Below are 70,654 nucleotides of genomic sequence, written 5' to 3'. Positions count from 1 at the left end.
TGACTATCAGCGTCCCCAGTGGGCTAACAGCACGCCCGATGGGTTATCAACAAACCTGGAGACTATCAGCAGTCTCAGTCACATATAAACAAGATAACACAATAATAACAGCTAGACCTAGCTGGTCATCAAAGATATAGCTATTCTACCACACAGGCTTATACAAACATGCAAGAGTCATAAAGACAACTAGCATCCTACATACATAATTTAGTGAGCTAACATTGGTGCCTTTGACTAACAAGCACATGGAGAATACTCACATGAGTCGAAGAACCATGAAACACTACAACACTATCTCTTTTCTACACTGCTTGCACCCACAAATCCACTAATACTAAAACCAAATAAATTCTTAATTAATAGCCCAAAACCCTCAAGTTTGACCTAAGGTCAAACTTAGTTAAAAAGTCAACGGCCAACGTAAGTCAAAGTCAACAAGTCAAACTTCAGGCTGAGTACACCCAATGTACTTAGCTTGTACGCATGGTGTACTCACTATCAAGGGAGGAGATTCCTCATGAGTACGTGCAACATACCTAAAGGTACGCCCAACGTACTCCCCCAAAAGGCACTTTTCCATTAAATTTTTAATCTCTTAAGCCCTTTCATCTAACACTTAGATAGTCCCGCAACATCATTGTAAGTCATAAAGTTTCCATCTTTATGACTTTCCATGTCTAGAAAAGGTCCAAAAGCCAAAACCTTAACTTATTAATCCATTAAGACACCATGACACTTTCATGGAAGGAATAAAAGGATAAAGATCACATTTTTATGGATCTTAAAAGCCCCATAATGGATAAAGTTTTATCTTGACTACATAAGCCTCTTGCATACTTCACACTACACCTAAAAATGGCCTTTATAACTAGCAGGTAAATGATCAACATTTGAGCATATTAAAGCATAGCACTCCCTATACTCAAGTCTCACTATGCATCTTAGGTATTAAGGAAACAAAGATAGTAACATTTATCAAGTATCATCAATGACAACGATCCATTATGTGATCTTGATGAGGATCGCGTCCAATACTTCTTCCCTGACAATGACCTATGAATCTTGGTACAACCACTTGCCTACTTTCATTTGGTGAGAGTTAACCCATCCACTTCATGTTAGTCTTACTTCATAATTGCTCCTACAATTATAACCGACTATGAACCTTTAGGATAATAATATTATTCATGGATTAAACATGTTAATATCAAACGGAACAAGGCTTAATGTGATGATCATATCCCAATATATCAAAACAATATAATATTTATTGTATTTATTTTCCAATATCCAAATACTAAATACAAATCAAAATCACATTTCTAGAATAATGAAGTCCTAATAGCTTAAGTATGGCCATTCATTCTTAGCTTAAAGGAAAGACTTTATTAATGGGCCTGACTAAATTCAATTTGTGTGAATTTTGCGAATATTATCACCTCCATATTAGATTTTACTCTAAGTATAGTTAATTATCTTGGAGAATGTGATTAGTATTCTGATGTGATACAAAGTTTTCTTAGGTTGATTAAGTATACTCTTAAACTTACAAAATATTTCTAGGTTATCCTTAAATGGAAGGAATTAACTTCGTTTTTCAATGAACTCATACATCCAATCATATTTGATTTTAGCATTTAAAGTAGTAGCGTATTCTTATTTTGTAGTAGACTGAGCTATTATGTTTTGCTTGGACCTTATTCCAACAAAACTTACTCTTCATTCCATAATGAGTCATAATCCAAATATAATTCATATTTATATATGTACCTGTTTTGAAGTTAGCATCTTGTGTAGCTCTTTACATGAAGATCTTCTTCTAAACTGATTATCTCATATATATTCTCTTAGTTCTTCTTAAGTACTCTTAGAATGTCCTAATAGTAATCTAGTGACTTACCCATGTATCTAATTGGTATATAATGATATATTCATAGCAGGATCATATACCTAGTCTTATACATAATATGGCCTAAATGTGTAACCCCCAGTTTCGAATTATTACCTATTCGGGTGTGGGTGATGAAATGTAGATGCTTCGGGCATTCATAATGGTTTTGGTGCCAAGAGGCATTTTGGTAAATTGGCAGCGGGCCATTATGGAAATTGGATTTTGTGTTCGGGGAACTTTAATTCAAGTATGATTTGATAATAGTGTTGGGCTTCTCGATACCATTTCATGGATATAAGGATGGTCGGGATCAGAGTTGTATTGAGAAATTTATGGTCTTCAGAGTGAATCAGGGTTGAGGGAAGACTTATGTACATGGGGCGTACCAAGGGATTACACGGGCATACTCAGGAGAAGGGGATTACGCCATGTGTAAGGAGGAGTACGCGTAGCATACTGCAAGGTTGGGGTCGGGGTGCGAGACCTCGTACGCTGGGCGTACGAGGAAGACACTCGGTATACGAGGGTTGGTTTGAAACCATAATTTTTAGGCTTCTACCCTATATAAGCTTAATGTTAGTCCCTTTGGTTCATTTCTAAGCTAACTTACACACCCCTTAAACCCTAAATCGACCTTGTAGCCTCTTGGTGGTGATCATCATCCTATGGGGAATATTTTTGAGGTATCAAGTTTGCATCTTGGCTTATGTATGATCAGATCTCTTCATGGCTAGTTTATTATGATTTTGTTCTGTAACGTCCGGGATTTATCAGGTATTTTATTGCTTTATTCAAGTTATAATTGTTAAATATTAGAATTTTTGGGCGGAGCGTACGCTGGGTGTACAGGATGTATGCACGACGTACATGCTCGAGGCGCGGATCAAGGAGCCCCCATGCGTATGCTGGACGTAGGGTGACCAGATGCAAACCCTAAATTTTAGGGTTTGCCCACTATTTAAACAACTTATTGTTGGATTAGTGTCTAAGTCCATAACTATTTTTGTATGTACTTGACCCGATGGTGCATGGTCCTTTTGGGTTGCCTTCACCAAAGCAACTTGATTAGAGAAATATATATAGAGAGAGGATAATATGATTTATTAATATGTTATAAGAATAATATATTAAAGGAGAAATCATATTTGTCTAATTAATATTGGTCAATAATAAATTAAGAATTAATTTTGTGATCAAGTGTAATTAATTAAACTAGAGGGGCTGAATTGTAATTATGTGATAGTTACAAAATAAGGTAAGGTTTATCTTATTATTAGGTTGGACGAATTTAAGGTGATAAGGCCTTAGAATTCGACTATGATAAGGCTTCAAGGATTATCTTATGGGTTGCTTTGTGGATAAGCAACTAGATAAGGATAATGACTGAAACCCTATCTCTACACCTATATAAAGGCCCTAAGGCTCATGAATTCGTGTATCCCTTCTCAAGAGGTCCTAGAGATGAATTCTTATACCTCTCCTCTCTCCTTATACCTTCTCCATTTGCTCTTGGTGTTTGTAAGCCATTAGAGGAGTGACACTTGTGACTCTAAGCATTCCAAAGCTAATTCAAGGTGGAATTAGGATTGTTATTGCTATATAACAATCAAGGTAACATCTTAAACCTTATTATATGTTAATATCGATTTCCATATGCTAGAATTAGGGTTTGTAGTCTTGGATTCAAAGCATGTACAATAGAGAAACCTAGATCCAAGCATTAGGGTTTGTATGAGCACATAGGATGTTCTTATGACCAAAACCCATCAGTGGTATCAGAGCCTAGGATGGTTTCAAGTATATTGATGCATTGTATATCTAAAAAATTCGATTTTTGGTGTTCTAGAGGCTGGACTCGCCGAGTCCAGGGTGACTCGACGAGTCCAGGCTTGACTCGACGAGTCAACTCGCCAGATAATGCTTATCTCGGGATTTCTTGCTGTTTTTGCATATGGATAGTTACCTTATCATGTTAGATCAATATTAATCCGGTTATATGATATATTTGACTATATTTTTGATCTAATTGAGGATATTTATCAATTAATAAGATAATTGTTTCCTTATAAGATAATTGATTAATTATTTTGAGTAAATTGATATATTGTTTTGCAAGAAATCATTAAATAAATCAAATATGGATAATTATGTGATTAAATGTTAATTTAAAATTATTTGTTATTTGATCCTTGTTCTTATGAAAAGTTTCATATTTTCCCCTTTAGGTTTTATAGTTTAAATTTGAACCCAAAAGTTTTGAAGTTTTGAAATTCAAATAGTTAAAACCCTAATGTTTTGAAAAAAGGTTTCAAAATTTGCCCTCAAGTTTTGGAATTTAAAGTTGATTAAAAGTTTAATTAAGAATGTTAAATTCTAAAACCCTAGTAATGTTTTGAAAAGTTCAATTTACACCCTTATGGTTTTATTAATTAATTAAGGTGTATAATTAAAAGAGATTTAATAAATCCATAAAAGTTTAGGTTAACCATTTAATTGAATTAAAAGTGTAATTGTTAAAGTTAACCTCATAGTATTTTAAAAGTATAAAATGCACCCTATACTATATATAACATTAAAAGTCTAACATTATATATATGTATGAGTAAAAGTCAGTCTTACCGTTAGTAGGCTTCATTCACGAAGCTGGTCTATAAGGGGTGTTTAAGGAAATTGCCTATAAAATGGCGATTGAATGGGTATCCACTCTTACCCACCACACTCTTGATTAGTGGAGGGTCGTTAGCCGAACGGGTAGGATAGGACGAAACCTTCCATTATAAGTATAATGAAGTACAAAAGTAACTAAATGTTTTTCAAATTCCCAATCTTAGTTACTTAGGCAAAGTGAATTGATGCAATTCCATGAAATTACACTTTGTGCCCTTGCGAAGAAGTTAGTGGAGCGTGTGTGGTTTACTGGCACGCTAAATGGTTCTAAGAAAAGGTAGCAAAGGGTGACTCAATGTTTGTCATAGTTCGGTGGAGCGTGTTTGGTTTACCGGCACATCGAATAGGTGATTGTAACATGTGAGGGAACCATGTAAGTTTGCATGGTTATTCACACCCGCTTTGTGATCCTCGGCATCCCAGTCACAAACAAGAGGGGCATATCGAGATTTAAACATGCCATTGAAATGTTCAATGAATCTCAAAGGATCTAGGAGTTTTCATAGATTTAAAACTTAATTTTTTTTTTTTCGTTTTTCATGGTGGAAATTAGTGAATCATCATTCACTTACCTTCAAATATTCTGCAACTAGATTACGACATCCCTTTTCTAGGTTGGAGCGTATTGTGTTGGGTCCTAGCCTTAGTATCTCATTTGGGTGATTTACTAAGGACTCAATCGATCAACTAACTTGAATTTGTTTTCTCCCGTTTTGTAGATGTCAAAGTTCGAAAACTATGGTCTTCCCGAATCCCGTGGAACAAGCATTCCACATGAAGATGATATTCCACGATTCGATCGAGGAACAAGAAATCATGCTTCACTTCCTCCTCCTCCTCTAATTATTCCCCTAACCCACAAGATTGTAAAATTGAAAAGTTCAATATCACTCAAGCCCTTTTGGCAAGTAAACATAAAGAAGGAAAGTCGGTGTGTGCACACGTCTTAGGGATGAAGTCACACATTGATAGGTTAAGAATGATGGGATCCGTTGTCGGTGAAGAGATGGTTGTTGATTGGGTTCTTCAGTCACTTCCTAACTCATATAGTGAGTTCATTAGAGAGTACTATATGATGAACCATGACGTGACCCTTATTGATTTCACCTATATGCTTATTGCTGCTGAATCAGCAATGGTTTGGCGCAATAGAAAAGCAAAGTTGATTGGTGAATCTGCCTTCAAAACCTCTATGGATATAGACAATGGCAATGAAAGACATGCAATGATCGAAAAGTTTGATCATAAGAGAAAGGCGATGTCTGAAGTAGTTCCATGTGTTGTTCCAAAAGAGTCAATTTATTTTTATTGCCAAGAGATGGGGCATTGGAGACGAAGTTGCCCTATTTACCTAAGAGATCTAAGAGATGGGAGAGTCAAAAGTATAACTACGCTTCAGGTAAAATCCACTATCTAACTCCTTTAAGTTCCTATTCATTGATTCTTAATACATGATGTGATAAGATTGCATTTGAATGTTTTGAAGGACCGGTGAAAAGAAAGGAAGCTTGATAAGAGAGCAAGATGAATCTAATCACAAGAGATGGATCTTGATCGCATGGACTTGAAGATTGGATTTTGAGCTTAGATAGTTATGATAGAGTTGTTAGAAATTTTCCTTTTACATAGTTTTCAATAGATTTTGCATTGTAAGGACAAATGTTTTTCCACTGCTTTTATAAATAAAATAAATTTTGTTTGACTTATTTGTTTACTTCCTTGCAATGAAATCGTTATGAAAATTGATGTTTGCATATTTCTACAACGAATGGATATGATTCTTAGTTATGTTATGGAAATGTCGAGAATTTACCAAATAGGGAGAGTTTCTCATCGCCCAAAGTTTCAATTGGACTGAAATTTGGGATCACGCAACTTGGTTGCATGATGAATGAGAAATTTCATATTTGGAAATTAGACAAATTCATTGACAAAGTGTCAAGTGAAGGACTAGGAGATCGAGTACACAAAGTTGTGTGTTGATCAAGTTCACCATAAGAGTAACAAAGATATTCGTCATGATTTACTAAAGGCTTAGTAAATATGATTACACTTATAAGATTAAGTCTAATTCGGAATTGATTAAATAGGTTTGAATCAATAGCAAAACGAATAAGAAGAATCAAGTAGGCAGAAAGATAAAAGTTTCTCTATTCTAAGAAGAAGGGAGAGTAGCTTTTATGCTTTATGATAGATCTTAATGATTAAGAACCATATCTCAATTGATCCTCTAAGTAAGTCTTAGTACAATTGTATGTTTAAGAAGAAGAATCAAGGATTGAAGAAATGGTTAAATCAAGAAGTCTATCATAGTTCGTCCCAATAACAAGTCTTAAAGTTAAGATTGTGACAATGAGTGAAAAGTATTAAAGGTTTATAACATTCATCAAATGTGGAAAGTTGTGATGTCTTGGATAAGACAAAGGCCAACTAGGACCAATTTATGAAGTGTTTTGATAAAAGCTACACTAACTCTTGAATAATTGTTTGTCAAAAAATGGTTATTGACAAGAGAATCTTATATTTCAAGGAGTCAGTGGGAGTCTTAATGGTCTTGAAAGGTTTCAAGAACAAATCAAATAAACCTTAACGATCATTACTAGCACACGAGTTGAGTTTTACAACCTATCGTGTTGACCATATTTTGTTTCTGTGTTGTTTCCAATTAAGTTAATTATGCATGTGAGGTCTTTGAGTTCTCATTTTGAATGCATAAAAGGCAAGGCACCTTGATCAATGAAAGGTACAATGATAGGAAAAAGGTGAGATTCTTAACTACTTAGAAGACTTGGTGGGCAGCTGTGCTACCATAAGGCAAGAAATCAAGATTAAGAAAGTTCGGTCCATATAAATTTGAATTTGTCGTAAACTTTGGTTTTAACAAATTCACATGGATAGAAACACATACACCGTTTAAAATCTAAGTGTCATTAGATTTCCTCCTTCATGAAAATGATTGTGAGGAAATGCTTTCACTAAGAAAGATTTTAAGAAGACAGTGATTGTAAAATTGCATTCTCGAATTCAATTATGGTTACAGTATCCCTTTCCATAATTTGAATTGTGAGGTTTGGCAATTAGTCTTAGGTGTTTAGACACACATATGAAATATCGAAGGCAAAGGTGTATAAGTTCAAAAAGCCTTGATAAAAGATTATCAAAGCATTAAGTATTAGAAACATGAACTTAAAAAATTCAATAAGTATTGATTTTTGAAAGTCAAGATGTTTATGAATACATGTTGAAGCTAGTGGGAGCATAAGTGTTATGTTTTAAAATAATCATCATGATAGTGGGAGCATAAATGTTATGATTGTATGATTATTAAGGAAATTATTGCAAGTTGGCAATATTAATTATAGAAAAACAAGAGTTATACCTTGCAAAGTCGTAAGGGTTGTAAAGTTGTTTTGCTATAATTAAGGGAGAGAATATTATGCTTTATTTCAAAATCTAAAGGCTTAGGTTGAGAAATGTTAATAAATTTAGTCAAACGTACATAGTGTGTTCTTAAAATTTCAATTATGATTACGGCATTCCTCTTCACAATTCAAATTTTGAGAACATAGCGAATAAAACATTATGCGTCGTGTCCCATACGCTTCAGGTATAGGATTGATTGCAAATGCTTTAATATTTGACCATTCTAAAATTTTCCAAATGTCTAGCGCATTTGGAGGGAAAAGGGACTAGAATCGGTTTTGACAAAAATAATTAAACAACTATCAAAAGGACAATCCAAAGTTCGACGAGGATTGGTTGCTTGTGAGTAGTTGGAAGCATGGTATTGAATGGACCAGATCGACATTATTATGAATAGAAAAGATTCTATTAAGAATGAGTTGTCAAATGGAAAATATGAAAGAGTGTCCATATTGGGAATTGAAAATCTATGTCTAGATTAGAAACCGTTATGCAAAAGGATGTTCAAAGGAATGTACTTTGAGTGAGAGACATCGTATCTAAGGAATTGTCTTGTAACAATCTCCGTTAGAGGACTTTGTAATATCATTGGCAATAGTCTTTGTGACTTTGGTGCAGTGACATTACGAAAGAATCATTGCATAAAATGTTAGAATCTAGCATATTCTATAAGTGGCAAGAATTTGATATTCTTAAACTTATGAAAAACGGATTTGGAGTTGTGAAATGAGAATGATTGGAAATGTATCCAATGTGATCTATTTCACAAAGTAAGAACCATAGGTAAACATTGTGTGCATGCAAGGAGCATGGGACAAGTGTAATAATTCAAGTAAGAAGTTGAGTACCCGAAATGACAAATAATGAGTAATCGATATGGTGATAAATAAAAGGTGTTTTATTTATGCTCAAAGGGTTGAGACCATATGAGATTAGTATTATTCTTGTGTTTCACTTGCATGTTTTGACTTCCAAAATAATTGAGTTTATTAAGAATAATCAAATTATTCGAACGGGCCACAGTTGTTCATATGTTGGAAGTAGATATGAATGAAGATTGTTGTGAATTGGTGTGTGGATTGTCTAAAGAGCATTAGACATAAGTAAATGTTTGCTGCAACGTTCATGAGTGCTTACGAATATGATTTGAGCATTGGATTAAACCCATGCTCACTTGGATCACTCCATGAATTGTATCACGAGTGATTGGTGAGACGATAACATCTTATATTCTTGAAACTGAGATGTGTGAGTTGTATCTTACTAATCGGTTGCACATTGATAATATGAAAACGCACTAGTAACTTAGTGTTATAAAAAATATTGTTGTGTGTGATTTGGTTAGTGAGTGCAAGCAAGCATTGTATCAAAGTTTATCCGTTCCTTTTATCCAAAGTAGGATAAAAGCGATATCTTTGGGCCCCTCGATGGTTTAGTGATGACAAACGTAAATGCTCGGCCGGGATAGGGCTAATTTGATTTGTTCAATTAGTCAGTCGTCATAAATCGGAAATCGAGATATAGTACAAAGAGAATGATTAGAAATCATATCTCAGACGATATCTAGAATGGAGGAATATATGATCCCTTATCTAAGGGCACGCGTATCTAATAGGATCAGAGTTGACAGCGGCTTTGGAAAGCTACGATTGCAGATCAGGATCTGAAGTCATATGCATAATAGTTATTAGACTTATCCAAGTGGGAGACTGTTGGATTAGTGTCTAAGTCCATAACTATTTTGGTATGTACTTGACCCGATGGTGCATGGTCCTTTTGGGTTGCCTTCACCAAAGCAACTTGATTGGAGAAATATATAGAGAGAGAGGATAATATGATTTATTAATATGTTATAAGAATAATATATTAAAGGAGAAATCATATTTGTCTAATTAATATTGGTCAATAATTAATTAAGAATTAATTTTGTGATCAAGTGTAATTAATTAAACTAGAAGGGCTGAATTGTAATTATGTGATAGTTACAAAATAAGGTAAGGATTATCTTATTATTAGGTTGGATGAATTTAAGGTGATAAGGCCTTAGAATTCGACTATGATAAGGATTCAAGGATTATCTTATGGGTTGCTTTGTGGATAAGCAACTAGATTAAGATAATGACTGAAACCCTATCTCTACACCTATATAAAGGCCCTAAGGCTCATGAATTCGTGTATCCCTTCTCAAGAGGTCCTAGAGACGAATTCTTATACCTCTCCTCTTTCCTTATACCTTCTCCATTTGCTCTTGGTGTTTGTAAGCCATTAGAGGAGTGACACTTGTGACTCTAAGCATTCCAAAGCTAATTCAAGGTGGAATTAGGATTGTTATTGCTATATAACAATCAAGGTAATATCTTAAACCTTATTATATGTTAATATCGATTTCCATATGCTAGAATTAGGGTTTGTAGTCTTGGATTCAAAGCATGTACAATAGAGAAACCTAGATCCAAGCATTAGGGTTTGTATGAGCACATAGGATGTTCTTATGACCAAAACCCATCACTAATAACCTTCAAAACCCTTATCTTCTCAGCCTCTCTTGTCCTCTCAGTGCCCAAATCGAACCCTAACTCCATTGTATGTATCTTGAGCTCACTTTGAACATTTTGGTAGTTTTGAAGAAGAAGGTGCTTGTAGGAGGAGTAAGAGCTTGGAGAAGGCTTCTAGCTCCAGAAGTTTGGAATCATTTCTGACCCATTAGATGTATAAAGCTCTAGACTTGATCATTACATGCTTAGATCTAGTTTTGGGGTGTTTTATGTTACATTTTAGTTCCATATTTAAGGTCCTTTGAGTTTTAGAAGATTCTATCCAAATTAGTTGTCCTTTTTGGCTTTTGAAGGTGTTTGGAACCATAAAAAATTGAATCTTGATGGTTAAGCCACAACCATGCAAGTGTTAGATGGCCACAAAGTATGTTTAAGGACTTAAATCATGTATTAACCCCCATCCATGCATGCAAAGACATAAAGTTGATAGCTTTATGGTTTAGTACGTCTTAAAAGACCCGGATCTATGTTTTGGACATTAAGACTTAGTGGATTAAGTCACAAAAGAAGTTCAAGGGAAACTGACCAGTACGCTCGGCGTACCCCCTGGTATGCTGCGCGTACCGGGTCAACCTCTCTGAAGCATTTAAGACCAGCATACACTAGGCGTACATGTCAGGTACACCGTGCGTACGCATACAAAATGGATACATGACTTTTTGGGCCTTGGATGATTGGTTATGGATTTGTGGGCCTCATGGTCCATTGTGGAGTAAGGCTCTGGGCCTAGGACTGAGATTTATGGTGTTAGGCCTTATTGGGCTTTATTAGGCCTTAAAGTTTAAAGTAATGGACTTCGGCCTTAGATTTATTATGGATTGGGCCTTGGGGAAAAAGGCCCATTAGGGCAAGGACTAGGGAGCCTTGCCTTAGGGCATGAATTAGAAGTTGGGCCATAAGGGAGAAGTACTTGGGCCCAATAACTAACAAAGGTATTTGTTATGTTTTAGGGAAAGGAGTCCCAAGCCATCCGAGGAGTACGCTTTTGGCACACACGGTTGAGGTGAGTTACCTTCCCGTATGAGTGGGTCGAAGGCACCAATGCTGGTCCACTAGTAGTTGTTGTAGTAGAGATGATTGTTTTTGTGTTAATTGTCTGACTTGCCACTATCTATTATGTTTTATGTGCTTAATTGTTAGGATATTATGTGTTAGTGGTAGGGGTGAAATAGACTGATATTTTGTTGAAATAGACCGAAGAGGAGGCCAACACCCAGATATGCTCGACAATATCTGATTGAAATAGATCGAAAGGGAGGCCAACACCCAGATATGCTCGGTAGTATGACAGAGAGAGAGAAAGAGAGAGTAGAGATAAAGAGAGAGAGAGAGAAGGGTGTAGGGTATGATGAAGGTGGGTTGAGTAGGCCCGTTCATTATTTTTTAATTATTTAAAGATTCCAACTTTTCATATATACAAATTTTCACATGCAATTGAAGCTTCGTCGTAGGAACCACTGAAATGAGGATAGGGAGTCGAGGTATAGAACGGAGAAGATGGGGGGTCGATTGCGTCGTGAGATATGGAGAACAAATGTGCCGGCCTTGAGATAGAAACGATCATAGAGTTGTGTTGTGAAATGAAAGAAAGGTAATACTTGTAAAATGACACTTTCTTACATAGTAAGAAATTAATTCTATCATCTTTATTAAGAAATGTGTTTTACCCCATTTGATGAAAAGAAATTCATTTATGATTCAAATTCTATGATACAAATTTGAACCAAAAACCGAAATGTGTTGAAATTTGATTTATTTTCCCTCGAATTTCATTCTATTTCAGCAAACCAAACACACCCTAAAAATGTAAAACAATCTGTTTAGGGACGAAACCACAAAAATAATTTGAAACACCGATGCAAGTTGATATATTTTTAAACTTCATCGATACTGACCCAACTTGACCCATGTTTTAAACCTCTTAATTGATAAAAGTTTATCTAAAGTTTGGTGATTATAAATATTGAATCGGCCACCTAAACCTTAACACAGGTTCAAGTGATGAGGTAATCACATGGGAATTGTTCTGGTTCAACATACCCATATTACTACTAAACCCACTTCTACCAACTCTGTTAACTTCATACATAAAAACATGTATACAAACTGAACCAGATCATCGATCAAACAGTACTGAAACACTATGGCAGATCAAGAAACCACAGAAAACCCTACTGCCACACGAATCAAACAATCAATTTCAGTTCCTTTTCTCTGGGAAGAAAAGCCAGGAACACCGAAACCAGGATGGAAGCGCGTTAATCCTATCATGCAACTGCCTGTTAAACTGATTGCTTCAATTCCGTTTACATGGGAAGAAAAACCAGGAACACCACTACTTACTCCTTTTTCCCACACCAAGATTACCATGCCTTCTTCTTCACCACGTCTGCACCACCACAGCAGAAACAACCCGTTTTGCGATTCGGATTCTGATCTTGAACATCAGGAACTTCATGTTTCAGAACCTGAGATGGGAGTCATTTACTCATCACCAAAACACCATAAAAACAATCCGTTTTGCGATTCTTCTGATGACGAGCTTGAGCATGGTGAAATGGCAGAATCGAAATCCGATAACATCAGTGGCTACCTTCAAGCCCCTTCATCGCCAGCTTGGGAAACCGAGAGTATGGCAAGCAGCTGTGAGACTGGTACAACAACGCTAGCTGGATCATCGTTCTTGGAATGCATGTTTCCGCTTTTGACCCCGAAAGCTGGTTTCTTTGAAACCGTTGGTGGTTCAGTAAATAGGGCTCCACCAACGAATTCTTGTACTCAGATCGTTAGCTATGCCGCAGAGAGTAAGCCATTGACACTTGGTGAGCTGATTATGATGAGCCGAAGAAGAACTTATCTCCAGAAAGTTGTCGAATCACATCAAAGCAATCATTCAACGGTAATTATATATCCTCGTTTTAAACATGTTTGAATCATTGTTATCAATCATTTATTTTGATGGTATTAATATTACTTGCAGGAATTGATGATGAGAAATGGATTTGGATGTTGCATTGACGTTGGAGGACTGCAGAAATTGAAGAGGCAGCTGCAGCTAAAACTGATATAGGACTTCTATTGAATCACTTCGTTGGTGTATGTTCGTATTTTTTTTTTTTTTAAATGTTTCGTAATTTCAGAGTATATGTGATGTTGTGAAGAAGTTCTACATCTATGGTTCCGTAATGCAAGTTTACTCAATTTGGCCCTTAATCATACAATTATACTATTAAAGTATTAAGTCATGCATGCTATAACACTACGTACAATATTAAGATATTGCTCCATAATCATTATGGTTCACACGTTTAGAGTAGGAAACAACATGAAAGTTGGATCAAAGAAAAAAAGAACCTTCTCGTAATCAATGATTAAATTGGCGAAAACATCCGTAACAAGTTGACATGTGTTGAAATAAAATGAACTAGCAAAATCACTTTTTGAGACCTTTTCCCTAACAAATTAATTTTGTTATATATGTATAACTACAATAACTACCAGCTACATCCAACGTAATTAGTGGAGGGAGTGGTGAAAGATGGGTTGCGGGATGCCATTGCCATAGCTAGGTAACGCGCGCCGGTACGTAATTAAGGTAAAACCATTCTACCCCTTCTGGTACTATACGCAAGAATTTGAAGCTGATGTGACTTTCTTAAAATACTCAACCTTCAAAGTTTCTTCATTGGTTTGTTGTAATTTATGCTTGTATACTTGTACCAGAGTGTTTGGGTTAAGAGGATTACGTTTTCACATGCTTAGGAATGGAAGGGTTGGAAGTGAAAGAAAATAGAAATATTGATATGACAATGTAGGTTGGGAGGGATGAACTCTCTCGACCAAAAGAAATAAGAGCGTCTCTAATATGAGATCAGTGAAAATGTCGAATTATTATACGAACTAAATGTTTTTTACTTTGTCTTTAATACAAGTAACCACCCTCTTTAATTATAATCAATGATATTTCATTTTACTCATTAATTATTTTTTTAAGTTTGTCATCTATTAAATTCTTAAGTATAATATAATATTTTTGGTACTTTTATATATATATATATATATATATATATATATATATATATATATATATATATATATATATATATATATCATTTTCCGTATTTTCATAAAAAAGAACTTGAAAATGTTTAATTTAATTATCAAAAATTTCATTTTATACTCTATTATTTTTATTAAATGTTTTTGTCGTGTAATCATTTCGTATAAATGATGATATATTAGTTAACTATAGAAAAAAAGACTTTTATTAAATGTATTTTTTTCATGTGCAAATGTCCACTCTTTTGTTTTTGTATTTTTTAATTAAGATTTTACTATTTCCAGTAAAATTACACGTATTAAAATAAAATTAATCTGCAAGTGATTTAGTTGAAAAAAAAAATCACAGATCCAAAATAAAGATATCGTCAATAAATGCTGATTAATTTATTTACCTTTATAGCGTAGTAAATGTTTTGACATATTTGTCAAAGTCAAAAGAAACTAGCGTTTCAAATGGGTCCACAGTTTGAAAAGGTGTTCTTGGCGCTAAATAACCACCGATGTATACATACTTGCCACCCTGTATCTATCCATCCTTCCATATACAGAAATCTCACCATTAATTGCAACATTTAGGGTTTCTTTCTCCTAAGAAATCTCCAGAAAACCTTGTTTCACATGCTCTTCTGGGTTCTTCTCCATTCTCATTTCTTAAGGAGTGTTTGGAATAACTTTGGCGCCAGAAAATAATGGATGAAGTACAGGAGATGATGGAAGCTTTAGCTATAAACGAATCATCGTTCTATGAGTATGTTGATCTTAAATACGAGTTCGATGCATGTCAGTTCTTTGATTTTTCTGTAGATGAAACGGATTACGATGTACAAGAAGCAGAACGCTGGTTTAGATATGCTCGTGAATATCCACCTGCTCGTAAGCACCTCAATTTCATGATTACTTGCTTATTTATCTTTCTGTTGGATCGTATTGCTACGTTTTTGTTCTGTGGTTAGTGATACTGATAACGAATCAAAACATGCATAAATTTTATGAATTAATCACAATCTATCGTGCATGTTTGCTGTTTGATTTTGCTGATCGTATTTGGTATATATATATATATATATATATATATATATATATATATATATATATATATATATATATATATATATGTTATTAGTTCATCGTAAGGAGATGTTTTGTTTGTAATGGAGCTAAAAGCTGACGATTGATTGAATTTGGAGTAAATTGATTCAATTATTTGAACCATCAAGTTTCATTATGATCTTGAACTTTGAGCTATAATTTGGAGTAAACTGATATGAACTTGTGTTTATATTTCAATGATTTGAGCTTCAACATGAATTGTCCCTCATCCCTTCCATTAAACTCTACCTATCATTTCTGAAAATAAAACTAGCAATTTTCAAACTGAGATAAGAATTTCTATTTTTCACGCCGAATTTTTAATTTTTGTAGATTTAATATCGTTATCGATTATTGCTCGAAAAGTAAAGAAATCGATAGTGAATTCGGACATCATTAATGAAAAAACCTAAGGACGGATTCATATTTTCTTAATAAAAGTATTTGTTTCCATGATTATATCTATTTGTTTATTGTCCTTTTAATCAACTTATCTTCAGATTAATTTTTCTCACATATATAATTCTTAGAAAAGTTTTGTAATGTCTAGCTTACATGATTAAGATCAAGTTGACTGATGTAACGAGTGCTCCTGCAATTGTTCACCCAACAAGCACACCAAAACCAAAAGCTGATGAATGTATTAGTGCTTGCATAGTTACTCCTTCAGATTGGAGAATGCCATTTCTAGAAGAGAAAACTGAAGGTATGGATTAGGATTTAGGATGAGTTTTATAGACATTTTTTCTTTCCATATTCTACTAAGTCAACTATTATTCCAGTTGATTCAGGTCTAAAATATCATAATTTGTTTGCTGATGATGATCATATTGTGAAAGCTAAACCAAAGTCTGCAAGCAAATTATGTAAACAAAGTAGAAGATTCATGAAACCTACTGCTAGCCATTTAGCCAAGCAGATTAACTCGGTAGATATACAAACTCATAGTGGATGTGAAGCTGAAGACACCAAAAGACAGAAGTTAGAGATTGGGTTCTTGCGTAAGGTGGACTTGCTTGGACTTATAACTTAAAAATATATCTATTATTTTAGAAACTTTTGTTTTATATATATTATGAATAGAAACATATGTATAATTCCTTTTCGTCTTGCAAGTAGGTTGCACAACTGAAGCACCAGACCCCATTTTCACACAAGATGACTGCACTTGGGGCCTTTTTTTTTTTTTTTTTTTCTTTTACCATTTTACCTATGTGTGTAAAAGTGATTTGTGCATATTGTTGGTGTTGACAGACTTCACTGTTGGAGGCCGGCTCAAACCCTCGATCTAAAACTACCATCCCTAGAAAACCTAAATTGATGACAGAAGAAAGAGCTCGAAGGCGTAGGTAATTAATTGATTCAATTGTTGTTAAATTTTCTTTTTTACTGAGAATCTAACAATGACTAATTCAAGTTTATATCATCTTTGTACTAGGTTTAGGTCCCAGAGTGAACCTGAAGCGAATATTTATACTTTTAAAGCACTACCATTGAATAGAAAAGTGGGTATTCAATTCACAATCAACACTTAGCATGCTTGTATTTGTTTTGAAAATGAATTTTAAGCATGTGTGTCACATTTATCTTTTGGCAGATACTTGAGTCACCTTCATTGCCCATTCGTAAGAAGAGCATTCTTCATAATGTAAGCTTTTAATTAATGAATAATGCCACAGCTATTATACACACTAATAACTTCTCCATTTTCAGGTAGCCAACACACACAACTCTGTTCCTTTTTACCAATGAATATTTATACCATTTTCATTGCCAAATCATTTGAATACACAGATGGATGAATAGAGGTTTTTGCAAGTCAGAAGAATAGCAAAATTTATACTTATATATATGTACAATCTTCTTTTTAGTTAGTTACTACCTACCCTACCCATTAATCAATCAAAAAACTCGGTGTTGAAAAGTTTGTTACTACTGGATGAATGAATATGCATGTGAAACTGAAAAGATGTTATCAAAATTGACTATTAATAAGGAAGGTAATTTCAAACAAAACAAATCCTCCTACCTAGTTCCTACACACACCACATCACATGATTGCACATATATATATTACAGAAAGACAAACCCCCTATACAACAATATATGTACATATCAATTAATCCTTCTTCATTCCTAAGTTAGCCGCCAACATATACCACCTACCCTACCAAACATACATGTCATAACACTCTGTCTCGTTGTTGTTCAATCATTTTGCTATGTGTTTCAATCACAGATGTTTTCTCCTGCACCACCAAAACACTTCAACAAACACAAATTCCCAAAACCAATAATCTAATATAATAGGCCTTCAGGTGATTTGAGGAAACCAATGAGAGAGAGAGAGAGGGTGACCTCAGGTAGTGGGGTGGTGTCTTGAGGAAACCAATGCATCAAAACTCCCAAGTGCATCACTGCAGGTATCAATTTGAAAAGTACAGGGGTTGTCACCAGACTCAGAGCAGTGGTTCCAAGAAGAAGAAGGTACATCTTTCCCTAAAAGGACAAAAAAAAAAAAAAAAAAAAAAAAAGTATTCAGCACATCTAGGCAAACATCAGATCATATCCTTAATTATTAATTCCAACCTCAACCAGATGTAGATTAGAGGCACGACTCAATAGAACAAAAGCAAACTCCCCAATTTGAGCAAGCATAATTCCAACCTACACCAAAAGAAAATTTTCAAACAACCCAACAAATTGATTTTTGGTTTCTGATACAAACTTACAAGAAATGATGTCTTAACACTATATCCAAATGCCTTTGTAATGACTGCAGAAACTGTAGTCTTAACAACTATAACCAGAATAACAGATGCTAGTAGAATATCCACATGTGTCCACAAGAACTGCACATGTATAAGCATCCCAATGCTAGATAGAAATAGAGCTGCAAATAAGTTTCGAATCGGCTCCACCTACAACAAGTTATGTGTATGTGTGTGTCATTCATTACTCATTATTATAACTTCTATAAGTTCCAACAAAAATCATATATTGGATAGAATACCTGATCTAAAGTATGTTGAGCAAAATCAGTTGTGGAAATCATAACACCAGCCACAAAAGAACCCAGCTCAAGACTTAGCCCTAATTTATCGCTACACTGAAAAAGATTAAAAATACATTTGTTTTAATAATGACTTTAACAGTTTTTTTCTTTAAAAAAAATCATTGGGAATATGACGAGATCATTTCATTTAACCTACCCAAGCGGATAATAAGCAAAAGGCAACTGCAGCTAGCTGGTAGAGTTCATTTGTCTGAATCATAAAAATAAATAAAGGGAATTAAGCTTTAGTTAACTTAAGAATTAAAAAGAAAATTGAAAATAGGAATAACAACTCACTTGAGATGACAGTTGCACCATCAGCTTGAGAAACCGTGGCATGAATGACCATGTTAAAAGTGATGCACCAAACAGATATGTTGACAAAGTCAACAGCCTGAGGTAAAAAGTGAAATCTTTGTTACTCCAATCACCATTAACAATAATAAATCAAATACAAAAAAGTCAAAAATGGAAGACTTACACTTTTCCCATTGAAGCCATCCCCTGCAAAACCCCACTGTTGCCACCCAAAACTGGCAGTAAGGCAAATAGTAAGCCAACAGCACAATCCTGGAAAATATCAAACAAGATTTAAAAAAAAAAAAAAAAATGTAACACAAGTCACAAGCATTTCTTTGTTTTTGACTATGTAAACTAATTACCTGAAAAATAAGTGTCCCTATAGTGACTTGACCATGAAGAGCATTATTACTGTTTTTCTCAACTAAAAATTTCACCACCTGTATAGAAGGAAAGTAAATAAAATAATCTCACTGTAACAAACCAGAAGTTAAAAAGACTCAAGAAAAAAAAAAAAAGAATTAGGTAACGAACCACAGCAGTTGATGACATTGACAGAAAGCAACCAACAAAAACACCCTCTGACAGCCCTGCTCCACATAACTGTAACCCATCATTAAATTAAGATAATAAACATTCACTCAATTAACATATATCTGTACATAAGAAGTTGAAAAGTACCACAGCCAATGTTCCACACAAAAACATAAGAATAAGTATTTGAAGTAGTCCTCCAAGAACAGCTACAGGGCCCACAGCTTTTAGCTGCATTAAGAACAAAAAAGGACAGATTTCGATTTACAACATGATGAAAGAACAGAAAGTTTTGACAAACTATTAAATGAAGCATCTGGAAAGAATAAAGTAAAACCTTTTGCATAGAAAACTCGAGTCCTAGAGCAAATAAAAGAAACACCACACCAAACTGTGCAAATGTCTCAACCTGTGATCATTTATGTAAAAGATTATTAATCTTGAAAATTGAAATTATTAATGTAAGTATAAAAATTACATTTCTGTAACATCAAAGTCACAACATACCTGAACCATCTCGCTTACAAATTTCAACCCACCAGGTCCAATCAGGGAGCCTGCAAGAAGATACCCAACAATAACCTAGCAAAAAAAAAAGTAATAAGTTTAAAGAACTTTTAATATAAACTATAAATATTTATAAAGCTTAGAACCAATAAATACAAACCGGTTGTCCCAAGCAAGAACAGATAATTCCACCAATAGCAGCAGAAACAATGATCACAACCAAATCTGAAATCAGTCTATAGACATGGAACATGAAAAACACGAGTTAATTTACTATAAAAATTACATATTTCAAGCATAGGTGATAGGATCACCAGCTTTTCATCAAAAAATACCTGAAACTCTAGTGAATCATGTAAAAACAAATATCTGAAACATACAAAAGATCTGACCTTACATCTACTTGAAGTATTGGATATTTAGATTTCTTGTTTGATATTACAAACACATTGTCCTGCAATTATATACAAAGCATATATAAGAATGTGCCAAAGAGTACCACACCAACATCAATATAAGAAGATCATGTTTTACAGTCAGTCACCTGTTTGTCTATCAGTGTTTGTGTGCCATCATCTTCACTATTAAGAAAAAGAATGTGTATAATCCAATTTAGTAGGAATCATTGACAAATGACATTCAGATACACAGTAGGCCTGTTAAGATACTTACGTTGTTTCTTGAGTGTCATTTTTGTTAGTCTTCTCATGTGTGATTTTAGCTACAGTCTCAAGTACAGCCTGCAAAAGGTCATGTGAAGAATGTCATATGTTATTCTACTTACTATCTTTGAGCTTTTTCCAGAAAAATTTCTTACTTCTTGATCAGTCACGCTGTTATTGAAGCTGCTTCTAGTGGAGCCTGATATTGTATGAAGTAAATGATGTGAGATACACACTAGACAACAGAAAACATTTTAATCTAACAGACTCGTTATCAACTGTAAGTATTGTAACCAGATCTTTACAGATGCATTTCGGAGGTAGTAGATTTAGCACAAAGGTCGAATAGTAACAAAAAGGAACACTTAATTGGCCATGATGTTGGTAATAAAGTTGTGAAGATTGGAAAGCATTGGGTGTATTACAAGAGAGTCATGACATTGGAAGAACTGAATCAACTTGTTAGACTTCAAATACTCATCTTGTTAACATGGAGTACCAAAAGAAAAGAGGAGATCAAGCAATAGAAGAGATCGGAGAAACTTATTTACCATCTGTGGACTCATTCTCTGAGAATTCCTTCTCTAAGACGCGATCAAAAATCTTTGCGATGCTAGCCTCGCCGGAATCCGGCGCCGACGAATTTACTAAAGTTCCGTAAAATCTTTCCCTAGTCTCCTGATCAGATCTCGCGGATACTAAGATCCTTCCGCAAAACGCGATGATTATCAATACGGATAAAACACAAGGAAACCGGCCATCCCGTTTTGCGAAAACCCTCGCCATTGAAGCAGATTTCAGAGAAAATCAACAAGATTCATGTAAAAAGAGAAACTCAATCCCTAGTCACGATTAACATATGAAAATTCAAAGTCAAAAACATTCCAGAAGGAAGAGAATCGTTTACGTAAAATGATGGCGAAAGAAATGGGGTTCGTTGCGATGATGATATAAAAATCGGCGATTGAAAGATTTATTCAGGCGGGATGGATCGTTACACAAACTATCCCACTACTGTCCGTTTGTTACATAATCTATCCCCATATTTAAGAAACTACAGATAGTACCCTGTTGTGGTGCACACAACTTTGGGGAGATATTTGAATTTGATCAAACCTCCGAGGGTAGATTATGTAATTTACCTTGTTTCCAAGTTCTACTTTTATCCATTAGTTGGATTGATAAGAGAATTTTAAGTGGCAACTCGTGATTGGAGAGAAAACAAAAGCATTTAATGATGAGTATGATGGTCCAAATAAAAAAGGGTGTCATAAATTAACCACGAAAATATCGTACTTCTCAGTTCTACTTGTTTTGTGAATACGCATATATGAAGACATGTATTATAATTTGTATACTACATGTTATTACAAAAGTGGTTTAATATTATTTTTCACAATAACTTTTATATTATTTATCTCATGTCAATATCCTACTGTGATGACTCTTCCAATAGTCTTCGACTAACAACATACAATGATGCAAATGTTGATTTGGTTCATTAGGACTTACCTTTGCCAATAAAAAGATATAAAAATTTAATAAATGCATTTAAGAAAAATTACGTTGCATAGTCACATTCACATATAATTAGTAAGTTGATATAATGGTGACTGGAAACCAAGATAATTAAGAGAAAGGCAAGTACACCCTTGATTAACTAATTTTAATATATTTGGCATCTTGTGTTATTAGGCTTTGTTTGGTTATAATTAGTTGTTTTGAGTTTTTGAACTTCATTAATTATTTAAGTAATTAGCAGATAAATTACCAAAATAATATTTTTTATGAGAAAATAAGGAGAGTTTTATGAAGTGGGAGTAAAACCCAAATTAGGTTAAAATTAGAGACGGATCATGCGATTTTATTTTATCATTTGTAACTGTTTTTATAAATTGATTAGTTAAAATTTCGATTCACGATAATCATTTTAATGTACATTCAAACATCTCCACAAGTCCATTTGCATACTTTTTCTTTCGGTTTGCAAAAGTATAAACGATTTCCGATTAAATCTCTCTGTGAACATTTGAAATAAAAAAACACGATATACAATAACATTGCCAAATGTAGTTGGATGTTAGCCCCACTATAGTAAAGTTTGTTGAGATCGTATTGATGGAGGACATGGTAAAATCTGTTATCACAATAGCAATATTGTTTTACATTGTTAACCAATTTCTTTTTATTAAAATACATTTGTTTAACATTATATAATATTTCTATCCTATGTGAATAGGGTACTAAATTCCGAGCAAGTGTCTATCCAAGAGATTTTAAAAGGTTTTAATCGAAACTGAAAGAAGATTGTGTTGTTTGCATCCAATCCCCCACTATCGCCCCTCACAGATATAGTTTTAAAATAAGCAATGTAAAGAAGAAATTAAACTTGCATGGAAGAAAAACTATGAAGGAGTGTCTAGTCTTTCAATCCAAATCAACATACGGATTTTCTTGTGTTTCGTATGAAATAATCATCTATGCAATAACTACATCTAATAACTATATTCTTCTAGATGTTATTAGTGAAGTTGTTTCATTAGGAAAACTTGATTCTCGTGATGTCAACAAATCCAAACATAGGCTACCCTTACAAATCCGGAACTTAGAGTAACCATCAAACTTATCGTGTTTGTTTTAAAATGTCACCAAACTTTTTTTTTGAACATTAAGAGAATGAACTTACATTTTCCTATTTTAAAATACCCTTATGTAACCTGATACCTCTAAAACCTCTAATTTTAGACCAAAATTTTCATTTTTAAAATTTCCAAAAAAACATAGTTTCACAACCAAATATCAAGTACAATCATTCCAAAACTACAAGTATCATAGTTATCAGAGTACATAAAAGATCATGTCCCACTAGTAAATTCTCAGTGCATGTGTACAATCAGACATTCGCTTTCTCGCGGTCCTGCGAAGTACCTGCCACATATAAATCATAACCGTAAGCACAAAGCTTAGTGAGTTCTAAAATATACCACATATAATACAACATAAGTAAACAACTATGGGTTATCTGCAACCATGGGAGTATCAGCAGTCCCTGTGAGCTAACAGCGCGCTTGTAGGGTTTTCAGCAACCCTTGGTTGGCTATCAGCAGCCTCAGTCACATACAATATCATAATACAACATATCATAGCACCTAGACCCACCCGATCGTCATAATACAGCTAACCTACCATACATGTAAGAATAAGTGAGGAGACTCGCCTGATACTGATGACACGAAAACCTAGCACCCGAGCTGCCGGATCTAGACTCCGCCTAGCTAACAAAATAATTAACCTTAATTAAAATTAACACAACCACTCACGAGTCCAAAGTCCATGGTTAAACCTACAAAGGGTAAAAGGACCATTTTTCCCTTTCCTTGTTCCCTAAACCCCAAACTTTAACCAAAGGTTAAAGTCAGTCGACCGTCGAACTATTTTTATATATATATATATATATATATATATATATATATATATATATATATATATATATATATATATATATATATATATAATCACTGCCTTTCAAATGTAAAAGATCTGTGTATAAGCCTATAAACGTGGTTGGGACACATGGTTCTTGTTTCGTATATTGTAGGAAAAGATTTTGCAAGAATTTAACCTCAACACACAGGAGAAAGCTGTACAAAGAGAGTTGCATAGAACACCGATGCAGTTCCATCAACTTCATCATAGTACGACAACTTAAATGTAGAAAGCATATCATATCTTCAATTTTTATATATGAATAAAAAGAGAATAATTATAACTACTATTTGTGAAATATCCAACAAATATAAAAATAATGTGATTAAAAAAATTGTATCATGTGTACCACAACCACAGAAGGCTTGATTTTTATTTGCTATAGAAAGTAAACAAAAAGAATGTCAAACAATTTCAAGATTTAGAACACTACCCCTCAACAAAAAGTAATTATTTTTCTTTATATATAACACAACTATTCAAATAATTAGAAAATAAGGCACCGATAATATGATTTGTTGATATTTTCAAGTAAAGGAGATCTAGAAGTAGCAAGGGGGAGAAGACAACAACTGGGGATTTTAAGCACACCACCTACCAAGCCTATAAAGTTAAAATAATTAATTCTGAAGAGACTGTGACACAAATTTCAAACTTTTGATTATTTTATTTATAGTACATATCAAAGTTATATTTTAAACCTTTATATTTTATAATTTTTATTATTAAACCTTACCATTACATTAAAATAATTTATTATAAACTTAATAATTATATATTTCTAAAGATTTTTATTCAGTTTATATTAAAATAAATTATTCTGTAATATCTAAAAAAGTTTTATTTAATGTAATTTAATATTTTGTATTTTAAAATTTAAGAGTTATTATAAAATTTGAAGGTAAACAAATCGAATGCATATCCAAACATCCAGTTTGATAAAAAAAATATTTATTTTCGTTTATTTAATAAATGAACGAATCTTAACGTGATTTTTGTTCGTGTAATTAAACAAAAGAACACGAGTATTTGTCATCTTTTAATATAATAAATTACGAGTTATGTTCATTTATTATTATTAAGATATTTATGTTTATGTAAATCATATATATTAATATGTATATGTATTAATTAGGCTAACGATATTCATACAAGCAATGCACCTCAAGATGACGATATTAAAATAAATTACTTCATTAGTGACACATGAAATTTTGAAAATGACATGGTAAAAGTTTTAAATAGTAAAAATATTATAATAAAAAATTATTTCCAGGTATTTAGTTCTCGTGGACAATTAATAGACCGAGTTAAAAAGACGGAGTATCGACTTGGTTATGTTATTATAACAAAGAGATCAGCTGCTAACATAAATATTTATTTTCAATATGATCATAGAGTTGTTTACAAAATTAAAATAATATGCATTTAAAATATCGGTAGCAAGACAATAAAATAATAAAAATATACTTCATTTTAAAAGGTTAAGAATGTAGAATATATATTTTAAATAAATACTATTATATTTTCCTTAATGATAAAATAACTTGGTTATATCATGTTTCCAAAAGAATAATTACAAAAAGAAGATTAAATAAACTTACGAACAAACATATAAATCAATTAAAAAACTGAATTCAGTAAACTAAAAGCCACATTCAAGTTTAAAAAATAGGTTAGTAATTATAAAGAATATAAAATAAAGGGTCGTAAGTAAGATAATTCAAAATTAAAAAGGATTGAAATAGAAAACAAATTATAAAGTAAAAGAGTAAAGATGGAATTTTATTGTTCGGTCACGTCATAAATTTTTAATACTATATTTTAATGGTTTTGACCATATTAATAGTGGCTTTGAGGTAGGGATGAGATTTAGAACCGGAAAACCGGACCGGAACCGGAACCGAACCGGAACCGGACCCGTTAGAACCGGAATATATAGAACCGGGTCCGGTTCCGGGTTTAAAAATTGGCTTTATCCGGATTCCGGGTAATCCGGGTTTGGGTCCATTGGGTCCGGGTAAACCGGGTCTAAAATCCGGAACCGGTTTTTGGAACCGGAACCACTTTTAGGGCCGGAACCACTTTTTGTGAAACGTTTACAAGATGTATATCTTATTCGTTTCAACTCCAATTGACATACGGTTTTTTCCAACATGTAGTTTAGAGTTTGTACATGATTCTAGACTATAAATTTTTCATTTTTAGTTTTATATTCATTGACTTACAGTCCTTAAAAGTTGAGATACCAAAGCTGAAAGTTTTTAGTTTTTTAGTTTTTTTGTATTCGGTGAAAGTTTTAAAGCATGCATATCTAATTCGTTTGAAGTCGGATTGATATGTGGTTTTTTTTCAACTTCTAGTTTACAGTTTGTGCATGAGTTTAGACTATAATTTTGTCATTTTTGGTTTAACATTCAATGATTTACAGTCCTCCGAAGTCGGGATATCAAAACTGAAAATGTTTTTGTACTTTGTATTATGTGAAAATATTAACACAGGTATATCTCATTCGTTTAAATTCGGATTGACATGCGGGTTTTCCCAGAGTGTATTTTAGACTTTGTACATGATTTTGGACTCTAATTTTGTTAATTGTGGTTTCGTATTCAATAAGTTACAGCCCCCAAAGTGGAGATATCAATATGAAAATTTTCAAAGTTCAACCCACTAAGTTGTAAGTAATTACCAAAAATTCCGGTTTTTTCGGGTCTAAACCCACTTTATCCGGTTCCAGTCTACCCACTTTGATGTTTCCGGGTTTTCCGGTTCTAGACCCACTTTACCCGGAACCATACCCGGAACCGAACCGGAACCGGTTCCTATATACCGGTCCGGTTTCCGGTTCTATAAAATCCCGTTAACCGGGTCCGGGTCCATCGGGTCCGGGTTTGGACCCACTTTCATCCCTACTTTGAGGTTTGTAGTGGTTTTGACCTATGATCGGGTGCCGTTAGCAATACCCGACAACAACTATGATAGTATTTTCCCATAATAGCATCCTACTTTTTAGTTATTTATTCTTTTAATAATATCATTTAAAAGTAAAAAATATATATTTTAATTTTGTCAGGCATTTAATTTTTAAAACTGAAAAAGATCTAAAAATACCCCGCCAAACGAGCACTTTAACAAGGTATAAACCATGAACCCTGACATTTATTTTTTATTTTTTTGTCATTTGCAATTTTTGTATAGGCAAACATCACAAGATTCAGTTACTTTGTAAACTTAGCTTTTTTGTTGAACTCAACTGAAAATTGGTTCATTAACATGAGTTATGGAGTACAAAAGATGTTAGTTAGAGTATGCGTTTAGTTTATTATTACATCGATCACATACTTCAATTTCTTGAATATTTAATAAATGAAAACATTGTTTTAGCTTTAGAGAGTGAAGCAAATGAAGCTTGCTGAAGCATCATCTTATGAAAGTCAGAGTAACACAACCATCACTTCCATTAATAATTCATGTCATCCTAATGATTTTTAATAACTTTTGCTTACTAAGCACTATTATGTAAGTAAATTTTGTACTTTAGGTGTTCGATGCAATTTATGTGATTAATTAAAGACTTGTTTTTTCCTTGTTTTGCAGTGGAAGTGTTAGATGATGATACATTATAAATAGAGAAATATAAGAATTGCGACCAGTGAACAAACAATTACATTGTTTTCAAAAGTATCTTCATCTTCACTATACTTATTTCAGTTAGGCATTACAGACCGATACCTACTGTGATCCGTGTGTATGTGAGCTAATCTTTATGTGTGTTTAATCATATATATAGTTGTTTATGTATATGTCGTCTGATTTGTATCAACTTATGTGTGCGTCATATGATTTGTATATTTATGTCTAATGTGATCCGCACGTCTTTGACTTCAATGTAGTTTTTTTATAATTTTTTTGCTTATTAAACCATAATTCCTACAAAGTACAATGCTATTCTGGATAAAATTTTATTACTAATAAAAACTCAAGTGAAGTGATCTAAAACAACAAACCACAATTTTTAAAACTTGCATTACCACTTTATTATTATTATTATTATTATTATTATTTTACAATGGAACATCGTCCAACCCCACAACACGGGGATCCTTCCCTAGTTATATAAATCGTGAATGCACTATGCTAAATGTATATGCAAATTTAGTTTTGTAATGTATAATCTTGCATGTAAGTATACTTATAAAACATTAAAATGTATAAAAAGAGTTAAAAATAATCATTGTTAAAAATATTTAGTTGATAAATAACTTGTCAATAAATTAAGCATTTTTTTTCATAAATGCATTTATACAATGGTACACTAATGTAGTAAGTTAATAAGGAAAAGACAAATATGACTAATTTATTTAAAGTTTTTTCCAATATTTAGCTTCAGAATTAGAGTGTTCCCCAAATAACCTTTAATTTTGTAGGTCCAACCTGCAAAATAGTTGTTGGATCAACGAAATTCCTAAAACGTAGTCGTTTTGAATAAAACTGAACTTCTTTTTGTACGAGTTTGGCATGTGAAAATGATATATATATATATATATATATATATATATATATATATATATATATATATATATATATATATATATATATTTGCAGGTTCAACCTAGTTTTAACATGAAAAAATTTCAAAAAAAGAAAAAACAAGTGAACAATAATTTTGTAGGTTTGACCAGGAAATTATTCTTCATCTACGAAAATAAAGGGTAATTTGTCATTTTTATTTTGATTTATTATTATTATTATTATTATTATTATTGTTGTTGTTGTTTTTTGTGGTAGCAATCTTTCAAGATTATTTTCACAACAAAGAGAGTTTTATATTGTTAATACTGAGTCTTAGATTAAGATTGATTTTACCAAAAAATAATGCAAAAATGAAGGGAAAAAAACTTTATATAAAGGGACCTACACCATTTGCTAATTTCGCATTAGTCAGTATTTACCTCCCCCCCCCCCCCCCCCCCCCCCCCCCCCCCCCCGATTTTCACTAAGGTGCTGTTTGTTTTTTCTGAGGCAAAATATCTGCAGTCTGCGGACCACATCTGTAGACCTCTGCAGTAGAAGAGGTGGACCAAACGTCTGCAGTCTGAAAAAAGAAGACTGTTTGTTTTTTTAACATCTGCGGACTATTAAAATAAACTGAAATCTAAATAAACTGGTTTTTTAAAACTTCAAAGCGAATTTTTTATATATTTTTACGACTTTATTATAAAAATATGACGAATCTAGATCAACTTTTATGTATTATTATATAAAAAATAAAAATAAAATTGGTATTAATTCATATACATATTTGATAAAAACCAACAACTTTGATTGCAAAGTTATAACCAAACATTATAATTAGTAATCAATGAATTTGATACATAAATAGATGGAAATAAACTTCGATTTTTTCAAATAAATCTATTAAAAACGTACGATAAATATTTTCTCGAGAAATTGATGATACTCTATTAAATAAAGTTTTACAAAATTTTGGCAAAAAAATATAAGAATATATTATGATTTTTTTTTCATATTTATATAAACAACTTCAACGAATATTATTATAATAAATTTTTATTTATAAATTTGTTAAAAATATCATGTTTGTATCGTCAAATGTTTTTTTTTAAGTTTTGTAATTTTTTTTTCATATTGTTTATCATTAATAAAGTTGGAAAAAATATAAATTAAAAAAAAACTTTTAAAAAATAAAGATATATATGTTTTTTTAAGCTAGAAGATGTCTGAAGATGTTAGAAGACTCTGGTCCACATCTGCACCAAGAAGAGGGCGCGCAGACATTTTTAGGTCTGCAGTCTTCAAAAAAACAAACAGTCTGCGAATACTAATGTCTGCGCGGCGCAGACAGAAGACGTCTCGTAGATCTGCAGACAAAAAACAAACACTACCTAAATCTTGGAAAAAGTTAAGTGGATTTGTAATGTAAAAGCAGGGTTAAACTTTACAGTGGTGACAGGGTTGCAAAGTGCACTTTTCAATTATGTAGAGGGAGTCAGCAAAAGTTGGTGACACATTCCAAGCTAACATATTGCGTGGTCATAGGATTTTGTTAGAAACTGTAACAACTTATATATAATTTCTTTCTCTCTGGGCATTATACATTCATCATCAAAATAGAAAATACGGAGATCTCATGAATTAAAGTTTTTAATCTGTTTGTTTATTCATCAAAATGATAAATATGGACATCTTAAACTTTGTTTTTAGTTTATCTTTTCTTTATTTCCCATTTCCAGTTTTGCATACGGTGTTTACTCGAAGAGAAGGTGTAATCGGTTAGAGGTCTTGCATTGACTACCGACCAAAGAAGTGCTGTCTTTGATGTGGCTGCTGATGATTTGGACACCTTCCTTGCTTGTATGTTATCTTTTTCTTAGGGTGTATGATGGAATGGAATAATGCTCCACTGCAATCCTATGTTACCAATTAAATGTTGGCAAATCAATTTTGAGATAAAATAGGGAACGCTTAAAAGATAATTGTATTAATTCCTTTTACAATATGTTTTCTTCTAAGAAAAACGAGTTCTTAAATAAGGTTCATAGCTGTATACATATCAATATGACAATATCCATTAAAATGTTTGCGGTAAACAATTGTCAAGAATTAAGGTCCAATGATCAAAGTCTAGAAAAAATAATTGTAACCAGTTAATCAAAATCAATGGAGGAGAGGTAATGAGGTAATAACTACTTTCGGTGATAGAAAAGATAATTGTAATTAAGACAACTCAACGATCAAGTAATTAAAAATTCAAAATCATCAAACAACACAACAATACAATTGTATTACAGTTTTCTGTGGGGGCCCATTCAGTCATGTGTTCAATCCATGGACAATATATGACACTTAAACAATAGTTGTAGGGGCCATTTGTTCGTTCAATCCATTTCCCCTTTTAAAGTTTCAGATTTTCTTTTTCTGGATTCCTGTATGCCGAATCACCCCATGGTTGTTTCTTGTACAACAAGCTCTTCTATATGCCAAATTGCCAACCTTCTATCGCTTTCTACACTCTTCAAATCTTATTGTGAGCGATACCGCTGCTCCTAATTCTGGTTTTCTTTGTAAGCTCAAATGGCGTGGTACAGAAGATCAAAACTAGGTTTTGATGCAATTTCCAGTTACTTCACCTCCAAATTAACCGCTCCCAAAAGCACCATCCGAAACGCAGGTTCTGTTTTTAACCATAGTAATCAATTAAGTAAGCTTACTTCTAGTCCAAATTACCCTCCTAGGGTTTCTAAATTTTCTCTCTTTCCACCCGTAAATGTCAATAGAAGCTTAAACTCTCGATTATATGCAACTGGTTATAGATATTACTATGTCGATTCACGACAAGTTAGGCATTTCAAGCCCCGCGGATTCAGAAGATGGTCTGATGACCCTAAGAACGTTTTGATAGTTGTGATAGTGGGATCGGGAGTTGGGTTAACCGTATATTTTGGGAATGTTGAGACGATACCTTACACAAAACGGAGGCATCTTGTTTTGCTGTCGAAAAATTTGGAAAGAACGATCGGTGAGTCTCAGTTTAAGAACATGAAGGCTGGGTTCAAAGGAAAAATTCTACCGGCGATGCACCCAGAAAGCGTTAGGGTGAGATTGATTTCAAAGGACATTATCGAAGCATTGCAAAGAGGATTGAAGAAAGAGCAAGTATGGACTGACTTGAATTACGCTTCTGAGAGTGGAGCTGCATCGGAGAGTAGAGGGAAGGAGACTTTAATGGCGATGACAGAGGAGACTGGTGGAGGAGAGAATTGGCCGGCAAAAGATGAGGTTCTTGATGATATGTGGGTGGATCAAAGTCGGAAGAAGGGGAAAGAAAAGGGGGAAAAATCGGCTACTGGTCATTTGGAGGGGTTAAATTGGGAAGTTTTGGTGGTGAATGACCACGTTGTAAATGCTTTTTGTTTGCCTGGTGGAAAGATTGTTGTGTTTACAGGGTTATTAGAGCACTTTAGAACTGATGAAGAGATTGCCACCATCATTGGGCATGAGGTATACTTTTATTCACCTTTTCTTATGAACTAAATTCCTCCACATATGTATATACAGTTTGTTACAGAATGTATATGACTATTTCTGTATTAAGAACTAATATGACCATCTATGTGTACACATTCTGTGATGATCATCATTTCTGTTTGATATTTGTTAAGAAATGAATTGATAGGATGATAAGAAATGAATAATGAGGTGGGAAGTAGTTAAAAGAATTAGTAATTACTGGTTTTAGAGGGTTTTATTTAGGGTTAAATGCAAGAAATATCAAATGTTCTTTAGACATTTAGTTTATGGTAAAAAATGTGTTGGTTTTTTTTGCTAAACGTTGATATGGTTGTAGGTTGCACATGCTGTAGCAAGACATGCAGCTGAACAGATTACAAAGAACCTCTGGTTTACAATCGGGCAACTAATTTTGTATCAATTTGTCATGCCGGATCTTGTAAACACCATGTCAAATCTTTTGCTTAAGCTTCCTTTCTCCAGGAGGTATGTTTTAAATTTATGAGTTTAGAGTTGTTTTGTTAATCTTTACTTAATTGGCTTAATGAATTAAGCACTTAATCTGGACAGCTATACATGGCTGTTTCTTTTTGACTTAATGTGGACGTAATGACTTGATGGGTTAAGCCAAAGAACCCGGCTTAACGTACCAAAACACTTTTTTTTTTTTTTTTAACCTATTTGACCAACTTCTTTTTTCCTTTCAACTTGAATATTGTTAAAACCAATAAATATTATTAGGTGTTGTTGATTGGATCTTTATATGTTGGATGTAGGATGGAGATTGAGGCTGATTACATAGGGTTGTTGTTGATGGCTTCAGCTGGGTACGACCCACGGGTCGCACCAAAGGTATTTGAGAAGCTGGGTCAAGTTTCGGGTGATTCGGCATTGCGGGATTACCTTTCTACCCATCCATCTGGAAAGAGGAGAAGCAAATTGTTATCTGAGGCAAGTGTAATGCAAGAAGCAGTTGCTATATATCGAGAGGCTATAGCAGGTAGAGAGGTTGATGGTTTTTTCCTATAGCTATAGCTAATGGTATTCTATTCAAACCAGAAACCACCACTCGTAAATTTGTAATAACAGATGTTGTAATTGATGTCATCAGAAAAATCAGAAAAAAAAAAAAATATAACTAAGGCACAACTTATTCTCTTTCAATTTACCTACATAAAAATCAGAAAAAAAAAATTAGAACAAATGTAAAGAGGCATAAATTTTGAAAAACAACACCAAAAGAAGTATCACTAAGGCACAACTGAGGAGAAACAAGAAATAGTTTGATAATCAATCCTATGAAGCCAAAAAGAAGGTACCTCGAAAACAGAAACCAATGAAAAGCAATGTAAAATGTCAATAGGTTGGAAAAAAAAAAAAAAAAACAGCAGGAGCAAAACTAGAACAAGGGGTAAAACCGTCCATAATGGCCAAAAATCCAATAGCTACAGTATAGATCACCCCAAAACGAAGAGAAAAATAATGTAAACACTTCCACCTCAGGAGCAAAACTACAAAAAACATCATAGAGAAAGACATGCCATATCACGAGCCAAATGGAGCCATGGGCAATGCTGTCCACATGGTCAAAAAAATCCATCAGTCAAGTCACTGTAAAGAGCAACCCAGATATGAACAACATGAAAATTTAATCACTAAAACACCCTAAAACAAGTAAAGAAACAATGACACCTTTTCCCTACAAACAAATAGAGAAACAATGATACTTTTTCTGTTTCTTGCTCATTCATTTATGATTTGCCTTCTTGAAAATTGCTGTGAAGCCATGTACTATGATGAGACATTTAAAAACTCAAGTGTCTCTTGGAAAGTGCCCAAAAAAACATAACTACAGGGCCCAGAGAAGCCCACATCGTCTCTAAAAGGTTCGAACACGGGATCTGACAAAAGCCAACTAGGGCGCCTTAACCATATGAACCAATCCTATGTCTGTTTATGTGTTGCATATTATAAATATATATACTAACCCGAATTTACGGGGCCCGAGATTGCCCAGCTTCCCCTCCCCCCTATTGGGCTGACCCAGAATGTACAATCTCATAGTAACGATCGACTCTCTTTATCCAAAAACGCTCGGAGCTTATCCTACATTTGTTGACCTAACATCTTCCAGTTTTTCATATTATGTTAATTTGGCTTCTAACATCTTCCACATCAACTAAGAGCTGACCTAAGACCTTAGCTTATTGTTGGAGGTTGAAGGGCGGTTAGCGTTTTGAATTAATTTTAAGTAGTCGGAAGACATTTTCAATGAATGGCGTACTTTTGTTGTGAAGTACATTGTGAATGACTTTTGGCGTGAGTTATATTAGTATCTTTAAATAAATTATGAATATGAAGGTAGGTGGAATATCTAATGAATTTAAGTATAAGAAATGATAAATAGTTAGATAAGTGAGAGTAAAGTGATGGATTAAAGGGTGATAGTTCAATTTATTATAGTGATAGGTGGGCAATATATAACTTTCAAAATTGATAAAATTGCGTTTATACTTTATACATTGATAAAACTGCGGAATGCCGACTCTAGAATCCTCTCTATAGTTCGGAATATAGTGTTCAAAAGTAATTGGTTATTTGGTTATTTTATAAACCAAAAAAATTGGTTATTTTGCCCAATATTTAATAAAATGATATACTGTAACTTGTTAACAGATTTAACTGTTGGAATGCCCTTTGTAATTTCATTAGCTCCTTTGATTTAATTCATTGATAGAACAATGATAGAAGCCCGCTGGTTTTTGAAATCAGTAGCACGCTTATTAGACGACTGTAAGAACATTAGAGACCTTAAACAAATTCATTGCCAAGTCATAACATCACCATACTTGTCCAAATCAGATCATCTCTTCCTCATTTCTCGTCTCATCTTCTTCTGCGCTGTTTCATCTTCGGGTTCTCTCAGTTACGCTACTCGTGTTTTTCGAGTCACCGATAACCCAAATCTCTTTATCTACAACGCCATGATCAGATCATATTCTTGTGAATTCAGTAACAAAGACGAAAAACCACGCTCCCTAATTTTGTATAAGCAAATGTTGCAAAACTGCATTGTGCCAGATTGTATAACTATCCCATTCCTCTTAAAGGAATGCATGGGCAGACTTGATTTTGTGGCGGGTCAAACCATTCATGCTCATTCTGTTAAGTTTGGGCTTGACGATGATGTGTATGCGCGGAATTCGGTGATTGGTTTTTACTCCGCCTGTGGGGTTTTAACATGTGCACGAAAGGTGTTCGATGAAATGTCTAAGAGAGATACTGTATCTTGGAATTCAATTATTACTGGGTGTTTAAGAAACGGGGAGCTTGATATGGCAGTTGATCTGTTTACCAGGATGGATAAGAAAAATATTATCACTTGGAACTCTGTAATCACTGGAATGGTTCATGGAGGTAGACCTAAGGAAGCCATTGATTTCTTTAACAAAATGCTTGTATTAACAGAGAAGGATATGGTTTACCCTGATAAGATCACTTTGGCGAGTGTCATTTCAGCTTGTGCATCATTAGGGTTACTTGATCATGGCAAGAGTGTTCATAGTTACATGTTGCGAAATGGAATTGAGTGTGACATGATAACTAAAACGGCAATGGTGGACATGTATGGAAAATGTGGAAATGTAGATATGGCAATAAGGGTTTTCAAGAATATCCCCAAAAAAGATGTATTGGCTTGGACATCAATGATATCAGTGTATGCTCTTCATGGGTATGGCAATGAAGCTTTTGATCTTTTTGACAATATGGTTGCATGTGGGACAAGACCAAATCCAGTAACTTTTGGTGCTTTATTAACAGCATGTGCTCATTTAGGTTTAATAGATAAAGGTCGTTGGTATTTCAACATTATGAAAACTGTTTATCTGATTGAGCCAACAGTTCAACATTATGCTTGCATGGTTGATATTCTTGGTCGAGGTGGACTTTTTGAAGAGGCTGAAAGGTTAATTACTATTATGCCCATGGATCCAGATGTTTTTGTGTGGGGTGCATTACTTGGAGCTTGTCAAATGCATGGGAACATAGAGCTTGGAGAAAAGGTTGCTAAACATTTGATAAGTTTGGAGCCTTTAAATCATGCTTTTTATTTTACATTATGTGATATGCATGCGAAATCTGGTAAATTTGATGAATTGGAGAAAATTAGGGCTATTATGGATGTGAGAGGGCTTAAAAAGGACATACCAGGTAACAGCATGATTGAAGTTGATGGCATTGTTTATGAGTTTTCAATAAAAGGATCGTCTGAGGTCATGATGGAGGAGATTAAAAGTTTCTTATGTCAATTAAGTAAAGAGATGAAGGTAGATCAAATACAGTTTACCATTTGAGGAAAAATTATGAAAAGTAGCAATGTACTTAGACAATGTATTTATTATTCACCCATAAAAGCAGCATAATTACATTTTTTTACCCATAATAGCAAGATACTTTCATTTTTTTATTGATAAAAATAAGTAAATTGCAACTTATAATTTTTTTACCATTGTAAAATTACATATTGTTGGTATCGATAAAAAAAAAACTACATTTCTATTATGGGTAAAAAAAGTAAGCTCCTCGCCGTTACGGATGAAAAATGTAAGTAAATTGCTATTATGGGTAAGATATAAAGTGCGTTTTATAAATTTTATGTTACATGTTGCTATTATCGTAAAAATGTAAATATGCTACTATCATGAATAGAAAAATATAAGTATATGTTGCTAATATGGGTAAAGAGTAAAGTACATTGCGGATATTGTTAGGGAGATTAAATAATGTTGTCATTTCCTGCAATTTGCTGAAAACTATTATGGTTATGTTTTACGTACATAAAACAAGTATAACTAGATTTTTATTTTATTTTTTATTTTGAACGGCAAGAAAAAGAAAAAAACAACAACTTGCCAATGAATATATTAAAGTCAACATCAGCATATGGCATAGATAAACATCAAAATCATCACGTCAATCTAGTTGTAAAGTTTTGGTCTACCGCTAAATACAAATTACTATTCTTAAAAGCTACATTTTTTTCACTCTCAAAGGTAAAAAAAAAAAAAAAAAGCAAACATTACTTTATGGACTTTTGTTTCTATAAAAAGTGCTTAAACAATCTAGATTAAACATTACTTTATGGACTTTCGTTTCTATAAAAAGTGCTTAAATAATCTAGATGATCGGCATTTTGATTATAATCCAAGGATAAAAAACAACTCGAAATAGTATTATAATAATTGAGAACTTAACGTCTCAACCCGGTCGACGTCTGAGGGTCCCACCTCCCACCGGTTCAGTTGATAACTACAATAAAAACTCACCATAATTACAAGTTTTACAGCGATTCATCCTTGACCACCTGCGTTTAACTTCCAAGATGAACAATGTGTTCATGGTTTCTAGTTCTACCATTTTCTTCTTCCTCCTTACAGGATTTTACTTTTCAACACTCTTCATGCTAACATGTATTGGATTCGTAGTCCTGTTGGCGGTTGCACCCGTGGCTTTTGTATTTGTACCTTACTTCAAAGAACTCATGTCAAACGATCACCGGCCACCTGTTGTTGGATCGATTTTTAGTATGCTGATACACATCAACGACCTTTTCGATCATATCACGTCGATTGCAAAAATCCATCACACCTTCCGTTTTGTCAAACCAACACACAGTGAAGTCTATGTTGCTGATCCTATCAACGTCGAACACATTCTTAAAACAAATTTCCAGAACTACACCAAGGTACTTTTCATTTTTCAGCAACGTTCATGGTAGAACTTCACCGGATTCGGTATCTTATTTGTGATTGTAGGGTGGTTGACTTTTAATTTCGTTTCGTCACATCAACATTGACAGGGGGATTACCACAAAGGGATAATGGGAGATCTTTTCGGGAAAGGGATATTTGCAGCAGATGGAGATGTATGGCGTCACCAGCGGAAGCTAGCAAGTCATGAATTCTCAACTAAAGTTCTCAGAGATTTCAGTACTGTTGTTTTCAGGTCTAACACAGCTAAATTGGTGAAGAAGGTTTCGGAAGCAGCTGTCAATAAGGAGATTATTTCTTTACAGGTATTTGAAAAACGACGAGTATCGTGTTGATGAAATCTACAACAAATTAACTCATAACTTCCTTTCCTTACAGGATCTTTTGATGAAATCAACTTTAGATTCTATATTCAAGGTCGGATTTGGATTTGACCTCGATACTTTATCAGGATCAGACGAGGTCAGTAATCAGTTCATGACCGCGTTTGACGATTCAAATCGCATCATCTTCTGGCGATATGTCGATGTGCTATGGAGGATAAAAAGGTATTTCAACATCGGATCTGAAGCTACTCTCAAGAAAAACATCAGAGTGATCGATAACTTCGTGTATGAATTGATTGAACACAAACGGGAGCAGATGAAAAACGGGAAACTCGATGTGCGTATCACCAGAAACGGCAGATTAATTTCCCCCTTATTAAATGCTTGATTTCGTATCTTTTTTCTTGAAAACAGGGAGATAAAGAAGATATATTATCTAGATTTTTAATCGAAAGCGAGAAGAATCCTACAAAACTGAGTGATGAGTACTTGAGAGACATATCGCTGAGTTTCATCATCGCAGGGAAGGACACATCTGCAAACACACTCACTTGGTTCTTTTACATGCTCTGCAAACATTCTCAAATTCAGGAAAAAGTTGCCCTAGAAGTGAAAGAAGCCACTGGATCATCCGACTATACAAACTCCATTGATGAATTCTCCCTACAATTAACCGAATCCGCTCTTGACAAAATGCATTATCTTCACGCAGCTTTAACCGAGACTCTCAGACTCTATCCAGCTGTACCTCTGGTAAATCGCATTATTCTTTTGTGATTCTATCATACTTGTTCTGATTTTTGATATTGTTTATTCTTCAGGATGGAAAAAGTTCTGAGGAAGATGATGTTTTACCCGATGGGTTCAAAATAAAGAAAGGAGATGGTGTAAGTTACATGGCGTATCCAATGGGAAGAATGACATACATTTGGGGAGAAGATGCAGAGGAATTCCGGCCAGAAAGATGGCTCCACGATGGCGTTTTTCAGCCTGAAAGTCCATTCAAGTTTACTGCATTTCAAGTAAGTAAAAGAAAATTAGTATCTTTGACTTGATATACAATTAATTATATAATTTCAGTTTGTTTCAACTCGTGATTAAATGCATATATGTTTAGGGTGGGCCAAGGATGTGCTTAGGGAAGGAATTTGCATATAGACAAATGAAAATAATGGCAGCTTTTCTTGTGTTCTTTTTCAAGTTTCGATTGGCGGATGAGAGTAGGGAAGCTACATATAGAACCATGTTTACCCTTCACATGGACGAAGGACTCCATTTATATGCACTCCCTCGTTCAAAAGAGCCAAATACTAAATTTGTTAATTAGGGGTTAATACCTTTGTAATATAGTAATTTATGTGATGTAAGTAGTCTCAACAAGTAACAAGTGGGTATCTTCGACAATGTTAATGGTTTGGGCAAAAGGTTTTTTTTTTTTTTTTTTTTTCCAAAGTTTGTTGATTTGGTAATTAGTTTGTTAGCATCTATGTTATATGCTTAGCTATGTTTCAGGATTTAGTAAAGAAAAAAAAGGGAAGGGAAAGAGAAAATAAAAGAAGAGTGTAAAGCAAAATATTATATTAGGGTAAATTACACTAATCTTCGCTCGTACACATGCCAGAAAGTGTATTTAGTCTTTATTTTCAAAAATTAACTCGGATCGTCCCATATTTGCATAAAACTTGCACTTTTTGTTCCTGATATTCGTTTTTGTTGAGCATCTAATCCATGACAGATCCTGAATGACTATAATGCTCTTTGTCTATTTCTTTTCAAATTAATTTAATGTTATTATTATTTTTTAATTAAAAAAAGACATATGGCCCTACCTTTTTAAAGCTCTTGATTTAATTCTCTCTCTCTCTCTCTCTCTCTCTCTCTATATATATATATATATATATATATATATATATATATATATATATATATATACCATCATCAGGAATATTCACCACCACCACCGTATATTTAAACCATCATGAAACATCTCAAAAATACAAACCTAAAATTTCATTTTCAAAATAATTTATCAAACATAAATATCATTGCCATAGTGTAAAACCATAAAACATGTATCTCGAAAACTCATAATATCTGAAAAACATATAACAGTCTCATAACAAATATTTGAGTAAGCTCCCAGGCTAATCAACTGTGGTGTGTGCCATGTCATCAGCTCGAGCCATTCCCTTTACTAGTTGAAGTACTTGAAACCAAAACTGAAACTGTAAGCACGAAGCTTAGTGAGCTCCCCCAAACTACCACATACCATACAAAGCACATATAACAAATCACATAACTCTGGGACTCTTCCCAACTGCATCGGGACGAATCCCAGCATCGGACTCCTATCGGGCATCGGGCTTACCCCGACATCCGACAACATCGGGTATCGGGCTAACCTGACATCGGGCTTAACCCGACACATACTCAACATAACACATATCATAAACACATAACATAATCACATAAACTGCATCGGGCTTACCCCGGCATCGAACCGAGGTCCGGAACATATAACACATAAACTAGCATACATCAGGCTTGCTCCGAATACATAATATATGGCATAATGATTAACATACATCGGGCTTGCCCTGGCATTGGGCTTACCCCGGAAGACATAACATATAACACATAAAGATGCATGAATCACAAAGACATCAAGCATACATAACTACTTCTCGGGACTGCCCCGACATCGGACCGAATTCCGGAAACATATAGACTGCATTGGGCTAACCCCAACATACTCTACTACTTAAACGGGTCAGCATTGGTGCCTTAGACTCGTTCCTACTAAAGGAAAACTCACCTTGTAAAGCTGACTGTGAAATTTCACGGTGAGGAATATCCGGTAACTGCCTCAGCATCTCTCCGGCTATCAAAACACAATAATACATAATCAACATCTGAAACTCCTTCCTAGGGTAAATGACCATTTTACCCCTAATCAAAATCAATGCTCTGGTTTAAGTCAAGTCAAGGTCACCCCCAGTCAACTCAACTCGTCGAGTCATTCTTCCTACTCGACGAGTCTCTGAAATGTTCTAACTCATGGTCTACTGAGTCAACTCGTCGAGTCCTTCCACTGACTCGTCGGGTTCTGTCAGCAATAATCGTTGGGATATTTCGACTCTACTCTTTGAGTCCTTCCTTGGACTCGTCGAGTCCTTTAGCTCCCTGGTCCTAATCTTGTTCAACTTACTGAGTCATTCCCCTTCCCTCTCAGCTCAAAGGTCTCACTCACAACTAGAAAAGATTAGGGGACTCGACCCGACTCGCCGAGTACGAAGAACAACTCGGCGAGTTCCTTGCATGCTCAATCCATACAGTTGATTCTAATGATTCCAATGCTTCTAAATCATAGATCTGGGCTCCTTAGACTAGAATTACATGTAAAATTGCTAACTTTATGTTCATGCATGACATTATGAAGCTAAAACACTTATTTCAAGCCAAAATGAAGGCCTACACTATATCATGGAGTCATGGCTGGATAAAGGTGGCAACTTTGAGCTTCTAGAGCTCAGAAATGTCCATATCTGAAGTCCTTTCATTCCCCAAAGATCAAATCTCGGAATGACCTTGGAAAGGACCCATAAAGTGCAAATAACAAGTCTATAAGAAGATCTAAGTGAATGGGAACCAAGGTATAAGCTTTATACCTTCAAAGGTTCTGAAATGCAACACTAGCTCTGGATCTACAGCCTCTTCTTGAATCACCAAGGGTTTCCTTCCTTCTTCTAGCTTCCAAAACACACAAAAATGGCAAGAAAAGCTTAAGAACACTTAATATCTACTTAGGGTTTCGAGGTCAGGGAGTAGAGGTAATGGAGGCTGGGATAGGGGGTTGAAATGATGCTTAAATAGGGTGCAACCCTGAGAATTAGGGTTTCCTCCTGATGGACGTACTCGCTGAGTCCATGCTCCGACTCGTCGAGTAGACCACTTAAACCCCGCGATCAAGCTGGCATCTACTCGACGAGTTAGGGCTACCAACTCGTCGACTAGCTCGTTGCAAAAAGGACATTTAGTGGATTAAATACGTACCAGGAACGGGGTGTTACACACCACCAAAATCTCTATCTCTGGTGTGCCGCTGTCACCTACCACCGTCTCATATCTTTATCTAAAACCTTGAAAAACCAACTGAATCTTCGTCTCCACAACCATCAAAAGCTTCATTGTTCACAAATGCCTCATCTTCTTTGGAACTGTCACGTTGTCGTGATTGCCGCTGGAGAACGTGGCCTCTTCATCAGATCTACACATTATCGTCTCCGTCGCAATCGCCTTCATCTTCGTGACTGTTTCTTTTCTTGAAAACCTTATTTGTTTCGGATCTACTGTAACAGCCGCAGATTCGGGTTAGTTAATAATAAGCATTAAAAGTGATTTTTTTTATTATATAGGATAAATAATCTTAACCAAAGTAATAGTTATGGTCAACAATTGTAACCTATTTGATTTAATAAAGAAGAATTATGTAAATATTATATGTTTCATGATTATTATAAGATATAAAAGTCAGTCGCGCACATATAACGTAAAAAGCTATGAAGAGAATGGTTGACTCTTAGCTAATGTGACCAAAAAGAAAATCATAGTACTCCTTAAAATAAGAACTTTGAGAAAAAGAATGTCAAAAATAGAGTTCGTACGAAAAAGTTATGATTTTAGCAAAATCATTTAATTTTATAAAAATATGGAAAAAAATATAATTTCAAAATTAGCCGACAGAGTCTAACTGAAAGTTGTGGATCTCGTTGATAGTTACGTGTGGATATAAAGAATGTCAAAAACGGAGTTCGTATGAACGAGTTATAATTTTTAATAGCATATTTACGTGTATATATATATATATATATATATATATATATATATATATATATATATATATATATATATATATATATATATATATATATATATATATATATATATATATATATATATATCATTAGAAAGGTATCGATGATGCGGTTATTATAAGATTAGTGTTGAGTACTTTCGACATTAGTTTAATACAAATATCGTTAAATCTATTTAAAAAAAATATTATAAATGAGTGCTTTGTCATTTAAATAACTATAAGGTCATTAAGTAACTATAGATGATAGTTTTTGAAAATTCAATTTCTATAAATAAGAGTCTCTAAACTCTCATATTTTTTGCATCATTATTTTGATTCAAGAGTCATTCTCTTCTTATCCCTCCAATATTTCGGTCCATTGTGATTTGACTTCTATTTCTGTAGTTTTAGTATAGTAAGGTGAGCGCTGAAGCGCTACAATAATTTTTTTTAGAAATATTCAGCGACGAAGTTTTGTCACTGCAAAGTCCGACTCCTAGCTAAATCCCTCTTGTAAGTAAGTTATGTTTACCCTATTTTAAGTATAGGTTATTTTTAAATTTATTATCGTTATTATTATGAACTTATAAACTATATATATATATATATATATATATATATATATATATATATATATATATATATATATATATATATATATATATATATATATATATATATGAAACATAAAGTGTTATTATAATATTTTTTAACTACTCACGGTACGGAGAATCTGGTTTAAAGGGACGCATAGGGTTGTTGGATTTCAGAAGTGCTATATGTCAAAATGGTCCTGCCCTCCGATGTTTTATGTCTGACCCCTGTCTGTACATACTGGTTGAAAAGTATTGTTTAACACTTAAAATCGCTCGTAATTAGTCGCGATAAATATTAGAGTAAAATTTAGTGGTAATAATACTAGGTTTCAACAAAGGAAATTATATTGTTAAGAAGCGAAGCGTTATCCAAGTTTGAAACCTTGACCCAAATATTTAATATAAATTACAACATAGTTACTTTCATCTTACACATAGATATTAAATATTTAATATAAATTACATGCTATGTGTGCATGTTTTAAATGATTTAAACTGTATATGATTTTATATCTACGAATATGTTAGGTAGAACATGGGTAGATAAATGATGAGGAATGATAGATGATATAGATGAATATTGGTAGCTGCGCCACGATGTAAAAAGGCGAGTGGTGAAATATGATATAGACAATGAGGGGTGTAAGATAACGAGAAGCCTTGACCCACACGTTGGCACAATCATCTAGCAGAGTATATATGACAACCATTGACTATTCTAGATAATCCAGTGGAAAACTAGCAGACTCGCAACCCATAAGTGTTGTGAACGACGTGTTCACCAGATGAGCTATAAATATCCTGGCAGCTGCGCCCAATGGATAATATTGGCAGTTGTGCCTAACTTTAGAATTATGTGTTCACCAGATGTATTCTAAAAACCCTAACAACTATGGACTTAGCGCCTCATGAAAGAACATTGACAACTGTGTCTAACATCGGTAGCTATGAACTTAGTTCATGTTATATAAATCCTGGTAGCGATGGACTTCAGGCCTATTCCTTAGGATAATCCTTTGGAATGAATAAACGAATGATAACTGATTCTTAGGGTAGATCTTTAAGAATAAAGAAGATAATGAGGATGGGTAATTGGGTTGGCTGTTTGATGAGTAAACATAATAATTAGGACGTGTTTGTTTCACATGATTCCTAAGGAATTAAAAGGAATTGGAAACAAAAATCAAGAGCAAAACATGTTTGGCTGATCAAACGAATGGAATTAGATTTCCTTAATAACAATTTTTCCTTATTTGAAAGATTTCCAATTCTTCAATCGTCCAAGAAAATTCTAAATTCAATTCTTTATCTTTTGTTTTAAATTACACAACTTTCCTCCTATTATCTATGCATGAAAAAAAATCATATCTTTGATTTTCATATCTTCTCTACGATTACATCCTCATCTATTGTATATTTCTTCATTCGACATTTTCCAAGAGATTACATCTATCGATCAATGCTACTATGCTCCTGTATTTTCTGTGGTTCATCATTGTTCTTGTTCTTTGTTGAATTGTCTCTATTTACAAGTAAGCCTCCCAAATCCTTCTATTTTTCTACAATCAATTGTGTCTTACTATTGATTTATACATTTTTCGTTTGTTTTTTCATCTTTGCTCGATAGAAAATTAACATATTATATTTATATCTATGCTATTGTACTTCATCTATGGTTTCTTTGGAAAAAGTATCAAATTTGTTGATTCAAGTATACGAGTTGTAAATTTTTTGGTTTGGATTTGTTGTTGGGTTGTGCAATTACTCTTTTTATAAATACGTACACCAACAGTTTGTGTTTTTGCCTCTGTGGTAAATTTTTAGTTGTCCACATTAACTTTTGGTGTTCATTCCTTTAACGACTTATGCTTTTTTACTTTGAAAAAATGAGACAACAACACATTTGAAGACATTTATTACTGTTATTTGATGTTTTTTTATTGATTTAATTTTGTTTATCGTTTCTATTACCGTTTGATGCTTTCAAGTCAATTATATTTGACTTTTACAAAGTTTATGTAAAGAAGAAGATTGGTTTTTATAATGGCTGGGAGTTATTTCATTGGTTAAAATGGATTTTTAGACAAAATTTGTAACTAGTTTTATTGTAGAACTCAAAAACGTAAAATTGCAAACATTGTGAAAGAAACCTTAATTTATTGAAGTTTTCTTTCAGTAAAACTTTTATTTACATATTTCTTTCACTTTTGTTTTTTCTTTAAAATATTAAGGTATATACACTTTTTTTTTTTTTTTTTTTTTTTTTTTCCCACTTTTCTGCCACCTTTGTTTTTCTTTCTCTCTACATTCTCATCGTGAGTTAAATAAACCATAATTTATTAAAGCATATTTTCTTTGTTCTAATTAGTTTCATAAATAAGCTCCAAATCCAATTTCAACCAAAATGAGCTTATTTATGTAATGATATTTTACTTTTTTACTACAATAATTTTTGTTCTAAAATGAATGATCTATTTATTAACTATAATTTTTTCATAGGGTTTTCTGTGTAAAAAGATTAAACTTGGTTTTGTGTGGATGCAAAAATGAACATATTTGACATTTATTTTTAATGTTTGAGCAAGTTGTAATAATGAACACCGTTTGTTTTGTACAATGCGACCATTACTTGACGAGTAAAGTAATGATATTACGTATTTTGAAGTGAATAATTTTCTTTTTGTGGGAGATGAGCAGGAAATGGCACGCCTTATTCTAATTAGAAGCAAACATAGAAAAAAAGTCAAATAGTCGTTACATTTTTGAATGAATTTATGACAACCGTTACATGGTTTTTTATCACGATGTGCAAGTTGCTACAAATATATATGGGGGATAAACCACGTATCAAAAACATATCGTCGAATGTGGATCGACAAGCAATATTGCATAAATACGCTTACAAAAGCGATACTACATGCATATCACACCTTAGGATGACCCGAAGATGTTTCACAAAGTTGTGTGACATGCTTCACACATTAAGTGGGTTAAGAACAAGTAGACATATGGATATTGATGAGAAATGGCCATATTTCTTCACATTATTGCACATAATGTGAAGAATCAGGTCATGATAGGTATTTTCCAGCGTTCTGGTGAAACAGTTAGCAAAATTGTTACAGGAGTTTGCAATGCGGTGATAAGGTTGCATCCATATTTGCTTAAGAAACCCGAACCTGTTACAGAAAACTCTACATATCAAAGATGGAAGTGGTTCAAGGTATAAGCACTATTTATAAAATTTTCAATAAGTACGCAAATTGCTTGATATGGCATATGACCATTTCTTTTTATATATCGTGTAGAATTGTCTAGGAGCTTTAGATGGAACCCACATAAAGTGCTTAGTGCCACTTAAAGACAAGCCTAAATACAGGACAAGAAAAAATGATATTGCCACAAATGTTTTAGGGTTGTGTTCACAAGATATGCAATTTATCTATGTTTTATCGGGATGGGAGGGCTCAGTTGCGGATGGTAGAGTGCTTCGAGATGCCTTACTTAGGCCACATGGATTGAAGGTCTCGAGACCGGGTATGTACAATAATTAGTATTATAGATATGTATTTGTTGTTAATTATAGTTATACTAACTATACTACATATATAGGTTATTATTTGGTATATGCAGGTTATACAAATGGTGAAGGTTTCTTAGCCCCATATAGGGGTCAAAGATATCATTTAAATGATTGGCGTGCTGGACACCAACCAACTACACCTAAAGATATATTCAACATGAGACATTCATCTGCAAGAAATGTTATAGAAAGACGTTTTGGTATTTTGAAGGCAACATGAAGAATTTTAAGGGACACCTCATATTATCCTATTGATCTAAAAAATAAGATCATAATGGCATGTTGTCTTCTTCATAATTATATAAGGCAGGAAATGACAATTGATCCATTCAAGAACCGCTTTGAACTAGACGAGGGAACTCGAGATGTCGGAGATGGAGACGATGATAATATCACTTCTGTTGGTGTATCAACCGAGTGGACTACATTTAGAAACAACTTAGCGCAAACTATGTTTGATTTTTGGAATACTACACATTGGTCATTTCTCATTTTGTTACGTTTATCATTTACTATGAACGAATATGTGTTATGTTTGTTAACTCCAATAATGAAGTTTAATTTGTTTTTTTCTAGTTATCTTTGTTATATATATGGTTGGGTATTTTTTTATGCATGCATTGGTTAATCTCATTTTTATGTTTACAATAGTAGGTGTGATGGAAAAAAGCAGAAACTATTGCAACCGGACAATAACTGAAGATGCGAAGCTCGTGGAAGCATTGGTAAATATGGTGAATATGAGAGGATTTAAAGCCGATAATGGTTTTAAATTTGGATATTTACAACATCTAGAAAACACATTGAAGGAAAAAATTCCTAGCTCTAGCATATTGGGTAAACCCCACATTGAGTCAAGGATCAAAACCATGAAAAAGGATTGACAAGTCGTTTATGATATGGTGAATGGTACAAACACAAGTGGATTTGGTTATGATACATCCACTCATTCTGTAACAGCTGAACCAGCGGTTTGGGATTCTTACATACAGGTACAATATTAAAACTTTTATATATTTTGTTACTTCTTAGTTATGTATATTATATTTTTATGTGTTAACCTTTTATGATACAAAATAGGTTCATAAAGAGGCAGGAAAATGGAGAAATAAGATATTTCCTCATTACGAGGATTTATGTATCATTTTTGGAAAGGATAGACTTTAAGGGAATAAAGCCAAAGATTTTGCTCAAATGGACGAATATGCAAATAATGAAGAACAATCAAGACAAATAGAAGATAGTTTTGGAGAACAAACCACATAAAATGAAGAATCTCCAAACATATGCTCAAAGAAAATAAAAAGAGTTGATGCCCTTATTAAGGGAATAACTATTGCAGCTAATGTCCTTGGAGAAAAGCTTGAAAAAACAGCTAATAGTATGAATCAAGCAATACTAGAAGAAAATGAAGTACAAAAAAGCTTCAATGGTGATTACTGAAATTTCAAAAATGCAATCATTAAGTGCCTTGGATAGGTTCAAAGCAAGTAGGAAAATAATGCGTGATCCGGAAACCGTTTTAAGTTTTTGGAATTTGGAAAGAGAAGATCGAGAGGGTTTTGTGAGGTTCATATTGGAAGACTGATATGATTATGAACTAGGTATTTAGACATTATTTTACATAGTGTGTGGTTACCTTTTTTGTATTCCTTTTTAAAAAAAATATATATATATTTTAGGTTGAAATAACGAATGACATTTGTTGCTTTATATTAATATATATAATCATTTTGTATCAATTTTTTAAAAATGTTTTTATGATATTGTGTTCGACGAAATACATGTTAGTTATTTTTTTAATTTATATTTTATAGAAGAGTTTAATAAAAAACTGTTGTAGTTAAATAAAACTTTGTTATGTTTATTAAAAAGTATAATTAAGTTACAAGAAATCAGTAAAAAATGTATTTTTGTCATATTACAAAACTTATTTTCCAATTCCTATGGGAAATCAACAAACCAAACAGAAAACAGATTTCATTCCATGTTAACCAAAACATTTAAATTTCTAGTACATTCAGATTCCAATTCCTCAAGATTCCAATTCATTTGATAAATTCCATTCCTTTTAAAAACATTATGCAAAACAAACTCCCCCTTATATTATTGTGGGTTAAAAACCCTACATACTCACTAGGTTTCCTAATCTGACCCACTCAGTTTATTTGGATCATAGGTGTCGATACAAAGATACATTACACTGATAGATTAAAAGAGATGTAAATCACTAGTGTAAATGAGTGTAAGGTCTGTTTATGCTTATGTTTATGTATTGATGATGACATCCCAAAGTTTTAATATAAACAAAATACATTTTTTCGAAAATGCTTTGATAATATCTTTATCATGTTTTCTGGGGACAAATTCCACAACACTTTTCTTTAAAAGGATACTCTGATTGTTAAAATAAAGAATAAACTAATCGGTCTTTTCTAGCCGTGAAAATGAGGATATCACATCTACACCATCTCAAATCTACACATTCATTATCACTACCTATTCGCCTAAAAACATGTTCGTTGAACTTTGCGGATCTCGAATCGGTGGTTCGATGGACTATCAAATCGGGAGACGAAGGTGGTAGTTCGTCAAAGATCACAAATATGGAGGATGATGTGTACCGTTTTTGTCTCATAGGTGGGTTGCTTTGAACCTTCATCGTCTCAGGGTTAGAAAATCACCGCCTTCACTGTATCTGGTTTTGGGTTCCGATCTGAGGTTTCTTTAACACCATCACCCAGGGTTTCGAATGTCACCTAGGGTTTTAAGTTTGCTTTGGTTTGGTTAAGTGGTGGTAGATGGTCGTTTCTAGTTGTAGTCAACTAGAGATTGTTCATGAGGTGTTAGCGGTGATAGGTAGAGGCATTAGAGGTGGCTTGTGGCTAGAGGTAGATGATGGCAGGAGGTGGGAGTGAAATAAGAGTGACATATGGTGGTTTCTGGTGGTGATGGGTATTAGTTAACGATGGTGATAAGTGGTAGTTGTCGGAGTTGAGAATTATGAAGATAAGAGATAATAATGGTGCTGGTAGTGTTTATATTTAATTAAACAATTTTTTCATAGATTACTTATTAATAATTAATAAACAAATAAAAAAAATAAACAAGGGAAAAATGGTATTTTTATGTGCGGAGGGACTAAGCGTGGAAGAAAAAACAATCTAAGGAACGGTCCGAGTTAATTTTTTAAAATAGGGACTAAACACACTTTTTGACATATGCAAGAGGGACGATTGGTGTAATTTACCCATTATATTACTTGTTCCCAAGTTCAAAAGAAATGAGAGAAATAAAGTTGTTTGACGATGTAGAACACAAGGTACATGAGAAGCGATGAAGAAAATCATGATTATCAAAGCTACGTAATCTTTTTTATATTAGGTTGATGGGTAAAAATCGATAAATGACAAATCCTTATATTCTTATTGAATTGTTTTATCTCAAAATCTTTCCACTTTTGATTGGAAAATTATAAGGGAAAGCTTATCAAAAATCACGATTTCTCTTCATACAACTTCCTTTCATTAAAAAAACTAGAGAACATGATTTTTTCCCTCTTTCTTTCCACGTCCCTTCAAATTTTCTCTTTAAAAAAAGACCCTGGAACACAAATGCAACCTAACATGCAAACCCTTCAACAAGCATTATGTGATACTATTCTTTTTTACCTTGTATTGTCTCAAATTTTCATTTAAAGCTTAAGTAAAACATCCAAAACTATTTCTCATAAAACCTAAGTATCCAATTGTTTCAAAACCGTAAATTCAAGTCATAAACCGTATCATAATAATAAAAATAGCAGCAATCAAAAACATAAATCAACAATGATGCAAATATGGTACAGTCAACATTAGAACTATCTGAAAACATTAACTCAACAACTGTAAGCATAAAGGTTGGTGAGTTCCCTAAAATACCACAAACCACAATACATACAAAGAATGACTCATGATTCTCATGTCGTTATATCAACCTCATATAATGAGGACTCACAACTCTCGTGTCGTTCCGTCATCAACAAGGACTCACAGATCATGTTTCGTTCCATCAATAACAGGGACTCATAACTCTCGTATTGTTCCCGAAGGATCGAGAATTGAATAGTTAATATCAAACAAAGTAAAGAACATGAAGAAAGTTAATCAAAAACCAATTTTGATTAAGAAAATCTCTTACAAAGCGAGAGTGCACAGAGCGTTGATTTACATCATAACCTAGTGTAACTTATATACTAGGTTGACGACCATTCTAGATTTAAATCCCTACATATCAAAGATTTAAATAACTATGATAACTACCATATTATATATATATATATATATATATATATATATATATATATATATATATATATATATATATATATATATATATATAGACACACACACACCTACACACTGTACAAAATGGATCTTATCACAAAGATAACGGATCAAAAGACTTAAGTAACAAGAAACATATCATGCTATTTCCGAAACTTAATCAACGTTACAATATGTTGATGCTGATGATGTATTTAACATGATAAATGTTTGATTCATCTGACTATAAGGTTTGACCCTACAATCTCCCCCAATCTGATGATGTCAAAACCTATTCCATAATATCTTGAAAAAGAACCTTTTCAACATCTGAAATGATATCTGGTTTAATCTATTGTTGATTATTACAAGCCAATTCATCTCTTTTTTTTTGTCTAGCTTATAAGAGATATCCAATTATAAAAATCAACTTTAGGTTCTCCTTTGTATCCTAGTCTCTGATGAAAAAGATGTTAAGTAGGAGCTTTGTGAAGATCAATAGACCATTTGAAGCGTATATGATCATTATTATCAATGTAGAACAATCCATGTTTAGGGTCTTTTATGAAAATATGTTGAATGCACTCAAAATTTATTGGAAGGGAATTGTTGATGTAGGTAGTCCCATAGAGGAGTAAGAACCTTGAATGTTGGCACCTTATTTCAGATCTAGCATAGAATGAAATAATGGGCATAGACAATGCATCAGGTTGGGAACCAAATTGAGATTCCTGACTTTGATGATCATTAACATGATAGCCAACTTCAATTCTTGTGCATGAATACCTTTATGACTTTTGATGATCGCTTAAATTTCTAACCATTCACTATATCCATATCTAACAAGATTACATACAGGAATCTTTTTTGGGTATTCTCCTTTAGAATCTCTTCTGATCAGGTGTACAGTGGGAATTCTTTCTCCTTTGGGTTTTGAGCACCTAACTTTCACAATAGGATTTAAATAGAATATTCTATGAAGAACTTCATCATACTTGGAACGACCAATCATTGTGAGAATATCTTTTTCTTTTCAACCCCAACATCAAAATGTTTGATTGCAGCCATATTATCAGCCAATTAGTTATTAGAAGACGCAAATTTTGGAGTTGATTTTCTTAGACGAACATTGTCATGTATAACAACATTATGCTCAGCAGTAATAACTCTAGCATCTTCTTTAGACACTCCCATTTCAGCATAAACTTGATAGACCTTTGTAACCTTGCACATTTTAGATAGAGGCTGATTATTATTTGATTCAATATCACTTTTATCATGTTGCTCCCCTGAGGTCGAGACTCTCCCTCAGCCTGATAATCTGATGGGAAAACCACAACAAGAGAAATGGCAGTGTGAAGATAGTTACCAAGAAAGCCAAGTTCTAGAAATCCTTCTTCATCTTGATCAAGAGATGCAGAAGCTTCATCATCATACTCTGTAGAAACATAAGCAACTTGTAGGTAAGATATGGGTGATTTTAAACTCTCCCTATTTTTGACATTATCGGTTGTACAACTAGTAGTAGCAGGAGGAGATGACGAAAGAGTAAGATCCTTTAAAGAGACGTCCATTGCATAATTGTCTGAAAGATCTAGTATGCTCAAGAATCATATTAAAGTGATATTGCTAATTAACATATGATCCTAAGGGTCATACTAACAACAACTTGATATAATTGATTATTTATTAGAAACTAATTTTAATAAATATTCAATAAACTCTTATATTTATGGAAATATTAATTTGCATTAGTAATTAACATTATATATCATACGATATGATTTATAAGTCATGCACACCATTTTGGACTAGATAAACTCTTTTGTATTTTACCAAAATTTAAGGTTTATATTTTACAAAAAAAGTTTATAAAATTTACAAACATTTGACTTCCTTTTATGTCTTAAAACCATAGCTTGCCTTTTACTAGACAAGGGATGATGTTTTGATTATTTTAAAGGAAAGTAAATCATGGATTGTATGTATGGGGAACAAGATTGTTTAGTGTCATAAAGTGCTTAATGGGATAAAGAATCTTTGATATTGATTCAAGTTTAAGACCACTTTAGAGCCTTTCATTTTCACTAATTATTTTAGAGAGAAAAAGTTGAATCCTCTTCCATCTCTGTCATTCTGTATAGGTATGGTTAAATACTTGGAGAATACTTTCTTTCACATGCTCTCTTTAAGTAATATTTTTATATGCACTTAAATCTTAGAAGATTAAGAGTTCTACATAAGACTAGCATCTTAAATCAAGTTGAGTTCTTGTTGGTGTATCAAAGGTTCCACATTTTCCATTAACTTCAAAGCCTCCCTTAGAGGATCCAAAGTCTACAAAGGTTGTTAAACTCTTCTTATTCTTTGGTGCTTGTTTTCTTTCCGGACTCATCAAGAAGATCCATGGTTGGTTTATAAACTTGTTTTATGTTGTTCAAATTTAAAGTCTTCCATTGCTAAATCTTACGTTTTTTAAACTAAATTTTGAATAAAGACCCAACATTTTCATGAGAAGGCGGATGCGATGGAGCATTGGATCCATCATTTGGAGGTTGTGAACCATGTGATGGTGGTGGAGGTAGTGGAGGCGGTACATTTGTTGGAATGGTTGAGGAGGATGGCAAAACAACTTGCTTGATAGAGGTATCATCTTCCTTGATAACAATAATATCTCTTTCCATTCTGTTTTGATGTTCAACAAAAATGTTAGTTAACCCAAGAAGAGTTTGAAGAGCTATAAGAATATGGGTAGGAACTGTTGGATTAATGTCTAAGCCCATATCTATATTTGATTAGTATTTGACCCGATTGTGCATGGTCCTTTGGGGTTGCCTTCATCAAAGGAACTAGATAAGATAATTTATGAAGAAAGAGGTTAATTATGGTTTATTAATATATTATATGAATAATATATTAATAGAGAAATCATATAGTTTAATTAATGTTTGACAAGAATTAATTAAGAAATTAATTCTGTGGCTAAAAGAGATTAATTAGACTTTGGGACTAATATTGTAATTATAAGATTTTGCACTGTGGGCTATGGATTCCTAATGGGAAGGGATTTGGACGAAATCTATGGGAAGCACATATGATTTTTGTCCACGGGCCTTCTAGAAAGGTTCCATGGGTTGCTTAAGGCCTAAGCACAGAATTAGGGTTTCTCCTGAAACCCTAGCAGCCTACACAAGTATAAATATACCCCTAGGGATCCCAAAAACATGGCTAAGTCTTCTGGTAGAGATCTTGGACGGTTTTGGTGCTCCTCTCCTCTTTAAAATATCATCCTCTTGCTTATGGTGTTTTTAAACCATCAGAGGAGTGACATTTATGACTCTAAGCTCCAAGGACACAAGATTCAAGCAATTCTATAAGAGGTATTCATCTAGATATGTTCTTACATGTTAATTTCGATATGCATATGCTAGATCTAGGGTTTATGGATTTGGATGATTATTGCATGTTCATTAGACAAACTAGATCCAAAGCTTAGGGTTTGCATGTACACCATAGGAATGATGTAGTGCCCAATTCCCATCAGTGGTATCAGAGACTAGGTTGTTTGTATATTGAATTGATGCAATTGTGAAATGTAAAAGATCAGGAAATCGAAAATTTTTCTGTATGGAGCACGAACTTAATGAGTTCTATATGAACTCGACGAGTTCAGAAGCCCAACTCGATGAGTTTTCAGTTCTGTTGCGGGAATTTTCGATTTTTCTGCCAAATTTTGTTGATGATAATTGCCAAAACTCATTTTTCTTGCCTAAATTCGATTTTTTAAGTTTGGAATGATTATCTTCATCAAAATTGATGGATTTGGTTAAATATGGATAATATAGGATTATTATAAGTCAAATATTTGACCTAGTAAGTTTGAAAAGTTTCAATTTACACCCTTTAGGTTTTATAGTTTAAATTTGAACTTTAAAAGTTTTAGTTTATGAAATTTAAATAGTCAAGCCCTAATATTTTGAAAGGTTTCAAAATTTGTCCTCAAGTTTTGGAACTTAAAATTTTGATTAAAATTTTTAATTTTAAAATGTTAAATTCTAAAACCCTAGTTTTTTGAAAAGTTCAAATTACACCCTTATGGTTTGATTAAATTAATTAAGTGTATAATTAAAAGAAAGTTAATAAATCCATAGTGATATGGTTTACATTTAATTAAATTAAAAGTGTAATTTATTAAATTAGACCACATAGTATTTTAAAAGTGTAAAATACACCCTTATACTATATAAAAAATTAAAAGTCTAATATTATATATGTATAACTTAAATGCTAGTCTTACCGTTAGTTGACCTCATTCACGAAGCGATCTACAAGGGGGTATAAGGTTATGGCCTATAAAATGGTCGTTTAATGGGTGTCCACTCTCTCCCACTGCTTCGTTGATTGGTGGAGAGTCGTTAGCCGAACGGGTAGGATAGGGAAAACCCTTTCCATTAAAAGTATAATGAATTATGAAGTAAAAAAATGTTTCACAAAATTCCCAATCTTAGTTACTTTAGGCAAAAGTGAATTTGATGCAATTCCATGAAATTACACTTTGTACCTTTGTGAAGACGGTAGTGGAGCGTGTGTGGTTAACCAACACACTAAATGGGCTCTAAGCAAAGGTGGAAAAGGGTGACTCGATGTTTATCGTAGTTTGATGGTGCGTGTGTGGTTAACCGGCACATCGAATATGTGACTGTAACATTGGGGCACCATGTATATTTGCATGGTTATTCACATCATGTTTTGTGATCCTTGGCATCCCAATCACAAATCGAGGGACATATCTAGATTTAAACAAGCCATTGAAAAGTTCAATGAATCTCAAAGGATCTAGGAGTTTTCAATACATTTAAAACTTAATCTCTTTATTGTTTTTCATGGTTAAAATTAGTGAATTGTCATCAATTACCATCAAATATTCTGCGACTGGATTACGGCATCCCTCTTCCGTGTTGTAGAATATTGTTTTGGGTCCTAGCCTTAATATCTCATTTGGGTATTTTATTAAGGTCTCATTCAATCAACTAACTTGAATTTTCTCCCGTTTTGTAGATGTCAAAGTATGATAACTATGGTCTTCCCAAAACCCTTGGAACAAGCTTTCCAAAAGATTTTCTACAATTTGTTCTTCACTCTGAAAGATACAAAATTACTTTCATTGGAATCTCATTGTAAAAACATGATGCAATTTCGCATTCCACATGAGGATATTCATCAAGGGAATAGGTACTACTCGAAACTATGTACTCGTTAAGTGTCCCTAGAACCATGTTGCAACATGTTGTCCTCAAATCCTCAAAGTCTCTTTGTGTTCAATGCCTTAATGAAACTTATCACATGAAAGTTTCCTCCCAATAAGGATGTATTCACATTAGTCGACGAGCCACCTCACTCTTCTCATGATGAGTTAAGAGTTGTCTTCTTGGTCAAAAAATTTAGCCGAGGTACAAAAAGTTCCTTCACCAAATCTTTTTCACCAAAATTTCTTTCATGATCACACACTACATTTCATATCCTTGACATTTGTGTTCGAAACCTACCAGAATGTAGATATGTCAAAAATCTGTGTATATGATATTGAGTCATTCTTCCATGATAATGGTGAAACCCAACGAACCTAACTATGAAAGAATTAAAAGTGAACAAGATTGTTCAAGATTTTCACAAAACAATTGTTTCCTTGTACCATTTCGATATTCAAAATCTCATTCCATTCGCATTGAGTGATCTTGATAAAATGTTCTAACACCAAGACGTTTTTTCCCAAAAAGTTCCAGTATTTTAATTTGTTTTTGGAATGAGATTTCCATTTGAATATATTTTATGAACTTTTCTCACTAAAAATCATCACCAGCCATACTTGTTCTTGACTACATTGGACATCCAAGTAATTTTTCTCAATTAAATCAAATTTATATTAAGTTGTGACTTTGTTAAAAATTGAAGCCGCCTTTGAAAATGTTAGGTTTTAGTTCAAAATTAGTTTCATAAACTAGAAAAATATGGAAAACAGAAGACTTTAATTTTTGAAATAACATAAACATATTATACCTACCAAGGATCTTCTTGCAAGTTATATAAAGATTAAAACACCAACCATAGAAAGGATGAAGAAATAACAACTTTTGTTGTTCTTTGGATCCTCGTGGGAGGTTTGGAAGTTGATGAAGAAGATGGAACCTTTAAGACACCAACAATGACTCAACTTGATGTAGATTCTAGTCCATAAACTCTTAAACCCTTAAGCGTTATGTTCATAATGAATATGAACTTATGACATCCTCAATTTCTCGGCCAGAAAAGACCGATTTGTTTATGCTTTGTTTTTAAAATCAGAGTAATCTTTTAAAGAAAACAGTTGCGGAATTTGTTCCCAAAACAAAATGTGATAAAAATTATCAAAGAATTTCTTTAAAGAAATGTATTTTCATTATATAAAAAAATCTCGGGATGTCATGTTCCGATACAGACACATATGCATAAACAGAACTTACATTATTTACACTAAAGATTTTACATCTCCTTTAATCTCTCGGTGAAATATATCTTCGTATCGATACCTGTGATACAAAGAAAACTGAGTGGGTTAGGCTTGGGAGCCTGGTGAGTATATAGGGTTTTCAACCCTCAATAATATAATTATTATATTCAACCATCAAACAATCAACGCTATTACCCATCGCCATTATCTTTTTTATTTCTTAGGATTTTACCCTAAGAATTCTACTACCCGTCATTCATTCATTCCTAAGGATTGACCTAAGGAATTAGCACAAAATCTATTGCTACATAAGGCGCATCTACCAACATCATCCTTTAAGCGCCTCTGCCAGGATTACGTCATATACTACGAGGCGCAACTGCTAGGTTTATGACATTCTCTTTTAGGCAAATCTGCCGACATTATCCTCTAAGCGCATCTTCCAGGATTATCCCATAAGCGCATCTGCTAGTATTATGACATTCTCTATTTGGCGTATCTGCCGACATTATCCTATAAGCGCATATGCCAGGATTACGACATTCACTACTTGGTGCATCTACCGATATTATTCTTAAGCGCATCTTTCATACCTCATCATTTTATCACATACCAACTATCTCATCTACCCATGTTCTACCCAACATATTTGTAGATATAAAATACATGTACAATTTAACTCATTTAAAAACTATATAAAACATCCATTCCACACTCATCTCAAATAAACAATAATATATAAACACATAGCACGTATTTTATAACAAATACTTCATATTTATGCGTTAGAAGAAAGTAACTATACATTTACCCAAACATATACTTAATACATTCAAACAATGCTTATATTATACCCGTGTTTATGAAAGGGACTATACACCCACACATTTAAACAACTTTATATTATACAAAAACCGGACTCCTTGCGGGAAGAGCTTCGGCTGACTCCTTGCGGGCAGAGCTTCGGCTCGGGAATTTCACTTCTCGGGATCTTCGGGGCCTCGGGACTTGCTTCGGGGCTCGGGAATGATACCGGGGCTTCGGGATAATTCTTGCACGAAAAACGATGCAAAAGCACGAGAGAAGGGAAAGAAATGAGCAAAAGAATTGGCTGCCCCCGACATCCTTTTATAGGGGGATGAAACTTGAATTACACTGGGCGTAATTCTATGTTACGCTGGGCGTAATGTGGATAAGCCCGGTGACTCCCCCCCCCCCCCCCCTCTCCCCCCCCCCCCCTTCTTTGGATAATATTTAAATTTTTATTTAAATTAAATACTTTAATTATTTAATAAACTTCAAAAATTCATATCTTCCTCATACGAGCTCTGTTTTCTACATTATTTATATCCCCGCGTAGGTGAGACTACGATCTACAATTTTCGTTTAGACTCCGTCGGCTAATTTTGACTTGTATTTTTATTATTTATTTTTAGTAGACTGGGATAGGAAAACTCCGTTATAAATTCATAACTTATTCATCCGATGTCCGTTTTCACCAATCTTTTTATCATTTCACTACTATTAAAGAGATCTTCGATTCTCGTTTAGATTGTTTCGGCTAAAAGCCGCTCGATCTCAAATCGAGTATTCGGGCTGCATACCGCTAAGTCGAAACTTAGAAAAATCATAATTTCCTCATATTAAGTCAGATTTGGACGTTCTTTTTATGCACGCTCATCGTTTAACGAACTCTACGACTTTCGTTTAGATTGCTAAGGCTAAATATCACTCTAACGTAAATTCACTTTTTACGTCATTCAGCGTCGTGCTGGTTTTGTCGCGAAACTTCGACAGGTCATAACTTCTTCGTTATAACTTGGATTTTGGCGTTGTTTGTATGCACAAAAACCTTGTTAAATATACTACAACTTGGTTAAGATTAATCCTTCTAAATAATCTTCCATCAAAAAGTCATTTTTGATGCTTATCGTCTCTAAATTGACTAGCCTGGATCTACGGATGTTACACAACTTAAAGAGGGCATGATAATGCAAGTAATCTTAAAGAAAAGATGAACAAAGGGAGAGAGTAACATCCTATAAGAAGTTTATGGTTTTGGGAAGCAAGAAGGAGTCAACCAATTCAAGAATGGAAGCCTCCAATTTGTAATGTCTTAAACTGAAGTCTTTAACCATTAGGTCCTTCCATTTTAGACAAGCATGTACCTAAAGCAACTTGTCCCTATGCTTCATTTCTTTTTAATATACTAAGAAGAAATCTATCCCTCCTTTTTTAGTCACTAATTTTGGCCATAATGAGTAAAAGGAGAAGAAATAGTTTAGATTTTATAAACTCAAAGTTTATAAGATATAAAATTTGTCTTTTGCTAAAATACAAAAAGCTTACCTAGTCCAAAAAGTTTACATGACTTAATAAACTCATACCATATGAATTATGTAATGTTACTTGCTAATGAAAATTATTATTTCCATGAAATAAATAATTCCCTATTTAATTATAAGAGTTTACTGAATATTTATTAAAATCAATTTCTAATAAATAATCAATTATATCAATGTTGTTGTTAGTATAGCAATATCACTTTAATATGACTCTTGAGTATACTAGACCTTTCAATCTCCCACTTGTGCAAGACTTATATCAGACTGATATGGACAGTTGTGAATGTCAAGCAATATTTCACTGCCCCCAACAACACATGAGTTTGTGCCATTCTATCAACGCCCAATTCCCACAAAGCTCAAAATTATAGTTGGTGTATATGGTAAGTTTATCAGTTATCCATTTGCTACAAACATCATGTTGAACATGAGATACGGATCACGATTAATCTCATTAGTTGTTTAACTTTTGGTAAGGCGTCTTAGATGTCTAGCTCTTAACACATAAGAGGAACAAATCCCATCTTGACAACATAAGCCTCTTGGATAGTTCACACCATACCTGAAAATAGATTTTATAGCTGTCCGGTTAAGGAACAACATTTGACCATATCAAAGCATAGTACTCCCTACACTTAAGTTCCAATATGTATCTCAGGTTTTAAGGATACAAATATAGTACATTTTAATCAAGTATCATTCTTGATATTAATCCATGTTATGATCTTGATGTAGGTCAGCTCAGTACTAGTTCTCTGACAAGTATCTATGAATCCTGGTTACAACTACTTGCCTACTTTCATATAATGAGAGTCAACCAATCCAATTCATATTATTCTTACTTTATAATTGCTCCCACAATTATAACCGAATATAAACCTTTAGAATATTAACATTATTCATGGATTAAACATGTTAATATAGAACAAAACAAGTATTAATGTGATGATTAGATCCCAATATATCATGGCATTATCTAATAGTTTTTTTTTTGTTAGTGTTCCAATATCCAAATACTAAATCCAAATCAAAATCCCATTTATGGAATAATAAAGTCTTACAGTTGAAGTGTGACCATTCATACTTAGCTCAAAAGAATGACTTTATCAATGGGCTTGACAAAATTTAATTTGTGTGAATTCTATGAATACTATCATCTCTATACTTAATTTTACTCTAAGTATAGTTAAGTATCTTGGAGAATATGATTGGTGTTCTTTCATGACATAGAGTCTCTTAACTTGATTAACTATACTCTTGAAGTCATAAAGATCTCTATGTGATCCTTCAATGACAGAAATCAACATAGTTTGTCAATGAACCCATTCATCCAATCATATTTGAATTCAACTTCTAAAGTAGAGAATTCTGATTGTGTAGTAGATTGTGTCTTTATGTTTTTCTTGGACCTCATTCCAACAAAACTTACCCTTCATTCCATAATGAAGTCAAAATCCAATTATAATTCATAATTATTTATATCTATTTAGAAATTAACATCTTGTGTAGCTCTTTCCATTAATGTACTTTCTAAACTGATTGTCTCATATACATTCTCTTAGTTCTTCTAAAGTATTCGTAGAATTCTCTCTTAGTTATCCAACGACTTAACCATGTTTTCAATTAGTATCCTATGACATGCTTACAACATGATCAGATACCATGTACTATGCATAATACGGCGTAAATAATTAATTTATTTGCCAAGGAAATGAAATATAAATCATTTCATCTAGTTCAATCCTATGAGCTATGTGCTTTTGAGGCTATCTCAAAATGGTGCCATATTACAATGCCAAGAATTCTCCAAAAGAATCTTGTGTTTTGATCCCTTTCAGGATGTTGCCAATATATGTATAAGGACATGAAGCTTTAACATTCATTTTATCTATACCTTATAGATTTTACATTCAAAGAATGTATCTTCTCAGTCTTTCATTTTAGAAACAATTTCCGAGTCAATGTGAAAACAACATTGCTTAGTTAAAATGTGATTCCAAATGATGAAGTATGTCTCATTTATACAATATTAGGAATTTCATTATGCTCCCACTAGTTCTTAGTAAACACACACATGTTTTATTCATTTTGATGTAGAAACATACCTTGTGGTTTTTAGATTAAAATGATGATTGCAACATTAAGATTTTTGTTTTATATCCACAAGTGGATCTCAAGCTCTACATATTTTATTTAGGATAACATGGATTAAGAAAACCTCCAGGCTAATCTATATAGATATCTTCTAGTAGATGTCTATTAAGAAAAAACAGTCTTTCTTGAAATCTATTTGATATATCTCATATTAAGAATATGAATTTATAGTAAACATCAACCTTAATTGATCTAATAATAACAACTTGTGAAAAAGGTTTGATCACAGTCAATGTCATGAGTATGATGAGGATCATAGTCAATGACATGAGTATGAGAGAATCCTTTTACAACAAGTCTTACTTTATATGTGTATGGTTATCCATGTAATTTATTCTTTCTAGAAGAATCATTTTCTCCTTTTATGCTTGCTATAGGGATGAATTTTAATCAAGCCCATACGTGATTCTCATACATGGATTACATCTCATGTTCATGACTCTAAGTCATTTACCATATTTGAGATCTGACATAACATCTTGGTATTTGATGAATTTTCCAGAAACCATCAATAAAAGCTCATCAATGAGAGGTTCCATATTTCTCAATTCATAGATGATTTCTACCACTAATGCGAACAATTTGTGTTTGTGAATAGCTATTATTCAATTTTAATAATCCTTGTTAAAACTAAGTGCCAACTATTATTACGTAAGGTCATGGTTCTTGAGTTGCTTCAAGTTCCATGTACCTCCCACTTACTTTTTCATTAGAAGCTTTCTTTCTACTAACTTAGCTTTTAAAAGAATAAGAGGACTTACTCTTGGCGGGTTTGCATATAACAATCTAAGCCACATTTAGAGTATTATATGAAAAAATATGTATTTAGTAGATTTTGGGTTTAGAAGCTTTAGTCCAACATCGACTTCAAACCCACAAAACATTAAGTAAGATGACTATGGAGCCCTTCCATACTAAATATTATAAAGTGTTTAATCTACTTATTAGTTGGTATTTATATTCAAGATACAATTAATAGTGATTGAAGTATTATCCCAAAAAGACTAAAGGAGGATATTTCTACCGATTAGAAAATAAATGATACCAAGTAAAATTTAATTCATCATTTATTAGCATTAAGGCCTTAGATGGTTCTTACTGGTTTTTATCTAAACTTTTGAAACCTTCAACAAACATTTCACAATTATCTTTTACCACATAAAATATAATTAAAACTACTATAGTTGTTAATAAAGTTGATTTGATATCTTGTGCTTAATCTCAGTCATTCATTAAAAGGAAGTCATACACCAAAGGGTATAGTTCCTTATTTATTTTCTCTACCATTTAGAGAAAATAACATTAGGAATCCTTTACATATAAATAAGGTTCACATATGTCAAATAAACTACATTATTTGCCTTCAAAGATCCCTTTCTTGAAGTTGGAATATGTGAATGCCATTTATCTAATAAGATAACAATGTCAAAGATAAGTTTGATTTAAAACATGTTTAAGTCAAAAGTGCTTGTATATAGAACTTGATTTTATTTATAAAATGTTGATATTTACTTTACAATTCTATTAAGAGATTTAGTCTCATAAATAGAAGTTAATCATTTAAGAATATGAATATTATTGTTATGAAAAACGATTGAGTAAATTATCAAACAATTGAATAACTGAGACATAAATTTAGACAAGCTAAATTAAAACGTATATTGTTCCAAAAAAAATACATTGTTTTACATTACAAGTAATTTATGTTCTAACCATAAATAATAAACTAAATTCCGAGAGTGTAGTACAACTTGGTTGTGCTCAGCTGGTTACTCTTCAATAAATATCTGCAAGCAATTTACAAATATTAGATTAACATTTATGTACCAAGTACCTAAGTGCTATATGATAAGTATGAGTTATATCTATTAGATACTAGAAGTACTAGTCTCTTCCAGACTTTCTTTCCAAATAAGATGAATAAATCCTCTTCCAGTGTCCAATTTCTTTACAAAAGAAGCAAGATCCATCTATGTGAGATTTAGTAGATTTATTGGGCTCAAAGGTTTTCAGTCCATTAAACATGGTCCTCCTGGATCACACAAGTTGATTCTTTTAGCCTTGCATTATAAAATATCACTATATTTATTTAAATATTGCTTGACCTATTATATCATTAGATATATGTTTAAATTATCCAAGACTTCCTAAAAGTCATGAATAACTATTCCTAGCTTGATGTTAGAAGCATCTATAGTATCACAGTGATGCATTTACTAGGTATCATGTTCATGTTTATTTCTCAAAGCAAATAGTTTAGGACTAGGATCTTTAAGTGTATATAATTTCATATCTCTCACGAGATTGTCTCTTAAGACATGAACTCATTCATTGAAGTTGTATCTATTGAATGTTATTGTTTCATTAAGTCATTAAAGAAAAGGACAAATCATGATAATGAGAATGGATTATTTGACTACAAAATTGTAACAAAATTTATTTAGTATTTTCAATATTTAATCTTCAATAAATAATACCCTTCTAGTTTCCAAAAACATTAATTATCAAAGTCTAGGATCCAAGTTGCAAAACAAATAAATGCTTAGGTATCCTTTATCTCATCCATTTGAATTCAACCCAGTAGATATCGGTTATCAATTATATCTTGCTATATAATTCCTAGATTTATGGGATCTCTAATAAGAAATTTAATTAGACATATTTGATCCCATCTATGCCTTGGATCTCTCTTTCTTAGGTGTCCTTTATCACAAAAGATTTCCGATCAAATCATCTAATTTATAAAACCTGTGTAATTTGTCTATAACTTGGATATAAAAATCACGAAGACACCCTAGCCATCAAAAGATAACACTAAGCGGTTAGGTATCATTTATCCCCCTAGTGCATACAAGAGATGTGTGAGTGTTCTTCAAAAGGATTGCATAGATTTGAGGTTTGTAAGAAAGGGTCTTTATATGTTTTATAATTCTAGCTTAAAAAACTAGATATCATAGTTATTACATGAATGTAATAAACCATGTATCAATTTTTCAAAAAAAAAATCACTTTTAAAGGTTCTATATAAAAAGGTAGTTTTTATATAATTTGATGCAATTCAATTTTAATAACCCGTGTTAAGTTTGAGTGCATTTGAACCTTTTATATCTTTAATAAAACTTAATTTTATTACTTATATATTTGGAGTTTGTATAAGTTACAAAAATCACAATTTTAAAATTTATAATGGAGTATTTCAAAAAATTTCGGTATTAACCATTTTATAAAATCGGGTTTTATTTTTTAAATTTATAACTTGTTATATCTTATGTTCAGTTTTGAAAACCCAAACTCCATGTGATGTTTATTTTGTCCAAAATTATTTTATCATGTTAAAAGCTAATTTATCAACCACACATAATAATTGCATAAAATAAACAATACAAACATGCATAAAAAGATATGTGGATGAACATAACCAACTAATGATATTCTTTGTGTGCCAACACAAAAAATGCCAAGTCCATTCCTAAAGGGATATTTAAGGGGACCAAAAATCTTCTTGTGATGTTGTTGTAGAAGCTCTCACTTGAGTAAACATCCATTGCTTGCAAAAGATTTGAAGCACTTATTTAAAGGAAAAATCTCAGCTTTCATGACACTTTTAAGAAAGTGGCATGTTTTCGTTCAACAAATGTTCAACATATGTGTAGCATTCATGACACTTTGCAGAAAGTGTCATCTTTCTGTCTAGCACATGTTAAACTCGAAATTTGCCTTTTTGTCTTAAAAAATGGCTCCAACTTCATTTATTGTTACATCTTTGTACAAATAAATTATTTCTAAAATCTAATATATTACGTTACAAAAATAAACAAGAAAAATTAATCTATTTAATTATTACATACCATATTTATAACAAAAACAACAAACACAACAACACAAAAATCAAAATGGTCATTGGCTAGTTTATGCACATAATATACATCAACATACACATAAAACAACCTTTGTTTTTCTAAGACAAATTTAAATGAAAAAAGATGCATGGAACTTTATAAAATAAAAAATATAAAGTTTTCATAGAAAATATCTATGAACTTATTTTTATACAAAAATAAGTTATCCATATTCTCCAAACACTAAGATTTAAAAAAAAATCTAAACAAACTTGCAAGGTAGTTGTTGGTACTAATTGTTGGGTTTTAGTTCAAAATTAGTTTCATAAACTAGAAGAATATAGCAAACAGAAGACTTTAATTTTTGAAATAACATAAACATTTTATACCAAATAAGGATCTTCTTCAAAGTTATATATAGAAGATTAAAATACCAACCATAGAAAGGATGAAGAAACAACAACCTTTGTTTTTCTTTGGATCCTCTTGGGAGGCTTAGAAGTTGATGAAGAAGATGGAACCTTTGATACACCAACAATGACTCAACTTGATGTGTATGCTAGTCTATAAACTCTTAAACCCTTAAGCTTTAAGTTTATAACCAACATGAACTTAAAGAGGGCATGAAAATGCAAGTAATCTTGAAGAAAAGATTAACAAAAGGGAGAGAGTAATGTCATCTAAGGAGGGTACGATTTTAGGAAGCAATAAGGAATCAACCGATTAGAGAATGGAAGCCTCTAATTTATATTGTCTTAAAGTGAAGTCTTACATCATTAGGTCCTTCCACTTTAGACAAGCATGTCCCTAAAGCAACTTGTCCCCCATTCATGCACCATGCTTCATTTCTTTTTAATAAACTAAGAAGAAAGCCATCCCTCCTTTTTTTACTTACTAATTTTGATGGTAATGAGTAAAAGGAGAAGAAATAGTTTATATTTTATAAACTCAAAGTTTATAAGATATAAAATTTATCTTTTGCTAAAAGACAAAATGCTTACCTAGTCCAAAAAGTTGTACATGACTTAATAACTTCATACCATATGAATTATGTAATGTTACTTGCTAATGAAAATTATTATTACCATGAAATAAATAATTTTCAATATAATTAAAAGAGTTTATTGAATATTTATTAAAATCAGTTTCTAATAAATAATCAATTATATCAAGTTGTTGTTAGTGTGACCCATTAGTATCATATGTTAATTAGCAATATCACTTTAATATGACGCTAGGGCATACTAGACCTTTCAAAAACCAATGCAAAAGAAGACCTTCGATGCTCATCAATAAGTATTCGATTGTAATTTACGGGATGCCACACAAGCAAATCTTCATCTATCTTGATGTAGAATGAAGAGATCTTTGCCCGTGATCATTTTGCTTTCGTATCAAATGAAATTTGATATCACTATATCCATATTTTGTTTTAATTGCTTCTATCTCATTCTTTGGCACATCAAAGCACGAAATCGTTGAGGTTTTGGGTATTACCAACTCGAAACTTAGATTTTGCAAATTTTGGCATATGATTTTCCTTGAAAATCCCAAAAGCGAATAAGCCCAGCCTCCATGCCGACATATTGATCTTACCTTGGTATCAAATCACATGGCGTGCTTGTTTAAGGAACGAAACTTGTGACGGTTCTCATCAAATTAGGAATAGCGAAAGATCTGATGGACGTGACGGTTCAACATTTTCACGGGCATCACGGAGAATGTGATGATCACTTTTATGACATGGAATTTTTTACGGTGATGATTAAGTAACCAACACAATACATGACTTTCTCTTATTGGGTATCAGTTCAAATTCAAACATAACACCGATTATAAAAGGAAGATGATTATTTCCTTATCACACTTTCTACTCTCTGATCAAACCTCAAAGAACCCTAACTATTTATCTTTTCTAAATTTCTCCAAAATTCTTTGCAATGGATGCTTCTCATCACAATCGATGATGAAGATCCGAACTACTAATATTCGTCTAGTTCCATCTCTTGATCAATACCTGGAGGAATTACGGATGTTTGTTCAAACTTTGAACAACTCTATACTATCGATTGCACTTTCCTCATCGTTTGCAATTCCGATAAAAATGGATTTCACTTGCTTCTTCAATCATAGTTTTCAACAAAACTACTAAGGTGGTTATTTTCTAACTCTTGAATTAAAAAACAAAGAACCTCACTCAGAAGCAGTTTGCCTAAATCCTGAAATTACCGACTTTAGGTACTTTTTATGAAGTTACAAATGATCAGGTGGTTCATAAGTTCAATGAAATGGGTCATCAATCTACCCTCACTTGAATCAGTTATTTTAAGAAGTCTAGTCTTCCCTGTGTTTGGAACTTTTTGTTTAGTATTGTACTAAGGTGTTTAATAGGAAGAACCTCTGGCCTTGACAAAGCTAATCTTGAAGTATACTTAGTCATCTCAGGATTAGACAATGGTTTGAATGTGGATTATCCCTCACATCTATGGGAGGAGTTTGGAAATTCGATCTTACACATGAATCTAACAACTGGTGTTTTGAGTGCTCGCTTTTGGAGCTTAATTCTATAGGAAGTTTATAATCAAGAGACTATCTAGTGTCAAAATTGTCAAGTTTCTGATAATGGCTGCTACAAGGGTTTTTGTGGATGATTCTACTATTTTTTTTCAAATGTTGCTTGCACTCCGGATTCAATGCTCAAGCTCGTGGATCCCAAAAATCAAGTGTTAGTGCAATACTTGGCCTATATTGATTCTTCTTATCTAAATGGGGTTTTTCCACAAAGGGGGGTAGAAGGAACATTTAAAGCTTCGAAGGCTACATAGAAGAAGAAAAAAATTGAAAAGAAACAAGTTGTGGAGGAGGAGATTATTAAAGAAACCATACCTACGAAAACAGGGGTTCTTAAAAGAAGGGAGAAACCAGTAAAGAAGCCTTCTGAATCTCCAATCAAGACAAAGGCACAATAACTTGTAGTTGAAAGTGATGAGCCAAGGATGTCGAATCTTCAAATCCTGTTTCTTCTAAGGGTGCTCCAATGAAGGTTCGAAAGCCACAATTTACAAGGAGGGGTGTTTTATTTCGTGAAGTTTCGGTTCTAAGATCACCAGCCTCCAAGAAGCATCAAGCTATTGATTTGGATCAAAAGTTAAACAAGAAGAAACCTGAAGTTAAAGTTCCTCTTGAGAATGTGACAGTCAAAACTAAGCATGCTAGTGGTAGCAAAAGGTCTGGTGTTCACATCGAGGATTCTTTTATTGGTTCACCTCAAAGGGATTCTCATTTTGATTCGAATCTTGAAGAGACAAGGGATCCTGATTTTAATGTAACCATATCTGATATGGATAGAAACATCAATTCGAGTGATAAAAAAAACACTAATATCCTTGAGAATGCAATTGCCAAACCATCTGGAGTTTCGAATACCGAGTTCGGTCAGGTCGAGGTCAGAACACCATACATCACTGTCAACTTATCTAATAAGGACACAAATGTCAACATGGATGAAGGGATGTTTAATAACGAATCTAATGCCACAAATTTCATTCCAACTTCAATAGTTCTATCACCAACTTAATCACCCATTCCCACTTTAGTTCTAGGTTCGACTATCTCACTAACATTTTCTGGTATCATGTTAGAACCAATCACCAATCTTTTCTCATATCAAGCCACTGAGGCTGAAAAAGTGATTAAAGATGAGGAAAATAATGATGATGATGTCATGGTGTCATTTGTAGATCTTCGGTTTGATCTAGAGGAGGAGAATATTCCTGATGAAATGATCATTTCAGGAAAACAATTCAAAATATTGAATTCCAAGATGAATTTGATATTACAATTCTTGGCTTATACAGGAAGCAAGAATTCTTTGAGTAACGTTAAAGTCGACTATCTTCTTAAAGCTCAAGAGTCTTCACTAAAATATCTAATCAATGATGTTTACAAATGAAATGAAGAACGGGTTCTCAATCACTCTCGAAGTATTAATGGTGAAATATCTAAGCTTAGTGATGTTTCAAAAGAATGTCATGAGCTTCTTGAAATATACCTAGAGTAAACAAAAGTCTTTTTATAGACTCAAATAACATATATTCAAATGTTGTTGAACTTTGAAGTTAAGAAGTTT

The 70,654-nt window shown here is 33.1% G+C and overlaps 5 protein-coding genes and 1 pseudogene across 7 annotated transcripts; 5 read left to right on the top strand and 1 right to left on the bottom strand.

The window, feature by feature from the left end:
• The first annotated feature begins 12,671 nt into the window (after positions 1-12,671).
• LOC145012198 (hydroxyproline-rich glycoprotein family protein) lies at positions 12,672-14,129 on the top strand. Of its 2 annotated transcripts, XM_078970984.1 has the most exons (3): positions 12,672-13,438; positions 13,520-13,635; positions 14,041-14,129. In XM_078970984.1, the coding sequence occupies exons 1-2, from the start codon at positions 12,683-12,685 to the stop codon at positions 13,607-13,609; spliced, it is 846 nt and encodes a 281-aa protein (XP_078827110.1). In that variant the 5' UTR covers positions 12,672-12,682; the 3' UTR covers positions 13,610-13,635; positions 14,041-14,129. The 2 variants fall into 2 exon arrangements, with proteins under 2 accessions (XP_078827110.1, XP_078827109.1); XM_078970983.1 differs by lacking the exon at positions 14,041-14,129 and having other exon boundaries at positions 13,520-13,752.
• A 2,239-nt stretch (positions 14,130-16,368) lies between these two features.
• LOC145009379 (uncharacterized) lies at positions 16,369-18,234 on the top strand. Its single transcript, XM_078968087.1, has 6 exons — positions 16,369-16,396; positions 16,473-16,696; positions 16,945-17,039; positions 17,129-17,195; positions 17,288-17,338; positions 17,404-18,234. Exons 1-6 carry the CDS (start codon positions 16,369-16,371, stop codon positions 17,440-17,442), a joined length of 504 nt encoding a protein of 167 aa, XP_078824213.1. The 3' UTR covers positions 17,443-18,234.
• KEA5 (K+ efflux antiporter 5) lies at positions 17,647-21,713 on the bottom strand. The gene is made up of 19 exons (XM_078969769.1): positions 21,300-21,713; positions 20,904-20,947; positions 20,759-20,826; positions 20,631-20,667; positions 20,479-20,540; positions 20,247-20,322; positions 20,087-20,161; positions 19,917-19,988; positions 19,727-19,810; positions 19,580-19,648; positions 19,408-19,485; positions 19,227-19,315; positions 19,043-19,139; positions 18,903-18,956; positions 18,704-18,799; positions 18,423-18,611; positions 18,280-18,357; positions 18,049-18,189; positions 17,647-17,939 (listed from the first exon to the last, which is right to left on the bottom strand). The coding sequence occupies exons 1-19, from the start codon at positions 21,532-21,534 to the stop codon at positions 17,874-17,876; spliced, it is 1,710 nt and encodes a 569-aa protein (XP_078825895.1). The 5' UTR covers positions 21,535-21,713; the 3' UTR covers positions 17,647-17,873.
• A 9,423-nt stretch (positions 21,714-31,136) lies between these two features.
• Positions 31,137-33,429, top strand: LOC145011932 (Peptidase family M48 family protein). Its single transcript, XM_078970679.1, has 3 exons — positions 31,137-32,256; positions 32,603-32,751; positions 33,042-33,429. Exons 1-3 carry the CDS (start codon positions 31,330-31,332, stop codon positions 33,292-33,294), a joined length of 1,329 nt encoding a protein of 442 aa, XP_078826805.1. The 5' UTR covers positions 31,137-31,329; the 3' UTR covers positions 33,295-33,429.
• A 1,444-nt stretch (positions 33,430-34,873) lies between these two features.
• LOC145009180 (pentatricopeptide repeat-containing protein At5g66520 pseudogene) lies at positions 34,874-37,343 on the top strand (annotated as a pseudogene).
• A 247-nt stretch (positions 37,344-37,590) lies between these two features.
• LOC145009179 (cytochrome P450 704C1-like) lies at positions 37,591-39,766 on the top strand. Of its 2 annotated transcripts, none has more exons than XM_078967858.1 (6): positions 37,591-38,011; positions 38,126-38,341; positions 38,415-38,699; positions 38,777-39,115; positions 39,184-39,384; positions 39,480-39,766. In XM_078967858.1, the coding sequence occupies exons 1-6, from the start codon at positions 37,649-37,651 to the stop codon at positions 39,687-39,689; spliced, it is 1,614 nt and encodes a 537-aa protein (XP_078823984.1). In that variant the 5' UTR covers positions 37,591-37,648; the 3' UTR covers positions 39,690-39,766. The 2 variants fall into 2 exon arrangements, with proteins under 2 accessions (XP_078823984.1, XP_078823985.1); XM_078967859.1 differs by having other exon boundaries at positions 37,910-38,011; positions 38,082-38,341.
• The last annotated feature ends 30,888 nt before the right edge of the window (positions 39,767-70,654 follow it).

This window comes from Lactuca saligna, chromosome 8, assembly GCF_052625555.1.
Source record: "Lactuca saligna cultivar CGN05327 chromosome 8, ASM5262555v1, whole genome shotgun sequence".
In the NCBI taxonomy this organism is placed as follows: domain Eukaryota; kingdom Viridiplantae; phylum Streptophyta; class Magnoliopsida; order Asterales; family Asteraceae; genus Lactuca; species Lactuca saligna.
Note: the sequence above shows the minus strand (reverse complement) of the source record. Positions and strands in the feature narration are given on the sequence as shown.

What these genes read in the sequence shown, in the direction of transcription:
- LOC145012198 (XM_078970984.1), top strand. Translation starts at nt 12,683, where the DNA reads ATGGCAGATCAAGAAACCACAGAAAACCCTACTGCCACACGAATCAAA. An exon ending in ATCAAAGCAATCATTCAACG is followed by an intron (nt 13,439 to 13,519) that starts GTAATTATATAT and finishes TATTACTTGCAG; the next exon opens with GAATTGATGATGAGAAATGG.
- LOC145009379 (XM_078968087.1), top strand. Translation starts at nt 16,369, where the DNA reads ATGCCATTTCTAGAAGAGAAAACTGAAG. An exon ending in AGATTGGGTTCTTGCGTAAG is followed by an intron (nt 16,697 to 16,944) that starts GTGGACTTGCTT and finishes TGGTGTTGACAG; the next exon opens with ACTTCACTGTTGGAGGCCGG. An exon ending in GAAAGAGCTCGAAGGCGTAG is followed by an intron (nt 17,040 to 17,128) that starts GTAATTAATTGA and finishes TCTTTGTACTAG; the next exon opens with GTTTAGGTCCCAGAGTGAAC.
- KEA5 (XM_078969769.1), bottom strand. Translation starts at nt 21,534, where the DNA reads ATGGCGAGGGTTTTCGCAAAACGGGATGGCCGGTTTCCTTGTGTTTTA. An exon ending in TTGTAAGCGAGATGGTTCAG is followed by an intron (nt 19,989 to 20,086) that starts GTATGTTGTGAC and finishes AAATGATCACAG; the next exon opens with GTTGAGACATTTGCACAGTT. An exon ending in TCGAGTTTTCTATGCAAAAG is followed by an intron (nt 19,811 to 19,916) that starts GTTTTACTTTAT and finishes TTCTTAATGCAG; the next exon opens with CTAAAAGCTGTGGGCCCTGT.
- LOC145011932 (XM_078970679.1), top strand. Translation starts at nt 31,330, where the DNA reads ATGGCGTGGTACAGAAGATCAAAACTAGGTTTTGATGCAATTTCCAGT. An exon ending in CCACCATCATTGGGCATGAG is followed by an intron (nt 32,257 to 32,602) that starts GTATACTTTTAT and finishes ATATGGTTGTAG; the next exon opens with GTTGCACATGCTGTAGCAAG. An exon ending in AAGCTTCCTTTCTCCAGGAG is followed by an intron (nt 32,752 to 33,041) that starts GTATGTTTTAAA and finishes TGTTGGATGTAG; the next exon opens with GATGGAGATTGAGGCTGATT.
- LOC145009179 (XM_078967858.1), top strand. Translation starts at nt 37,649, where the DNA reads ATGAACAATGTGTTCATGGTTTCTAGTTCTACCATTTTCTTCTTCCTC. An exon ending in AGGAGATTATTTCTTTACAG is followed by an intron (nt 38,342 to 38,414) that starts GTATTTGAAAAA and finishes CTTTCCTTACAG; the next exon opens with GATCTTTTGATGAAATCAAC. An exon ending in TGAAAAACGGGAAACTCGAT is followed by an intron (nt 38,700 to 38,776) that starts GTGCGTATCACC and finishes TCTTGAAAACAG; the next exon opens with GGAGATAAAGAAGATATATT.